This window comes from Oncorhynchus gorbuscha, linkage group LG21 (genome assembly GCF_021184085.1).
Source record: "Oncorhynchus gorbuscha isolate QuinsamMale2020 ecotype Even-year linkage group LG21, OgorEven_v1.0, whole genome shotgun sequence".
Taxonomy (NCBI): domain Eukaryota; kingdom Metazoa; phylum Chordata; class Actinopteri; order Salmoniformes; family Salmonidae; genus Oncorhynchus; species Oncorhynchus gorbuscha.
The window spans coordinates 18,319,198-18,379,430 of NC_060193.1; the positions used below are offsets into that span (position 1 = coordinate 18,319,198).

The 60,233-nt window shown below is 44.1% G+C and overlaps 3 protein-coding genes and 1 pseudogene across 6 annotated transcripts; 1 reads left to right on the forward strand and 3 right to left on the reverse strand.

Annotated features, from left to right (window-relative positions):
* Positions 1–6,222: 6,222 nt before the first annotated feature.
* Positions 6,223–9,830, reverse strand: LOC124008590. Of its 3 annotated transcripts, XR_006834118.1 has the most exons (5): positions 9,546–9,830; positions 8,756–9,154; positions 7,501–7,554; positions 7,250–7,347; positions 6,223–7,064 (listed from the first exon to the last, which is right to left on the reverse strand). XR_006834118.1 is itself a non-coding variant. In XM_046319985.1 (4 exons), exons 1-3 carry the CDS (start codon positions 9,745–9,747, stop codon positions 7,544–7,546), a joined length of 612 nt encoding a protein of 203 aa, XP_046175941.1. In that variant the 5' UTR covers positions 9,748–9,824; the 3' UTR covers positions 6,227–7,064; positions 7,501–7,543. The 3 variants fall into 3 exon arrangements, 1 of the variants encoding a protein (XP_046175941.1); XR_006834117.1 differs by having other exon boundaries at positions 6,224–7,064; positions 7,250–7,554; positions 9,546–9,825; XM_046319985.1 differs by lacking the exon at positions 7,250–7,347 and having other exon boundaries at positions 6,227–7,064; positions 9,546–9,824.
* A 20,167-nt stretch (positions 9,831–29,997) lies between these two features.
* Positions 29,998–36,070, forward strand: LOC124008906 (annotated as a pseudogene).
* A 48-nt stretch (positions 36,071–36,118) lies between these two features.
* Positions 36,119–47,535, reverse strand: LOC124008357 (Y+L amino acid transporter 2-like). Its single transcript, XM_046319581.1, has 10 exons — positions 47,229–47,535; positions 44,894–45,556; positions 41,070–41,195; positions 40,664–40,808; positions 39,571–39,694; positions 39,272–39,375; positions 38,841–38,937; positions 38,255–38,404; positions 37,639–37,822; positions 36,119–37,301 (listed from the first exon to the last, which is right to left on the reverse strand). Exons 2-10 carry the CDS (start codon positions 45,396–45,398, stop codon positions 37,225–37,227), a joined length of 1,512 nt encoding a protein of 503 aa, XP_046175537.1. The 5' UTR covers positions 45,399–45,556; positions 47,229–47,535; the 3' UTR covers positions 36,119–37,224.
* Positions 47,536–51,142: 3,607 nt separating this feature from the next.
* Positions 51,143–57,634, reverse strand: LOC124008355 (sal-like protein 1). Of its 2 annotated transcripts, none has more exons than XM_046319578.1 (3): positions 57,206–57,634; positions 52,145–55,428; positions 51,143–51,972 (listed from the first exon to the last, which is right to left on the reverse strand). In XM_046319578.1, the coding sequence occupies exon 2, from the start codon at positions 55,075–55,077 to the stop codon at positions 52,309–52,311; it is 2,769 nt and encodes a 922-aa protein (XP_046175534.1). In that variant the 5' UTR covers positions 55,078–55,428; positions 57,206–57,634; the 3' UTR covers positions 51,143–51,972; positions 52,145–52,308. The 2 variants fall into 2 exon arrangements, with proteins under 2 accessions (XP_046175534.1, XP_046175535.1); XM_046319579.1 differs by lacking the exon at positions 57,206–57,634 and adding an exon at positions 57,065–57,201.
* Between the last annotated feature and the right edge of the window lie 2,599 nt (positions 57,635–60,233).

Here is a 60,233-nt window from a genome sequence, read left to right on the forward strand (position 1 = left end):
AATGCCTTCACTGTACTGTACATATCAGAGATGACACGATCCCGACCCTGCAGCTGCAAGTTCATTGCATTCAGATGACTCGTAATGTCACACGGAAAAGCCATTTCACACAGAAACATTTCGTCTCGGAGTTGTGTTGTGTCTTTCCCTTTGCTGTCCAAGAACAGACAAATCTCCTCACGAAGCTCAAACATCTTTGAAGCACCTTTCCTGGCTTAGCCATCGCACCTCTGTGTGATAAGGCAAATCACCATGCTCCGTTTCTAACTCCGTCAGAAATGCCTTGAACTGGCGGTGATTCAAACCTTTGGCTCTGATAAAGTTAACTGTGCGCGTGATGATGCTCATTACATGCTCCATTTTCAAGGCTTTACCGCACAACGCTTCCTGGTGTATGATACAATGATAAGCTGTCAGCTCACCTGTCGCGTTTTCCTCTTGCATCTTTTCCCGTATCTTCGCTACCAGTCCGCTCCTGTGTCCACACATCGCAGGTGCTCCGTCGGTTGTCAAACCCACGAGTTTTTCCCAAGGCAGCTCCATCTCATTTACACATCTTGACACCTCTTCATACAAATCATGCCCCGTAGTTGTGCCATGTATAGGACGTAAAGCCAAAAACTCCTCTGTCACGCTTAGGCTGGAGTCCACTCCGCGGATGAAAATTGACAACTGGGCAATGTCAGAAATGTCGGTGCTCTCATCCACAGCCAAGGAATATGCAATGAAATCTTTTCCCTTTTTCACAAGCTGCTCTTTTAGATTGATGGACAACTGGTCTACTCTCTCGGCAATGGTGTTTCTGCTCAGACTCACATTTAAAAAGAGTTGCCTTTTTTCTGGGCAAACTTCGTCACAAACTTTAATCATGCAGTTTTTGATGAAATCCCCTCCGTAAATGGCCGGGCTGATTTAGCGATCTCTTCTGCCAAAATAAAACTGGCCTTGACAGCAGCCTGGCCTTGTGATTTGGCTTTTTTGAACAGAGCCTGTCGAGATTTGAGGCCTCGTTTTAATTCCTCTGCCTTTGTAGCCTTTGTTCCATGTCCATATTCTTGTTGTTGTCCGCGTGTTTCGTTTCATAATGTCGTCTCAGATTATACTCTTTCAGTACCGCCACACTTTCTCCACACAGAAGACACACAGGTTTTCCAGCTACCTCCGTGAACAAATACTCCGACTCCCACCTTGTTTGAAACCCCCGGTTCTCAGTGTCCACCTTCCGTTTTGCCATTTTTGATGGGTATCTGAAAGTTAATTTTACTGTGATGCTGACAACTGCTGTGCCAATAAATATTGAAATGAAGCAGCCTACTGCTCGGTGCGTCACCGTTGCATTGTGGGAAATGTAGTATTGGTGCGTGTAAAAGATCTGCGGGCTGCCGGCTTGCTGCGGTCTGCGGGCCGGTTCTAATAATAAATCAAGATCATCCCAGGGGCCGTAAAAAACCTTCTCGCGGGCCGGATGTGGCCCGCGGGCCTTGACTCTGACATATGTGCTCTAGACCCAAACTGTTATAGACCTATATCCATCCTGCCCTGCCCTTCTAAAATCTTCGAAAGCCAAGTTAATAAACAGATCACCGACCATTTTTAATCCCAACATACCTTCTCCACTATACAATCTGGTTTCCGAGCTGGTCATGGGTGCACCTCAGCCACGCTCAAGGTCCTAAACGATATCATAACCAATAAAAGACAGTACTGTGCAGCTGTCTTCATCGACCTGGCCACGGCTTTCGACTCTGTCAATCACTGCATTCTTATCAGCAGACTCAATAGCCTTGGCTTCTCAAATTACTGCCTCGCCTGGTTCACCAACTACCAATGATGTCACTCTAGCTGCTGGTGATTCTCTGATCCACTTCTACGCAGATGACACCATTCTGTATACATCTGGCCCTTCTTTGGACACTGCTAACAAACCTCCAAGCAAGCTTCAATGCCATACAGCACTCCTTCCGTGGCCTCCAACTGCTCTTAAATGCAAGTAAATCTAAGTGCATGCGCTTCAACTGATTGCTGCCCGCACCCACCCGCCCGACTAGCATCACTACTCTGGACAGTTCTGACCTAGAATATGTGGACAACTACAAATACCTAGGTGTCTGGTTAGACTGTAAACTCTCCTTCCAGACTCACAATAAGCATCTCCAATCCAAAATTAAATCTAGAATCTGCTTCCTATTTCGCAACAAAGCCTCCTTCACTCATGCCGCCAAACATACCCTCATAAAACTGACTATCCTACCGATCCTTGACTTCAGCGATGTACATCGACTTCAGCGATGTACAAAATAGCCCCCAACACTCTACTCAGCAAACTGGATGTAGTCTATCACAGTGCCATCCGTTTTATCACCAAAGCCCCATACACTACCCACCACTGCGACCTGTATGCTCTCGTTGGCAGGCCCTCACTACATATCCGTCGCCAAACCCACTGGCTCCAGGTCATCTATATGTCTTTGCTAGGTAAAGCCCCGCCTTATCTCAGTTCACTGGTCACCATAACAACACCCAACCGTAGCACACGCTCCAACAGGTACATTGCACTGGATCTCCAAAGTCAACACTTCCTTTGGCCACCTTTCCTTCCAGTTCTCTGCTGCCGATGACTGGAACTTTAAGCATCAGCTGTCTGAGCAGCTTACAGATCACTGTACCTGTACACAGCCAATCTGTAAATAGCACACCCGACTACCTCATTCACATATTATTACTTATCCTCTTAATCTTTTGCACCCCAGTATCTCTACTTGCATCATCATCTGCACATCTATCACTCCAGTATTAATGCTAAATTGCAATTATTTTGGCCTCTAGGGGCTATTTATTGACTATCTCCCTACTCTTCTACGTTTGCACACACTGCACATAGATTTTTCAATTTTTCTTTTCTTTTGTGTTATTGACTGTACATTTATGTGTAACTGTGTTGTTTTTGTCACACTGCTTTGCTTTATCTTGGCCAGGTCGTAGTTGTAATAAAAAATAAATAAAAAATGAAGGTGGACAGAATCAGGGAGATAATTTATTGGAAAATTGAACAGAGATTGATGTGAAAAGGAGAAAGATTATTGTTGTGACAGACAGAGATGAGGATAATAATGAGGGAAAGAGGAATGGAGACAGAACAAGATGGAATAATAGATGATGTTGAGGATGACGATAAAGAGGTCGTGGTGGTGACCTAAAGATCTTAAGTGACAGAGTTAGGAGAGGATTGTGATTTGACAACGATGAGTCAAACTGACCTCAGTAAATATCCCAGTTCTTTCGACCCGTTTGAGAACAGACTGACAGACACCCCAGAGGAGACAACAACATGTTTTGGCCTCAAGAACAGTGGAAACAATGAGAAGAAGAACATGTTAGCAGGACAGAGTAGAACACATACAATTCTGAAAAGCTTTTGGAGAAAAGTAAAGGTAGGGGAAAAGATCAGTAGGCATGAGCATAAGGAACTGGAGAAAAGTAAAGGTAGGGGAAAAGATCAGTAGGCATGAGCATAAGGAACTGGAGAAAAGTAAAGGTAGGCATGAGCATAAGGGTAAAGGTAAAAGATCAGTGAGCATGAGCATAAGGAACTGGAGAAAAGTAAAGGTAGGGGAAAAGATCAGTGAGGCATGAGCATAAGGAACTGGAGAAAAGTAAAGGTAGGGGAAAAGATCAGTAGGCATGAGCATAAGGAACTGGAGAAAAGTAAAGGTAGGGGAAAAGATCAGTAGGCATGAGCATAAGGAACTGGAGAAAAGTAAAGGTAGGGGAAAAGATCAGTGAGCATGAGCATAAGGAACTGGAGAAAAGTAAAGGTAGGGGAAAAGATCAGTAGGCATGAGCATAAGGAACTGGAGAAAAGTAAAGGTAGGGGAAAAGATCAGTGAGGCATGAGCATAAGGAACTGGAGAAAAGTAAAGGTAGGGGAAAAGATCAGTGAGCATGAGCATAAGGAACTGGAGAAAAGTAAAGGTAGGGGAAAAGATCAGTGAGCATGAATAAGGAACTGGAGAAAAGTAAAGGTAGGGGAAAAGATCAGTAGGCATGAGCATAAGGAACTGGAGAAAAGTAAAGGTAGGGGAAAAGATCAGTGAGCATGAGCATAAGGAACTGGAGAAAAGTAAAGGTAGGGGAAAAGATCAGTAGGCATGAGCATAAGGAACTGGAGAAAAGTAAAGGTAGGGGAAAAGATCAGTGAGCATGAGCATAAGGAACTGGAGAAAAGTAAAGGTAGGGGAAAAGATCAGTAGGCATGAGCATAAGGAACTGGAGAAAAGTAAAGGTAGGGGAAAAGATCAGTAGGCATGAGCATAAGGAACTGGAGAAAAGTAAAGGTAGGGGAAAAGATCAGTGAGCATGAGCATAAGGAACTGGAGAAAAGTAAAGGTAGGGGAAAAGATCAGTGAGCATGAGCATAAGGAACTGGAGAAAAGTAAAGGTAGGAGAAAAGATCAGTAGGCATGAGCATAAGGAACTGGAGAAAAGTAAAGGTAGGGGAAAAGATCAGTGAGCATGAGCATAAGGAACTGGAGAAAAGTAAAGGTAGGGGAAAAGATCAGTGAGCATGAGCATAAGGAACTGGAGAAAAGTAAAGGTAGGGGAAAAGATCAGTAGGCATGAGCATAAGGAACTGGAGAAAAGTAAAGGTAGGGGAAAAGATCAGTGAGCATGAGCATAAGGAACTGGAGAAAAGTAAAGGTAGGGGAAAAGATCAGTGAGCATGAGCATAAGGAACTGGAGAAAAGTAAAGGTAGGGGAAAAGATCAGTGAGCATGAGCATAAGGAACTGGAGAAAAGTAAAGGTAGGAGAAAAGATCAGTAGGCATGAGCATAAGGAACTGGAGAAAAGTAAAGGTAGGGGAAAAGATCAGTGAGCATGAGCATAAGGAACTGGAGAAAAGTAAAGGTAGGGGAAAAGATCAGTGAGCATGAGCATAAGGAACTGGAGAAAAGTAAAGGTAGGGGAAAAGATCAGTAGGCATGAGCATAAGGAACTGGAGAAAAGTAAAGGTAGGGGAAAAGATCAGTGAGCATGAGCATAAGGAACTGGAGAAAAGTAAAGGTAGGGGAAAAGATCAGTGAGCATGAGCATAAGGAACTGGAGAAAAGTCTAGAAGAACAGAAGAGCATGTTAGGAGGGGACAGTAGAAAAGAGAAAACAAACAAAACATCATGGAGCGAGAGCATAGAGGTAAATAGAAAAGGGGGGAAAGGGGGGGTGGGAGAGGGGGAAAGGGCTCAGAGTGAAAGAGTATAGATTGGGAACAGAGAATATTCCTCTCAATTTAGAAGGGGGATTCCTAGTGGCGCAGCGGTCTAAGGCACTGCATCTCAATGCTAGAGGCATCACTACAGACCCTGGTTCAATTCCAGGTTGTATCACAACCAGTCGTGATTTGGAGTCCCATAGGGCGGCGTACAATTGGCCCAGCATCACCTGGGTTAGGGTTTGTCCCTTGGTAGGCCGTCAATGTAAATAAGAATTTGTTCTTAACTGACTTGCCTTTTTAAATAAAGGTTAAATGAAAATCACAATGGTGATTGTCTAAAACATTGAGTTTATAGAGCTTTAATAAAATGAAATGCCTTACTCAACCACAATCATTGAGCTACAGTCTGTGTATGTCAAAATCAAATCAAATTGTATTTGTCACATGTGCCGAATACAACAGATGTAGTGAAAAGCTCACTTACAAGCCCTTAACTTACAATGCAGTTTTAAGAAAATACCAACAAAAAAAGAAAAAGATAACAAATAATTAAAGAGCAGCAGTAAATAACAATAGCGGGGCTATATACAGGGGTTACCGGTACAGAGTCAATGTGCTTTGGCACCGAAGTCGAGGTAATTGAGGTAATATGTACATGTAGGTAGAGTTATTAAAGTGACTATGCATAGATAATAACAGAGAGTAGCAGCAGCAGAAGGGGGGGGGTCAATGCAAATAGTCTGGGTAGCCATTTGATTACCTGTTCAAGAGTCTTATGGCCTTGGGGTAGAAGCTGTTTAGAAGCCTCTTGGACCTAGACTTGGCTCTCCGGTAGCAGAGAGAACAGTCTTTGACTAGGGTGGCTGGAGTCTTTGACAATTTTTAGGGCCTTCCTCTGACATCGCCTGGTATAGAGGTCCTGGATGGCAGGAAGCTTGGCCCCGGTGATGTATTGGGCCGTACGCACTACCCTCTGTAGTGCCTTGCGATCGGGGGCCGAGCAGTTGCCATACCAGGCGGTGATGCAAACCGTCAGTATGCTCTCAATGGTGCAGCTGTAAAACCTTTTGAGGATCTGAGGACCCATGCCAAATCTGGGATGCGTGACAGCTGGGATGCGTGACAGCTGGGATGCGTGACAGCTGGGATGCGTGACAGCTGGGATGCGTGACAGCTGGGATGCGTGACAGCTGGGATGCGTGACAGCTGGGATGCGTGACAGCTGGGATGCATCGCTCTTCTAATTTCACCAAGCTGGCATTGCTTGGAATTTTGTTTGTGTTGTGTTTATAGATTTGAACAGAACTAGTGTGCATCCGTTTTTTTATAATGAAATAATGGTAATGGCACTAACTAAGGATCATTATTCTCTCAGGCTGACTAGAGGGTTATAACCGCAGAGTGCTGAGACCAAGGTACACTGACCTGGGATCCCATTCCTTTGACTATCACCATGGCAATAGATGTCACAAGTGTAGAGAGGAGTAAGCAGGAGGTAGTCCCAGGTTTAGAATTACTGAATTCATTACAGCACTAATATATATATATATATATACACATATATCTCTATAAAAAGTGGGACGAAACCCAAAGTGCAGAAAATAACAAGGTACTCAGGAATTAGTAGCAGCGATTCATTTCAGGAAAACAAAACAACAATGACAGACAAAGACAAATGACAAAGGGAGTATATATAGAGTGATAGAGTGGGGATTGGAGCCAGGTGTGTGTAATGATGACAAGACAAGTCCAGGGTTGATGAGTTTAGGGCGTTTGCCAGCAGCTGGTTCGGCAGCTAGTAGGCCGACGACTCCAAATGCCTGAGCTGAACAGGAGGGGGAGCCAAAGCGAAGGCTGGTGTGACAATAGAACACAAAATGGTAAGACAAAAACATTCAAATTAAAAGCTGTTGTCTTGTTGAAAATATATAAATACATGATCAAATCTGACAGGCAATCTACAGAGAAATAAGTTACTGATTGTACAAAAATCTCTGAGACGGGTAATATCTGATCATGTGATTGATTACACCGGATACCTGGCATATGCTGCTGTAGCTGGCATTTCCCTGGTTGGCGTATGCTCCCTTCCCTATCAGTTGACCTATTTTAGCTTTCCATCCGTCCTCTTTGTTCTCTGATTTATCATGAGTTACAAACACACACAGATGAAAATACATCAAAGAGAAATAGTGCTCATTACCTGGTTGCCACACCAATAAAACAACTCTTTATTAAGATATCTTACAGTAACAATGACTCTTACGAACAATCTACAAATGATCCTTACCTCATACTGAGCCATGATGGAGAATGCCGGGATTCCATAGCAATCAATGGGCCCCTAAATTTGAGAACAAACCAAAACTTTATCCCTTTGTATATCAATACTATTGCATCATTAACATCAATATTTCATTAACTGTGTTTGTAATAACATGAACTCTTTTGATTACCTTGTACCCAGTCTTATCTGACTTCAGCCCCATTAGTAAAGAACTTGTGTAGTCTTATGAGGACCAATAGACTTAGATGGACATTGCATCATTGTATCTCATAGCATCTGTGAGAGCACGGGCAGTGCCATTGAGGCCATCTCCATTTTGAAGTAGTCAATTTCCTTATTTTACTACTTCTATGAGTTGGTAAACAAACTGAAAGGGTGCATACTGCCACCTGGAGGGTGTTATTTGAACAGGTACAGTATAAAGTCAAGGTTGGCGATTTACTGCCACCTGGAGGGTGTTATTTGAACAGGTACAGTATAACGTCAAGGTTGGCGATTTACTGCCACCTGGAGGGTGTTATTTGAACAGGTACAGTATAACGTCAAGGTTGGCGATTTACTGCCACCTGCAGTTATGGAATGTTTACTCACAAATATAATTAATTGGCTGATCCCACCTGATGACCCGGGTGGAATCATGGGATCCTTCCTTAACCCATAAGAAGCCCCACCCAGTTGACTCCTCCTAAATGGGGAAAAGTCCTCAATGGTGCTTCCCATGCTAAAACAAGCTTTTGGCCACTACAGTCCTCTATCTATCCCTATGTGAGGACCAGACCTCAATGAACCAGGTTTCGTATGGTAGCATCATGTACTTTATCATAGCATGTCAATCTGCCCAGGGGGTTAAATAATAAGGAACTTCTGTTTCCTTGTATGAATGCAAAGTTGGTCTATAATTCATATTCATTGTACAATGTTAACAAATAGTCAGACATAAACAAATAATTTCATATAAGATATAAATGTTATTACACCAACAGACTAAGATGGACATAGATGGACATTAGCAGTAGGACTTTAGAACATTGATAAAAGTAAAGTAACAATTTGATAATAAAGATACTACAAAATAATATTATGCCACTTATACAATTACCTCATTCATCATTCTCAACAATACATTTCTGAAATATCGTGAATCGATTTTTGTTGATTACTGTATTACTATCTTAACATATCTTGTGAGAAGTGTATTGGATCAGATGGCTCATGGGAAGGAAAGTGATAGATATATATGCATAAAGTCTTCAATTACCACTCCAGGTGGGTATGGAGGTCTGCCTGGGGGCAACACCAGCAGAGCAGGCTTTGTATGGTGAGCTGGTCTTCATGCACTCAGATTTGAGCTTAAGGCACACAAAGCAGAACTCTTTCTCGCAACGCGGGCAGAGTAAATTCTTACAAGCGGTCATGTCATGCTCCAATAGTGCACCACAGGTGGGACAGGCACGCATGGAGGGGCAGGCAGTGACCCCATGTACCTGGGGCAAGGCGACAGTTGGACAGTTCTGCAGCAGTTGCAGCCTCTGGTCAGAGTGTGGCCCCGGACCTTTTAACTGCTTCAGGCTTTTAAACAATTTGGACAGTGACTTTGGGATGGCCGCGTAACCAAAGGACATCTCTGCCCTCAAGGTTTCAGGGATATCATCCAGAGCTGAGACACAACAACAATGAAAACAGTGATAAAAATGTATCCTTGGGACAAGTGATGCATGAGAATGTACAAATGACACGGGAACAGAAGGGGACAAACCTACATAAATGGAATCCAGTTTCAATGAATGCTGCCAAATGATTTACGACACAGAGACCAACCATATACAGGATGTGATTATGTTCCTTTCAACATTCCATTTCAGATGATTAATTACATTTCATTACATTTTAATTAGAAAATAGTCAACATGATAGATATGTTTCTAATGCCTTTACATGAGGTACTTTCAAGATACAATCTACACTGTCTGGCCACAGTTGACTATACAGTTCATATATTTTTCAAAGCATTGCCTTTTAATCATAAGAGAGGCATAAAGAAGCCTTACTAATGTCATCCTGTCTGTTGACAAACTTGAGTGTCCTGTCACCGGGGTCATAGGTCTTCTCGTCCTCCATTGTGTTGGTCCTTGTTTTTGTCTCTTTGTCTCTCTCCGTTACTGCCTCATACACACAGGACAGACTATGAGATATGACTAAGGAAGCAGGCTTGCTTTCACTGGAAAGTCCCTTGGCTTTGTTTGTCAACATCAGTACGTTTGACTTTCGCTTCCTAGCATTTACAAGAAGTCCAACCTCTTCTGCTTTCCTGTACCCAGGCACTGGAATTCCTTCCTCATGTCAGCACACAGGTGCACCCTCATGTACCTTTACACACTTACAGGCACAGCTGACTGTGGTACCATGGTTACCAGTCTGGTTAGCTATTATTTCCATCCTTGACACTCCTGTCGTGCTCTTTGGCATATGACACAGAGTACAAGGAGTGGAATGCGTTAGCTAAACAGACTGGTCCACAGCCTAGATGAATGACAAACACTGACATTTCTACTCTTTGTCTAGTTGTAAAATAGACGTTTATAGTAGAAAAGTTTGGTGCTTTCAAGCAGTGGTATATGAAATATCTTGAACTTAGATATTTCATTATCAAGCATTGTTCCCAGAACATCTCTCAGCCTGGCTTATACATTATATATAAAAAAAGTATGTGGGTTGGTGGATTTGGCTATTTCAGCCACACCCATTGCTGACAGGTGTATAGAGTTGCGCACACAGCCATGCAATCTCCATAGACAAGCATTTCACTACACCCGCAATAACATCTGCTGAATGTGTATGTGACCAATAATATGATATTTGATTTAGTCAAACATTGGCAGTAGAATGGCCTTACTGAAGAGTTCAGTGACTTACGACGTGGCACTGTCGTATGATTTCACCTTTCCAACAAGTCAGTTTGTCAGATTTCTGCACTGTTCGAGCTGCCCCGGTCAACTGTAAATGCTTCTATTTTGAAGTTGAAATGTCAGAGTCTAGGTGATGTGGGTGAGGCGGAGTCAGGCGCAGGACACAGAGATGAGTAATAATAGTAACTTAACTCAAAAACAATCTTCCAACAAGGAGAACGAAAATCCAGAATCACATAAACGAGACAACTGACAACAATAAACATGAACGAAACCATGATGGCTCCAGAGGGTTAAATAGGGAAATAATTCAAACGTAATGGGAACCAGGTGTTTACAATCAAGACAAAACAAATGGAAAAGACGGGCGTAAACCTCCAACTTCTTCTTCACAAAAAATAAACTTGAGGAAGCAGGTGAAGTGGAAGGCCTAATGTATCCCTGCCCCAGGGATTCGGAAACATATGTTTCCATAGCCACCGTCTCCTCCTGTGACAGAGGATACACGTGACTCCTGGGAAGTGCTGCGTCTACCATGAGATTTATCGCACAATCCCCCCGTTAATGGGGTGGTAATTGAGTCGCCTTCTTTTTACTGAATATGCCAAATCGGCATATTCAGGGGGGATGTGCATGGTGGAGACCTGGTTTGGACTCTCTATTGTAGTTGCACCCATGGAAACACCTACACACTTCCCTGAGCACTGACGTGACCATCCGTTGAGAGCCTCGTTTCCACAAAATAGTGGGGTCATGATTGGCCAACCAGGGACGCTCCAACACCACAGGAAATGCAGGTGAATCAATCAGAAAGAGAATAATTTCTCTTACGATCCCCCTGCGTTATCATACACAGTGGAGCTGTGACCTCCCTGATCAGACCCGACCCTAAAGGACGACGATCTAAAGCATGTACAGGGAAGGGCATATCAACAGGAACAATAGGGATCCCTAATCTAATTTCCATTGAACGATCAATAAAGTTCCCAGCTGCACCTGAATCTACTAGCTCCTTATGCTGGGAATGCGGGGAAAACTCAGGAAATTCTATATTTACACACATGTTGCGAAACAGGAAGCTCTGGGTGAGTCGGGTGCCTACTCACCTGGGATGATCCACCAGTGCCCTGCCTGCTGCCTCGACTCCCTGGAGAACCTCCCGAGCACCGACCAGCATTGTGCCCTCTGAGGCCACAGGTGGTGCAGGGAATGTCCCCCCCTCCGGTCCCCCTCATAGCAGCACCTCCTAGCTCCATCACCGTCGGTTCTGAGGTGCTGGGGGATGTAACTGATGGACCCCGATCCAGACGTTCGCGGGAGGCCAACGGGTTATCCAGCCTGATGGATAGATCCACCAGCTGGTCAAAGGTAGCATGGTGTCCCTGCAGGCTAGCTCCCTACAAACGTCCTCGTGTAGACTACACCTGTAGTGGTTGATCAGGGCCCGCTCATTCCATCCAGCGCCAGCGGCCAGAGTCCGCTCTCCCTTCAGGTGGATGATCGAAAACCGCCCGGAAGCGGTGGGTAAAATCCCCATAATTGTCCAACATCGGTCCTTCCCTTCCCCAGACTGCATTGGCCCATTCGAGTGCTCTACGAGCCAGAGGGTTGAATAGGGAAATAATTCAAAGGTAATGGGAACCAGGTGTGTATAATCAAGACAAAACAAATGGAAAAATAAATATAGATTGGTGGAGGCTAGAAAGCCGGTGATGTCGACCTCCGAACGCCGCCCGAACAAGGAGAGGCACCAACTAAGATGGAAGTCGTGACAGGAAACTAGGAGCAACTGCTCAGCCACGAAATGTTAGGTCACACCAGCTATAAAAAACACACCCAGAAAAATTATTTTGTGTGGAGGTTCTGACTAACGGCGAATAAACTATAAAAATCAAGAGAGTCGTACACTCCATATATAAACTTCCAGTAATTTATTTGGTAAATCACCAACGTTTTGGCATCAATGTGCCTTCTTCAGGGTGATGTCATGAATACTTGAACCAGGTTATGTAGAAAAACAGTGCAACAGTGCAACCAGTGCAATTAGAGCAACCAATGACAATAGTGAGGAGTGTGTCATAATGATGAAGTTAATTAGAATGAATTGAGTGAAACTGTTACAAAAACAATAGTTTATGGCATATTAAATATATTAGGCTATTGTTATCATATGCAAACATAATTGAATATTGAACAAATAATATTAGCATCTACATACATTATTGTTTAATTACACATATTTAATTGCTTCCTAATTCATTTATATTTGTTACATGTAGTATTTTGGTTCAACCTTAATGCATAATAAGCATCATCAACAGGGGGAATATATTAGGTGTACGCTACTAAGCTGTTGAAAGAATATATCAATTTATAAGACTTCATAAAAGAGATAATTGTTCATAAGAAGGGCCTGAGATCAAAGTAATATTCAGACCACTAGGGGTCAATGTTTTTATTTTTTTTACTTTTTTTATTTCACCTTTATTTAACCAGGTAGGCTAGTTGAGAACAAGTTCTCATTTGCAACTGCGACCTGGCCAAGATAAAGCATAGCAGTGTGAACAGACAACACAGAGTTACACATGGAGTAAACAATTAACAAGTCAATAACACAGTAGGAAAAAAAGGGGAGTCTATATACATTGTGTGCAAAAGGCATGAGGAGGTAGGCGAATAATTACAATTTTGCAGATTAACACTGGAGTGATAAATGATCAGATGGTCATGTACAGGTAGAGATATTGGTGTGCAAAAGAGCAGAAAAGTAAATAAATAAAAACAGTATGGGGATGAGGTAGGTGAAAATGGGTGGGCTATTTACCAATAGACTATGTACAGCTGCAGCGATCGGTTAGCTGCTCAGATAGCTGATGTTTGAAGTTGGTGAGGGAGATAAAAGTCTCCAACTTCAGCGATTTTTGCAATTCGTTCCAGTCACAGGCAGCAGAGAACTGGAACGAAAGGCGGCCAAATGAGGTGTTGGCTTTAGGGATGATCAGTGAGATACACCTGCTGGAGCGCGTGCTACGGGTGGGTGTTGCCATCGTGACCAGTGAACTGAGATAAGGCGGAGCTTTACCTAGCATGGACTTGTAGATAGGATATCCAGTAAACTTCCCTTTGTAGTAGTAGGATCTTGATGTTACCTACTCTCCTTGGTAGAGCAACATGCTCAATGCCTGTGTATTTGAGGGAGGAGATTTGATGGTTAGCTTCAACAAAGTGACTGGAAAGTCAATGTTCTTACACCTGATTGAGCTGCGGTGTTCAGCTATGTGTTGTTTTCAATGTATTTTCGTTTGTCCTACATAAGCTTTTCCAAATAAACAGGTGATGAGATAGATGACTCCCTTGGTCTTGCATGAGATGGTACCCGTAAAAGGTATTTTTTGACCTGTATGTGAGTGTCTGAAGAAGGATGTTTTTATAATGCTATTGCACTGTGTGCATGAGCCACATTTGTAGTTCTCATTTAGAATGGGTGTCAAGAGTGTCTGAGTGGGCTCAGGGGGCGTGTCAGATCTCACCTAGCTGTCTCCTAAATTGCGACCACGCTTATAGACCACCAGTGGGGGTTCCTTGAAGAGGTGTGCGATGTTTTTCTCTGTTTGCAGAATATGCCCGTGCTTTTTCAGGATTGCTTTCATTTTCTCCGAACACTTGGTGTACTTGGTGCAAAAGATGGTTGCATTGTTTTTCTTCTTTGGTTGAGTTTTTAGTAATTCCTCTCTTGGTTTTTGAGATTGCATTGCAGCATCAAGAGTTTTGTCCTTGTAGCCTCTCATTTTGAAATGATCTGTATTTTTTTAGCATTGCTGTCAAAGTCTGTCTGGTGGTCACAGAACCGTTTTACCCTGCATAACTGGATATATGGTAGACCGATCTTGAGGGGAAGGGGATGCATACTATCTGAACATAGCAAGGTATTGCGGTCTGTGGGCTTTGTGTATAAGTCTGTGTGTAACGCATCATTTTATATGATAATCTATAAGGCCATACATGCCCACAGAATGGGACCACCAGGCGGTCGAAGCACGTAAACGTGTAAAAATTGTCTGTCCTCGGTTGCAACACTCACTACCGAGTTCTAAACTGCCCCTGAAAGCAAAATCACACAAGCCTAAGATCACCACGCACAGTGCCAAGAGTCTGCAGGAGTGGTGTTAGGCTCGCCGCCATTGGACTCTGGAGCAGTCGAAACGCGTTCTCTGGAATAATGAATCACGCTTAACCATCTGGCAATCTCGACGGACAAATTTGGGTTTGGCAAATGCCAGGAAAACGCTACCTGCCCCATTGCAAAGTGCCCACTGTAAAGTTTGGTGCATGAGGAATAATGATCTGGGGCTTTTTATCATGGTTTGGGCTAGGCCCCTTATTTTCAGTGAAGGGAAATCTTATCGCTATAGCATACAATGAATGACATTCTACACGATTCTGTGCTTCCAACTTTGTGGCAACAGTTTGGGGAAGGCCCTTTCCTATTTCAGCATGACAATGCCCCCGTGTACAAAGTGAGGTCCATACAGAAATGGCTTGTTGAGAAAAACTTGACTGGCCTGCACAGAACCCTGACCTAAACCCCATCGAACACCTTTGGGATGAATTGAAATGCCGACTGTGAGCCAGGCCTAATCGCCCAACATCATTGCCCGACCTCACTAATGCTCTTGTGGTTGAATGGAAGCAGGTCCCCGCTGCAATGTTCCAACATCTAGTGGAAAGACTTCCCAGAAGAGTGGAGGCTGTTATAGCAGTAAAGGGGGGACAAACTACATATCGATGCCTATGATTTTGAAATGAGATATTCAACGAGCAGGTGTCCATATACTTTTGGTCATGAAGTGAATCTCTATTTTACGTGATGACCTTTTGCCTGATAAAGGTACACAGATCAGATATCTCAGTTGACTTATCAATACTTATAAAATAGGTTGTTTGGTTCCTGGAGGCTGATTGGACAAGAATCATACCAAATGCTGATTGGCCGTCACAGACACCCCTATGCCTGCTAACAGTTGCCTTTGAAAATTATCACTGCGCCTCAATAAAAATATAATGTTCATGTTGCTGTCCTAGTCATCTCTAGTATTTACTAACTAATAAAAGCCTCACTCTCATCCTGTCATACCTTGGAAACAATGTACCGTACTTAGAGAGTGAATGGTGGGCAAACAAGACAAGACCATTTTTTTCTGAGCTAGGCGAAATCACGCATCACATCATTATCATGGTCAAATCCAAGTAAGTGCCAATAGAAAAAACTATAACAAACAATAATGCAGTTTAGTGTACTATCATTTCAGTTACATGTCATGTTTGTCATTTATTATCTTGTCTTGTCCCTGTGCTTCCCATGCTATTCGTTTCCCTCTGCTGGTCTTATTTGGTTCTTTCCCTCCATCTAGCCCTCTCTCTCCCCCTTCCCTCTCTCACTCTCTCGCTCTCTCTTCTCTCTATCGTTCCGTTCCTGCTCCCAGCTGTTCCTATTCCCCTAATCATCATTTAGTCTTCCCACACCTGTTCCCGATCCTTTCCCCTGATTAGAGTCCCTATTTATTCCTTTGTGTTCCGTTCCTGTCCCGTCGGTTCCTTGTATTGTATTCACCATGCTGTGATTGCGTTTCGCCCTGTCCTGTCGTGTTTTTGCCGTGATTGTGTATCGCCCTGTCCTGTCGTGTTTTTTGCCTTCATCAGATGCTGCGTGTGAGCAGGTGTCTCAGTCGACTACGGCCTGCGCCTACCCGAAGCGACCTGCAGTCTGTGGCCGCTTCTCCAGTTGTTTCCCCCTCTACAAGTCTAGAGGATTTCTGTTATTCCGTTTTGGACTGAAATAAACTCTGTTTCTGTTAAGTCGCTTTTGGGTCCTCTTTCACCTGCATCTCAGAAGGAACCGACCAAGGAATGGACCCAGCGACTACAGACGCTCGTTACACTGCCGTCAAGATCCAAGGAGCCATGCTCGGCAGACACGAGCAGGAATTGTCTGCTGCTCGCCATGCCGTGGAGAACCTGGCCGCTCAGGTTTCCGACCTCTCTGGACAGTTCCAGAGTCTACGTCTCGTGCCACCTGTTACTTCCTGGCCTGCCGAGCCTCCAGAACCTAGGGTTAATAACCCACCTTGCTACTCTGGGCAGCCCACTGAGTGCCGCTCCTTTCTCACGCAGTGTGAGATTGTGTTCTCTCTCCAACCCAACACATACTCTAGAGAGAGAGCTCGGGTTGCTTACGTCATTTCACTCCTTACTGGCCGGGCTCGAGAATGGGGCACAGCTATCTGGGAGGCAAGGGCTGATTGCTCTAACAAATTCCAGAACTTTAAAGAGGAGATGATTCGGGTTTTTGACCGTTCAGTTTTTGGTAGGGAGGCTTCTAGGGCCCTGGCTTCCTTATGCCAAGGTGAACGGTCCATAACGGATTATTCTATTGAGTTTCGCACTCTTGCTGCCTCTAGTGAGTGGAACGAGCCGGCGCTGCTCGCTCGTTTTCTGGAGGGACTCCACGCAGTGGTTAAGGATGAGATTCTCTCCCGGGAGGTTCCATCAGATGTGGATTCTTTGATTGCTCTCGCCATCCGCATAGAACGACGGGTAGATCTTCGTCACCGGGCTCGTGGAAGAGAGCTCGCATCAACGGTGTTTCCCTGCTCCGCATCGCAACCATCTCCCTCCTCTGGCTTTGAGACTGAGCCCATGCAGCTGGGAGGGATTCGCATCTCGAATAAGGAGAGGGAACGGAGGATCACCAACCGCCTGTGCCTCTATTGCGGAGTTGCTGGACATTTTGTTAATTCATGTCCAGTAAGAGGCCAGAGCCCATCAGTAAGCGGAGGGCTACTGGTGAGCGCTACTACTCAGGTCCCTTCATCTAGATCTTGTACTACTATGTCGGTCCATCTACGCTGGACCGGTTCGGGTGCTACATGCAGTGCTTTGATTGACTCTGGGGCTGAGGGTTGTTTCATGGACGAAGCTTGGGTTCGGAAACATAACATTCCTTTCAGACCGTTAGACAGGCCTACGCCCATGTTTGCCTTAGATGGTAGTCATCTTCCCAGTATCAAATTTGAGACACTACCTTTAACTCTCACAGTATCTGGTAACCACAGTGAGACTATTTCTTTTTGATTTTCCGTTCACCGTTTACACCTGTTGTTTTGGGTCATCCCTGGCTAGTATGTCATAATCCTTCTATTAATTGGTCTAGTAATTCTATCCTATCCTGGAACGTTTCTTGTCATGTGAAGTGTTTAATGTCTGCCATCCCTCCCGTTTCTTCTGTCCCTACTTCTCAGGAGGAGCCTGGCGATTTGACAGGAGTGCCGGAGGAATATCATGATCTGCGCACGGTCTTCAGTCGGTCCCGAGCCAACTCCCTTCCTCCTCACCGGTCGTATGATTGTAGTATTGATCTTCTTCCGGGGACCACTCCTCCTCGAGGTAGACTATACTCTCTGTCGGCTCCCGAACGTAAGGCTCTCGAGGATTATTTGTCTGTGTCTCTTGACGCCGGTACCATAGTGCCTTCTTCTTCTCCGGCCGGGGCGGGGTTCTTTTTTGTTAAAAAGAAGGACGGTACTCTGCGCCCCTGCGTGGATTATCGAGGGCTGAATGACATAACGGTTAAGAATCGTTATCCGCTTCCCCTTATGTCATCAGCCTTCGAGATTCTGCAGGGAGCCAGGTGCTTTACTAAGTTGGACCTTCGTAACGCTTACCATCTCGTGCGCATCAGAGAGGGGGACGAGTGGAAAACGGCGTTTAACACTCCGTTAGGGCATTTTGAGTACCGGGTTCTGCCGTTCGGTCTCGCCAATGCGCCAGCTGTTTTTCAGGCATTAGTTAATGATGTTCTGAGAGACATGCTGAACATTTTTGTTTTTGTCTATCTTGACGATATCCTGATTTTTTCTCCGTCACTCGAGATTCATGTTCAGCACGTTCGACGTGTTCTACAGCGCCTTTTAGAGAATTGTCTCTACGTAAAGGCTGAGAAGTGCTCTTTTCATGTCTCCTCCGTTACTTTTCTCGGTTCCGTTATTTCCGCTGAAGGCATTCAGATGGATTCCGCTAAGGTCCAAGCTGTCAGTGATTGGCCCGTTCCAAGGTCACGTGTCGAGTTGCAGCGCTTTTTAGGTTTCGCTAATTTCTATCGGCGTTTCATTCGTAATTTCGGTCAAGTTGCTGCCCCTCTCACAGCTCTTACTTCTGTCAAGACGTGTTTTAAGTGGTCCGGTTCCGCCCAGGGAGCTTTTGATCTTCTAAAAGAACGTTTTACGTCCGCTCCTATCCTCGTTACTCCTGACGTCACTAGACAATTCATTGTCGAGGTTGACGCTTCAGAGGTAGGCGTGGGAGCCATCCTATCCCAGCGCTTCCAGTCTGACGATAAGGTTCATCCTTGCGCTTATTTTTCTCATCGCCTGTCGCCATCTGAGCGCAACTATGATGTGGGTAACCGTGAACTGCTCGCCATCCGCTTAGCCCTAGGCGAATGGCGACAGTGGTTGGAGGGGGCGACCGTTCCTTTTGTCGTTTGGACAGACCATAAGAACCTTGAGTACATCCGTTCTGCCAAACGACTTAATGCCCGTCAAGCTCGTTGGGCGTTGTTTTTCGCTCGTTTCGAGTTTGTGATTTCTTACCGTCCGGGTAGCAAGAACACCAAGCCTGATGCCTTATCCCGTCTGTTTAGTTCTTCTGTGGCTTCTACTGATCTCGAGGGATTCTTCCTTATGGGCGTGTTGTCGGGTTGACAGTCTGGGGAATTGAAGGACAGGTTAAGCAAGCACTCACGCACACTGCGTCGCCGCGCTTGTCCTAGTAACCTCCTTTTCGTTCCTGTTTCCACTCGTCTGGCTGTTCTTCAGTGGGCTCACTCTGCCAAGTTAGCTGGTCATCCCGGTGTTCGAGGCACTCTTGCGTCTATTCGCCAGCGCTTTTGGTGGCCGACTCAGGAGCGTGACACGCGCCGTTTCGTGGCTGCGTGTTCAGACTGCGCGCAGAAGAAGTCTGGTAATTTTTTTTTCTGCTTCTGCTCCTGGTCTTGCTGGGTCTCAGTCTGTTCCCTGCCATCGCATCTCTCCTGTTCTTGTCCCTGCCCTTGCTGTGTCTCAGTCTGTCCCTAGTTCTCATTTTTTTTTTAGAGTAGTACCCTAGTTTCCCTTTTTATCGTTTTTCGTTACGGTCCTGAGGAGAGGAGTTGGGTTCTTTCTCGGGACGTGCTGGACCGTTTGATCTATGATTTCCTCCGTTGCCGCCAGTGTTCCTCCCTCGAGAGCGCCAGGAGGCGCTCGGTGAGTGGGGGTACTGTCATGTTTGTCATTTATTATCTTGTCTTGTCCCTGTGCTTCCCATGCTATTCGTTTCCCTCTGCTGGTCTTATTTGGTTCTTTCCCTCCTTCTAGCCCTCTCTCTCCCCCTCCCTCTCTCACTCTCTCGCTCTCTCTTCTCTCTATCGTTCCGTTCCTGCTCCCAGCTGTTCCTATTCCCTAATCATCATTTAGTCTTCCCACACCTGTTCCCGATCCTTTCCCCTGATTAGAGTCCCTATTTATTCCTTTGTGTTCCGTTCCTGTCCCGTCGGTTCCTTGTATTGTATTCACCATGCTGTGATTGCGTTTCGCCCTGTCCTGTCGTGTTTTTGCCGTGATTGTGTATCGCCCTGTCCTGTCGTGTTTTTTGCCTTCATCAGATGCTGCGTGTGAGCAGGTGTCTCAGTCGACTACGGCCTGCGCCTACCCGAAGCGACCTGCAGTCTGTGGCCGCTTCTCCAGTTGTTTCCCCTCTACAAGTCTAGAGGATTTCTGTTATTCCGTTTTGGACTGAAATAAACTCTGTTTCTGTTAAGTCGCTTTTGGGTCCTCTTTCACCTGCATGACATTACAATGTTTGACGTGACTGAGTTAGCTAAAGTTGGCTGGCTAGCTAGCAAGTGACAATAACTATATTCAGCACATTGCAGGCAGTGATAACGTGTCGGGCCAAACAACACCCTTTACCTGTGACTGTATTCATGATACAGCAGTGCCTATTGTGCCTTATTTAAACAGTAATACATCAGAAGGCCATGTGATATGACATTTTTAACAGGGCTGTTTACATGGTCGTAGCCACGAGGCGAAGCCCGAAGTGAGGGCCGGCATACCGTGCCAATATCCTCCAAACACCAGCTTCGAGGGCATTATCACTTTTATACAACGGGTTACCAAACATATTCAAATAATGATTGACAAATTTTAATTAAAACCATATTTTTGATTTTATTCATACTACTTGATCCTTTCACAAATATTGTCTTGACAAAAATCTAGGGTTACCCAAACCGGCTGGTCATTCATTCTATTGGTTAGATTGTCAGAGGTGTGACCCAATCATAAAGTCTTTTTGTTCTGTATCTATGGAGGCGACCCAGTCGTTTGTTCTAAATATTCCATTGCCATACTGGCTGGCAACGTTCTGATCTCTTGCTTGCTAGCTGGACCGTACCACGGGTATGACAAAGCATTTATTTTTACTGCCCTAATTACGTTGAACCCGTTTATAATAGCAATAAGGCACCGCAAGGGTTTGTGGTATATGGCCAATATACCACAGCTAAGGGCTGTATCCAGGTCCGTAGCCGTGGTATATTGGCCATATACCAAACCCCCTTGGGCCTTACTGCTTAAATAGACACTGAATGGAATGCGGATTTAACCAATCAGCATTCAGGAATAGACCCACCCATTGTATAATGCTTAATTATACATTATACTGACAATGATTTGGCCATAAACTAGCAGTGGGCAGCTATTAATTTAGTTTATTTGCACAAATAGAAAGACAATTTGTAACAGTTACCTTTGCAGACTGATTGATCAACACGGGTTGAGGTGAGGAGGGGGATTATTTAAAACCTGTGGTTTTATAAAGATTCATCACAAATCACTAGTGGTTGTGAGCAATACAGATGAACATATGCCGGTGCCATATGACAGTACTCCAGCTGAATCTCAAAATTGCAGAGAATGTATCTGAGAGCTCATCCCCAAGGCACATAAAACTACCAGAACCAATCTGTCATTCAGCTGGTGATGAGGCAACTGGCTTGGGGATGGAGGGGCTGAAGAATGGGTAGAATGAAACCACCTGCTGCTTCTACTACCTAGCCTACTGGATGTCTGTTGATAGCCAATGCATATTTTTGATATAGACCTACTGCCAAAGGTTGACTTTACAATCGAGTTCTGATCTCGAAACCAAATAATGAAAAGAGAATGTTCTTTATATGTAATTCTCGAAATAAAAAATGGGTATTTACTTTATTAGACTACAAGGCAGATTATAATCAAATTTTCTGTCCTTTTATTTTTCATACATTTTATCAAGACTATTGCCTTAATCTGAGCTATCTATATGTCAGACATTTTTCAGCAATACATTCGCATTCGCTAAAAATATATCAACATTTTGACCTTTTATGTGACACAAATGTTGTGCTTCATTAAAAATGCGTGTTTGTGTAAGAGAGAGGGATATATATACATTAGTAATAACAACTCAATATTTTCTTTTAAAAAGTTCGTATGGAAAACGCACATCTGGGTCCTCCAGATTGCAAGTGAGTTAAAGTGAATCTAAATCGAAAGTGAAATTTTGAAAAGCCATGTGCGGTAGTTTGTTCTCTTTCTCGAAGTTGGCTCTATCGAGTGATCTGCCATTGCGCTGAAAAATCGGTGAAGTCCGTAAATTGATGTTAGGCCTTTCAGTTGTTTTGATCAGTGTTATTACAGTGGTCAACTTTTGCCTACATGAAACAGTAATGGAGTAATCGTGTATACACGTATTGTAAGGCGCCTGCTGTCCGGTTCCACGCTAAATTCCAGCTCTGCTGTAGACTATTCATAATTCGTTAATGTAGGCTATTCATTCATGCATTGCGCATTTTTGTTGATATTCTTCAAATCTTGACGACTGACTCTGGGTTATCGAAATAGTTCTGGACAATAATTTCAGGCGTACATAAAATAAAAACATTGAAAGTAGCCTAGCCCAGATACACAACGACATTCTCATGGTTAGGGTAAGGTATGTGGATGAAGGTCATACTTAGGTGTATAAACTATAAAGGGAAATAAACAATCTTCTACTCGGTAACTGGCACCCCGGGGTGCGTTAAAAATCCATTTAAAAAGTTTGATCTATAAATACTTTAGTAAGTAATACTTAAAAGCTGAGTCTAGTTTTAATAAAATATGAGGGGGATGGTGTTGCACATGTCACCATTAATATCCACACTATGGGGAGATTTGATGAAAAGTCCATATTTTTAACTCACCTGCATACTAATTTTCTTTGTTATTTCATTGTTGATCATTTTCCATACAATCCATTATGTACGATTGCACTAAATATGATTTGAATAATGCAAGATTTTAAATCCCAGCAGTCTTCAAAATTACATTCAGGAGCAAAAATTTTTCAATAGTTGTTTTTACTTCATAAAAACATGATTTATTGGAATATATTATTGGAATGGAAAATAAATAACAGCGGACCAAAGCGCAGTGTGGTGTGAATGCATCATTTAATAGATGACGAAAAACACGAAGTAAACTGTACAAAAACAATAAACAAATAACGACCGTGACGCTATCATAAGAACTGTGCTGACACAAGCAACTAACATAGACAATCACCCACAAACAAACAGCGAAACCCAGGCTACCTAAGTATGATTCTCAATCAGAGACAGCTAATGACACCTGCCTCTGATTGAGAACCATACTAGGCCGAAACATAGAAATCCCAAAATCATCGAAAAACTAACATAGACAGCCCACCCCAACTCACGCCCTGACCATACTAAATAACGACAAATAACGGCACTGAAAGAAATTGATAGTAGAAGATTGTGGGAGCTGTTTTGTTCGATTTCAGTGCAGCTTTTGATGTCATTAATCATAACCTATTCCTGGAAAAAAACGTACGTGTTATGGATTTACTTTTTTTTTTCTTTTATGCGGAAAACTTCATTTTTGGGGCAAATCACTTGCCCAATGCTGAACCTCATTTAGATCTATTAAGCTCATTCAACCAGACAGGTCCTACAGGCCTTAGTTTTGTGGCACTACTGCCCAGCTGTTTGGTCATGTGCGGCAAAGACGGTAGGCTATGTGTGATGTTTTAAATGTATGTAGTTCAGTCCTTGACTAATAATGTTCTGTACTATGTATTATGTTGTGTTTCATGTGGACCCCAATAAAATTATCTAATGCTTTTGCAGTGGCTTATGGGGATCCTAATACTGATTTAATAAACATCATATCGAATTTAACTTGGAGTCATGGGATGACATGTTGTGTGGTCCACCCATCACAAGTTGTCGGGAAACCATGCAGTTTATTAGGCTACAGATGAAATAAGTTATGATGAACTTCACAGGGTGGTGAAAGTGGAAGGTGATGAGCTTGATACTCCTTTCCAATAAATATTGAGGGTTTCACTCTTGTGACATGATCGTCTATGCTCTGCTGCTGTTTGACAAATACAAATAATCTCGCTCTTTTGTCCATAATAATCTCATCATGTAAACTATAGTATAACCGCACTGTATCTGTGAGCTGTTGGCTAGAGTGCAAGTGCCAAATGCGGATACCAGAGTGGGCTCACTATATAGCCTTACGCAACATCAGTAGAATTGAACTTGTATTTTTTATTTGGTACATGGAAATTTAACAGCAGAAGGTATTTTTTTTATGTGCACTATGTCAGTATGCATAGCCTTTTATCCGCAACAAGTCAATGTGATGGAAACACGTGTTTTTATGCAAATCTTTGAATATTCTAATGGCAATCAGTTGGATGGAAACCTAGTTTTTGGCTACTCAGTGAGACTGCTTTATAAATGAATTACTTTGATACAACTAACATTTAACGGGACTTTACTCTTTAAAAGCCTAAACATTAGACCAAGAGGAAATTCTTTTGGGCTGAGGGTGACTGTTTTTCGCAGGCAGATCAACTTCCTCACGACAGAATGAGTCCAACTCCTCTTTGCTACACTGGCTTCTCTAATTTTGTATTGTTTACTTGGGTTACTGCTAGCACCTCTTATATAATATTGGTTCTAATAGGCCTATATAGTCAACATATTAAGTTCCAGGAAACAAAATGAGCACCGGCACCATTTCATTGCACTTCAAGCATTGACCAAGATATAAATCATTATGTAACTAAACTGAATGCATTTTGATTTCTCTCTTAAAAACACCCGCTACAGAAGCTTGCGGGCATATTCAGCAAAATGGAGAAGATCTTACCAGGTAGTGGTGATTGGAGTCAGAGGGGAGAGACTGGCAATCTACGTAGGCAATGCCACTGTATGTAGGCACTGTATGACAGTACTAAAGCTGAAAGAGAACATTCTTAAAAGGCTACCGACGGTGAAGGGGTTAGGTAGGTAGGAAAATGTTTTTAGGTAGAAAATGTTTGGTGGCAAGCATTTCCAGGTTTGAAACCATAAACCTGATGTGAGTGTTAACATGATGACAAAGACAACTAGTCATTACAATGATATTCATAACATGGAGATATTTTTAGGATGTTTGGTATTGTTCTCCTCTTTACGTAGATCTGCAGCGCCTGCAGCTGATATATGGAAACAGGAGTCTGGAGGACTCACGTCGTCTCGCCTACTATGGGATCCAGCACAAGTCTATGATTCAGACAGTGGTGCAGTTACCGAGGGGCGGGGGGAGGGCGGAGAGCTTGACAAATAGGCAAAACTTCCACTGTCACATCTGCTCCTGCCACGCCCTCTAGTGTTCATCTGGTGTCACCTTGACCGGCAGCTACTCCCCCAGTACACTCTCCCTCCCTCTTCCCCTCCCTCTCTCTCTCTCTGTGTGATTGTGTGGTTGGAGACAGGTGTGCTGGAGTCAGAGCAGAACCCCACCAGCTGCAACCCATTCCATAATCAAGACCTCTACAAATACTCACTTCCTTCCACTTCCACTCGGCCAGATCATAATCTCCGTTCAGTCAGTCATGCTTCTAGCTATTTGTTATGATTTAAGGTCCTGTATCCTGCTGTGCCTGTTTCCCTGCCTGACAATGTTTCTCCTCTCACTGCAGTTTTGCTCTGACTCTGGTGCCTGTCTCCTGTTCCACATCTCACCACCCTGCTACCCTGTTCTGGATTCAGCTCACCATCACTCCCTTGGATTCCCCTCAGGACCTGTTTACCCTGTCCCAACCCAGCTCACTCCAACCTCAGCCTCCACATCTGGTTTCCTACAACCCGTCCGACCTTCCCTGGATCTCCCCTTCATCTCTCCCTGTGTTACAATATATATCTTGGTTCATTCATCCCTAAAAATAAAAACTCATTTGCATGTCATATCAATGATATCACTGTGGTACTGTGGGTCAATTAACCTTGTCGGAGTGGCGCCCTGATTCTAGTTTGTGAGCTAGGCAGGCTACTGCCTGCGAAGGTCTCCCACTCAGAAGTACGAGATGGGGAGGGGGCAGGGGTAGGTTAACCTCAGGACTCCACTGGAAGCCCGAGGAAGGGGGAGCGGGGGACTCTATCAAATAGAGCACCTCTAACTTTGTACAGCACAAATGCAATTAGTTGTGCAATTTAGTATGTGTTTCTTGTTTGAAGTGCAATAGTGTAATAATCAGAAGTGTTATTCTATTTGTGTATTTGTGTGATACAGGTTTTGTGCAGTTTAGTTGTATTTGTGTGTGTTTGTTAGCAATAGGGTAATAGTGTAATAATCAGGTGTGTTATTCTATTTGTGTATTTGTGTGATACAGGTTTTGTGCAGTTTAGTTGTATTTGTGTGTATTTGTTAGCAATAGAGTAATAGTGTAATAATCAGGTGTGTTATTCTATTTGTGTATTTGTGTGATACAGGTTTTGTGCAGTTTAGTTGTATTTGTGTGTGTTTGTTAGAAATAGGGTAATAGTGTAATAATCAGGTGTGTTATTCTATTTGTGTATTTGTGTGTGTTTGTTAGCAATAATCAGGGTATTCTATTTGTGTATTTGTATGTGTTTGTTTAATAATCAGGTGTGTTATTCTATTTGTGTATTTGTGTGTGTTTGTTAGCAAATAGGGTTAGTGTATTTGTGTGTGTTTGTTAGCAATAGGGTAATAGTGTAATAATCAGGTGTGTTATTCTATTTGTGTATTTGTGTGTGTTTGTTAGCAATAGGGTAATAGTGTAATAATCAGGTGTGTTATTCTATTTGTGTATTTGTATGTGTTTGTTAGCAATAGGGTAATAGTGTAATAATCAGGTGTGTTATTCTATTTGTGTATTTGTGTGTGTTTGTTAGCAATAGGGTAATAGTGTAATAATTAAATTATCTTTTTTTATATACTACAATTTGTTTCTATTTGTCTTTGTTACTTCTTTTGATATTTATGAGTCTTATTTTTGTATATATTTATATAGTTTGAAATGTTATGATTATTTATTTGTGTTGTTCCAAATGTCTGAGTAGAAATAACAGTTAGTGCAGAATGGAAGGGGGTGTTCGCCCAGGAAGCCATACAAGCTAGAACCGCCACTGCATATGACAAAACATGGAGCAGATGAATGTCAGCCTGCATGGTTACCAGTCTGGTTAGCTATCATTCCCATCCTTGACACTCTGTTATGCTCGTTGGCATATGACACAGAGTACAAGGAGTGGAATGTGTTAGCTAAACGGACTGGTTCCCAGGCTAGATGATTAAAAATATAACACTGATATTTCTACTCTTTGCCTGGTTGTAAAATAGACATTTAAACTAGAAATGTTTTGTGCCTTCAAGCAGTGGTACAAGAAATATATAGAAGTTAGATATTTCATTATTAAACATTGTTCCCAAAAGATATCTCTGCCTGACTTATACACTATATATAGAAAAGTATGTGTACACCCCTTCAAATGAGTGGTTTCGGCTATTTCAGCCACACCCGTTGCTGACCGGTGAATAAAATCGTGCACAAAGCCATGCAATCTCCATAGAATGGACTTACTGAAGAGCTCAGTGACTTTCAAAGTGGCACCATCATAGGATGCCACCTAACCAACAAGTTCGTTGGTCAAATTTCTGCCCTGCTCGAGCTGCCCGGTCAACTGTATGTGCTGTTATTGTGAAGTGGAAACGTCTAGGAGCAACAACAGCTCTGCAGCAAAGTGGTAGGCCACACAAGCTCACAGAACGGGATCAAGAAGTGCTGAAGCGCGTAACGCGTCAAAATCGTATGTCCTTGGTTGCAACACTCAGTATTGAGTTCCAAACTGCCTCTAAGAAACGTCACACAAGCCTAAGATCACCATGCGCAATGCCAAGCGTCTGCTGGAGTAGTGTAAAGCTCACCGCCATTGGACTGAGAAGTGGAAACGCTTTCTCTGGAGTGATGAATCACAGTTCACCATCTGGCAATCCGACGGACAAATCTGGGTTTGGCGGATGACAGGAGAACGATACCTGCCCCAATGCATATTGCCCACTGTAACGTCTGAATGGAAGCAAGTCCCCACAGCAATGTTCCAACATCTAGTGGAAAGCCTTCCCAGAAGACTGTAGGCTGTTATAGCAGCAAAGGGGGGACCAAGCGGATGTCGTGGCACTGATAACGATTTGGCCATAAATTAGCAGTGGGTAGCTATTAGTTTAGTTTATTTGCACAAATTGAAAGACAATTTGTAACGAGCTATTTAAACAAAACAAACTTATTTCAAGGTAAAGAGCAATCTAACTTTATGTTGTGGATGAACTGTCCATGAGATGGTTTTAAGTCACAGACTGATGAATCAACAACATGTGTTGAGGTGAGGAGGGGGATTATTTAAGACCTGTGGGTTTATAAAGATTCATCACGAGTAGTAATGAAGAGTATGATCCACAAGGTAGGATGGCAATGCCACTGGACCCTTATCAAATGAGACAGGAAAGTAAAAGCATTTGGCTGTCCTTACAGGTACATAAACATCAACAAAGACATAGTTCAGTAGCTCACAGCCACACTTAGTGACAAGGGGAAGACCTACCAGGTCACAGTGATTGGACTGAGAGGTGAGAAAATGACGATTTATGTGAGCAATACAGAATAACATATGCACAACATGATAGTACTGCAGCTGAATCTCAAAATTGCAGAGAATGTATCTGAGAGCTCATCCCCAAGGCACATAAAAACTACCAGAACCAATCTGTCATTCAGCTGGTGATGAGGCAACTGGCTTGGGGATGGAGGGGCTGAAGAATGGGTAGAATGAAACCACCTGCTGCTTCCACTACCTAGACTACTACCTAGCCTACTGGATTTCTGATGATAACCAATGTATATTTCTGATATAGACCTACTGCCAAAGGTAGATTTTACAATCTAGTTCTGATCTCGAAAACCAAAGGATGAAAAGAGAATGTTGTTTATATGTAATTCTCAAAATAACAATGGGGAATTTACTGTGTGTGACTAGAAGGCTGATTTGAGTTTTCTTTACTCTCTCTCCTCTTCTGTCATTTTATTTTTCATGCATTTTTTATCAAGTCTTGACTTCATCTCAGCTATCTTTTTGTCAGACATTTCTTTCAGCAATACATTCGCTGCATGCTCTATACTCTCAATTTCTCAAACCTTTTATGTGACACAAATGTTTTGCTTCGTTAAAAATCGTGTTTGTGAGAGAGGCGATAAATATCAATTATTAAGAACATCTCTTAATATTTACTTTTAAAAAAAAAAGTTTGCGTGGAATAGGCACATTGGGGTTTTCCATTTAGATTGCAATTGAGGTAAAGTGAATCTAAATCGAAAGTGACATTTTGAAAATTTTATCAATTTACCTTAAAATCTTTTGGTTGAAATATCTATAAAAGTTGTGATGACAGAGGACATCTTTTGTTGAGTAACAGCAGTGGCAGCCAGGGAAAGTGTTGGGGAAATCATTTGGTGACATCTTTTGGACTTACTGTGATTATAAAATAGGGGAGCTAGTTAACCCTGAGTACCCTTACAGTAGGCTATGTTATGAATGAGGGTTAGGGGGAAGGTTAGGGTTCAAAATAATAGTAATAGTAAGCCTAATAATAACATCACCAATAATAATAATATGCTCATAATAATACTAATGTGAGCTAGATGACTTGATTATTATAACAATTATTGTTGATTTTTATTATGAATGTTTTTTGTTGTTATTGTTATAATTATTGTTATAATTGTTAGTGTTGTAATAATACTGTTTTATTATTAACCTATTTGTTTACAATAAGGTATGACTAAGACAGTTAATGTCATTAAAGTATGTCTTCTTCCAAAAGAAGTGGTATAATGTCCATCTTACAGATTGTCAATGTTTTCTCCATAACATACATTTTTTTGGTGCGTTTTATAAAGAATATTCAGACATGGAAAATTGACAAATTAATTCCAAGGAAAATCATCCAAAGAAGAAAGGATTTGATGACAACATTGTAAAGAGGTTTTAAATAAAACTTGACCTCATATTTGGTAAGCAATTAAGTTCAAGCCATTATAGGCCTACATGCTGACATTCTTTATTTTAGTCTACAGTGGCTTATATAATCAAGAGGCAATGTGTAATTTGAACAGTGTGCTGCAGGTCCTCTTCATGGCTAAGGACTTCAGAGAGGCTGTGGAAAGGTTTGAATATTTACATTTTCTGCACTGGATTTGGGCCCTCTTACTTAACACAATGATTACAATCTAAAAATCAATATCTTTAAAGAGAATAATAATATAAATAGAGAAGCTATAGATCTCACATCTCTCCTCACAGCCACTGTGGTCCAGATCAGAAGACTGCTGATTTTCACCTGAAAAACCTATTCATGACTATAAAGACAAGTGAACCTCACACAAAAGACATGGCATCCTTACTGGGTATTGGAAATGGTGAGGTCACTGTAGATAACCTGCTGATAATTGTATTTTATGTAACGTTGATAAATATACAGGTGCTCTCATAGCATTGAAATAATGATAATATGACCTACCGCGAGAGTGTTTTGACTCGCCATATCTTTTTCCACGCAGTGTTCGAGCAACATGATGCTGCTGACGATTTGGAGATTTCAAGCATGGTCAATCCTTATGTGTCTCAGGTACTGTTTATCATGTATTATACTGAGATGATTTTGGACAAAAACCTGCAACTGAACATGTTTGACATGACAAGGCGAAATGTTATATATTACATATGTTTGGCTTTAGATCTTCAAAGGACATTTAGGAGGAACTACCAGGTGTTTTAAAGGTCATATGACCAGTGATGAAACTGGTCCATTTTGGACACTGCCCCTTTCACTGGAAGGAAACTACAGTGTGGTAGGGTAAATACACTTACAAGTATTTTAGTCATTTCTAACGTTTTTGGTGGAGCAGGGAATGATTGTAAACTGTGTGTGTTGTGTTTCAGAGGGAAGGATTTGAGGAGTTTTTCGAGTGTTCTAACATCAGTGGGATGTACTGTGACCAACGCGATGAGAAAACACATGCAAACATTGTGAGTTGTGATATTTGGAAGTCAATCAATATCCTTAATAATTGTACCAAAAGATAACATGCTTTTCACTATGTAAGGTAGTAGTACTGTATAACACTGTCTCCCTCTAGTGGTTATATTAATCAGGACTGATAGTAAGTGTTTGTGTCTGCAGGTGTGTAAGATGGTACATCACCCAGAGAACTCCGCTACTCAAGAGGTTGGAGTTTGACGACCACAGTAAGTCACATGTCAAAAACGACTGCTGTGTGGACATTCCTCACACGTTACAGACAAAAGGTATTTAGAGATACTTTCTTTATTTGACACGTGCCTTCATAACACACATTCTCAAATAGGTGACACATTTGTATATTAATTCAGACAGGTTAGGCTAAGAGAACAGCAGCAGTATAAAAGGAAACCAGAAGGTTCCGTTATTACTCTCCTTCTTATTGGTCCTTTTGATTTATCCAATGTCTCTGAACAGAACTGTGACTATGAACTCTATGCGGTTGTGGACCGTGTGGGGAGTCAAATAGATGGTCATTACACGGCTACAATCAAGTCCCATGATGATCACAACTGGTATGTCTTTGATGATACTAAAGTCAGACAGGTAAGATCAGAATGTAATAAAACACCACCCATAGACCCCACTTCCTCAATATACAGTAGTTCCATACCCATCCGAGGCCATATATATATACTGTATTTGTTTACTATTTGTCATATATACTGCACTTCTCTTTCAGCCCAACCCACAATCAATTAGTCTCAGGAATGAGTGGGCTGAGTGAATGAGTGGGCTCAGTGGGCTGAGTGAATGAGTGGGCTGAGTGAATGAGTGGGCTCAGTGGGCTGAGTGAATGAGTTTGCTCAGTGAATGAGTGGGCTGAGTGAATGAGTGGGCTGAGTGAATGGGTGGGCTCAGTGGGCTGAGTGAATGAGTGGGCTGAGTGAATGAGTGAATGAGTGAATGAGTAGACTCAGTGGGCTGAGTGAGTGAGTGGGCTGAGTGAATGAGTGGGCTGAGTAAATGAGTGGGCTGAGTAGGCTGAGTGGGCTGAGTGAATGAGTGGGCTGAGTGAATGAGTGGGCTGAGTGAATGAGTGGGCTGAGTGAATGAGTGGACTGAGTGGGCTGAGTGGGCTGAGTGAAAGAGTGGGCTGAGTGAATATTTGGGCTGAGTGAATGATTGGGCTGAGTGAATGATTGGACTGAGTTGGCATGAGTGTGCTGAGTGAATGAGTAGGGGATGTCGTCATCCATTTCTTTCCAAAGCGGTTGTCAGTCATCCGCAGGAAGGAGGTGGAGAGGAGTTTCCCAGGGTCAGAGGCAGAAGCTTGAAATGTATGATGTTCCTCTCTTACACACCCAGGCACAATGCTGGCCCGCATCATGGTGTTCCCGGTCATCGTGAAGGGTCAGAGGGATGCGGCCAAGCTGAACAACTTTATGCCAGAGATGACCAAATTCACCAACAAGATGAACGAGGCCAAACAGAGAGGAAACAAGTTTGACTGTTTGTCTTCTTTCCTCCTCAACTAACTTCCTTTTCATGACTGATCTGTATCATCCCTCTGTATTCATCCCCCCTTTCATCTCCCATTGTAACTGGTCCCTTCTTTTGCTGTTCTTCTCATTTCATTATTCTACTTTTAGGGCTGGTTTCCCAGATAGAGATGAAGCCTAGTCCTATACTAAAAAAAAAAACATTTTCAATTGAGGATCTCCTTTGAAAGTGCTTTTAGTCCAGGGCTAGTCTTGATCTGTTACATAAAAGACAAAATCCCAACAAATCATCTCCAAGTGATTTATTTGTATTTTTATGAATACCTGTTCCGAAGTATTCCCACGCATAATATAAAGAGAGATGATTGTATACAAATGTAAGCAAGGTTTGAAAGGATTGTTTTTAGTCTTTTATATCTGTTTGGGCTTCTTGCGGTCAATTTGCATTCTACAAATGGTTTGTAATTATGTTTCGGCCTACTGACCACCCGCTCAAGAAAATATCTAGTTGATTATCCCTGCTGTAGTGTGTGACGTCTCCCTCAGTTCCTCATGTGAGGTAATATTTCTGTGGTTGTCCTAGTTACTAAGGCGTACTCTGACCTGACCGTGTTCCAGAAGAAGCATGACGTCAACCCTCTCCGTGGCTCCCTCTGGTGCAGGTCAGTTACAGCTCCCACTCTCTCTCCCTTGCTCCCACTCTCTCTTTCTCTCCACTGATTTGAAAGAAAATAACTGCTATAGAAGTAATATCATAGAAACTCTGACTATAGCCTTTACCTCCTCTCAATGCTTTTTGATGTAGTGAACAAGATTATTAATGGGACCTAGTATTTAGGACCCGAGACTAATCCCACCTCTCTCTCTATTTCCAGTCTTCGTCTTCATTGCTCTCAGAAAGACGTCCTAACTCCCCGTCCCCAGTATGCAGACAGGAGGGTGCTTGTGGTTCTTAGACCCCTTCTACATCCTCCCCATCGCTGTGACCGGAATAGGGTTTGCCATCCTGGAGGTAAGTTTAGGCAGGTCATAACCCTGTCCCCAGGCTATTGGGAAGAAGACGTGTTTGGGGACAATATTATTCAGCTGTGTTGAGCCTGGAATAATAGCTTTTTTTAAATTAAACTATACATTTGTTTTATAAATGTTATATTGAAAAATTTGAATGTAAGAATATGAATAATATTTGCGTAGTATTAACAGTATTGAGCCTGAATAACAGCCACCTTTCTGTCTCTGTCTTCTCAGTTGGGAGCAGAGTCTGGTGTGGATAACCCTAACCTGAAAGCCATGAAGACAGTGTTCAGAATCACGCGCTTCGTCATCCTCACCATCAACTTCCCCACGGTCGGTCACTCTCTTATTTCTTATTTCTAATATGATATTGCACCCCCCTGTGGCAATATCATATTATGACATGCGTCTTCCGCAAACAACAAGTATGCAGTAGCTCTGGGATAGTTCTGTTCATTGTGATTTAATCTTTAATATTTTTCCAGGTTAGTCGTGTTGAGATTAAAAACGGCAGTGTCACAAGTGTATCTGTCTGGCTTGGCATTATGGAGCCAGTCTGTTAACCTGTTTCTCTCAAAAGAATAACGAGGTAGTGTGGTTGACAATGCTTTCAGCAGTATGGGGATACTTTGTTTATTTCCTTGTTATTCAACATTTATTCCTCAAGGTTAGTCTCATTGAGATAAAAAAACAGCTGGGTCATGCAGGCCCCGTGTTCTATCCGGAGTAAAAATGTGCTTCAGTTTGATAATAAGTTGCACGGACTCACTCTGTTTGAAATAATGGCGTTTAACATGATTTCTTGATGACTACCTCATCTCTGTACCCCACACATACAATTATATGTCAGGTCCCTTAGTCCAGCAGTGAACTTCAAACACAGATTGAACCCCAAAGACCAGGGAGGTTTTCCAATGCTTCGCAAATAAGGGCACCTGTTGGTATATGGCACACGAAAAAAATCTGACATTGATTACCCCTTTGAGCAAGGGTGAAGCTATTAGTTACACTTTGGATGGTGTATTAATACACCCAGTCACTACAAAGATACAGATGTCCTTCCTAAGGAAGAAAACGAATCAGGGATTTCACCATGAGGCCAATGGTGACTTTAAAACAGAGTTGAATGGCTGTGATAGAACTGAGGATGGATCAACAACATTGTAGTTACTCCACAAAACTAACCCCGACAGAGTGAAATGGAAGCCTGTACAGAATAACACCTATATTTCAGGTTTAAAAAAATAAATAGAATGGAGCTATCCACAGGCAAAATCCTAGAGGAAAACCTGATTCAGTCTGCTGTCCAACAGACACGGGAGATGAATTCACCTTTCAGCAGGACAATAACCTAAAACACAAGGCCAAATCTACACTGTGGAGTTGCTTACCAAGAAGACGGTGAATGTTCTTGAGTGGCTGAGTTTAAAGTTAACTTCAATCTACTTGAAAATCTGTGGCAAGATGTGAAAATGGTTGTCTAGCAATAATGAACAACCAACTTGACAGAGCTTGAAGAATAATGTGCAAATGTTGCATAATCCAGGTGTGGAAAGCTCTTACGAGACCCAGATAGACTCACAGCTGTAATCGCTGCCAAAGGTGATTCTAACAAGTATCGAGTCAGGAGTGTGAATACTTATGGAAATGAGATATTTCTGCATTTCATTTTCAATACATTAGCAGAAATATCAAAAACATATTTGAACTTTGTCATTGTGGTATTGTGTGTAGATGGGGGAGAATTGTTGATGTTTAATCCATTTGACTTCAGGCTGTACACACCAATGTGGACTAAGTCCAGGGGTGTGGATACTTTCTGAAGGCACAGTAGCTACTCCTCCCCACCAAGGACCTGGGTTTTATCCCCACCACGTACACCCTTCCTACTCTTCTCTCCCTCTGTTTCAAACCGTCAAAGTGAACATTTTAAAAAGTATATATTTTTAGACAGCAGACACGCTTGTAGCAGTATGACCCTGTCTGAGCATCAGAGCTAGTCTGGTAATCTCCCATAATGTGTATATCCCAGGTGATGTTTACATACTGGTTGACGTCCAACTGCTTCTCCCTGGCCCAGGTTGGCCCTGCTCAAACACCCACTGGTCAGGCAGAACCTGAGGATCCCCGAGAGGATCAAACACCCGGTCTCTGCCCTACCCCAGAACGAAGGCTTCATCGACACCATCAAGAAGGGTGGGTGTGGTGTCACGGATGGAAAGGGATGGGGTGGGGGGGGTCTTAACCTTAATCCCTAACCCTAAATGAATAGTGTGGCTAGGTTTCAAATCAGATTTGATGACTTTGTGGCTGTGCTAGCTAGTGACCACTCTGCAGAGCTGCCTCCAGAACAAGATTCATGATGAAAAACGCTGACCTGTATTTTAACATGTACCTCACTGATTAATTCAATCTGTGAATATTGTAGTGGGTTTATGGTTTTCCTTTCACCTCATGCCTTTCTCTCTCTGTGTTGTCCTCTCCAACCAGGTCCACTGAGGCAGACCTTCACCCACAACCCTCTAGAGCTGTCAACACCTTCCATTACAGCAACAACAACCAAGTCAGCCAAAGCAAAACAAGGGCCCCGGCAACCGGTGGTAAGAAGAGACCATGGGAGGAGACTAATGATTGAAGCTGAGTAACAGACAGTTTGCAGGCCCAATGAATCATGTGTACATATTTATTGCGGGGGATTGGTAGAGGACGTGAGCACGGAGGGTTTATCGTTTATAAATGTAATATTCTAAACAAAGAGCTAACTTCTGTTGCCTTATAATGTCAGTTTACATTATGATAACCTGGATTGTTATTTGAAAACATGAAATCGGTGTTGTTCATTATATCCATTGGCATGACGGCAAGGATAATTGTTACACCTAGTATTTCCATTGTACATATCCATGGTGGGAATTGACAGAATCAAGTCATTTTAAAATGTCCGTTAGTAATTTATTACAAATACATTCGAAACTATTTACCATTTATCAACTCAACCAACCCCCCTCCACGGCCCTTTGTTTAAATTCACATGTTCACTACAGATTATTCTTAATAGGTTGATTAAAAAATATATCCCTTTGCTTCAAAACAAATCTTAAAAGCTACAGGTAAGATGGACATAGGACAAATATAACATTTTCCAAAAATAATTGTGGCTAGAGCTACCACTATTCTCTCCTAACCACATACAACAAACTAACCCTCAGTAATTATTACTTTCCTACATATGTCTTCAGTATCTCTCTTGTTTCCTTATTGGTATGACTTCAGAGGTATCAGTAGTGACTTAAGCCACTTGGGCTGGTTTCTCAGGCAGCCCAATTCAGATTTTCTTTTTCACTAATTGGTATTTTGACCTATCACAGATCTTTCTACATCAGTTCTTTTTCAGAGCTGATTACTCAGGCCAATTAGCGATTTTAAAAAGGTCCATATTGGGCTGCGTTGACACAGGAAGCCCATCAGAGATCATAAATATCCGTATTCGAGTATAAACATATTTGAGAACAGGAATATTTTATTTTTTATTCTTCTGTAGTGCGTGGAATGTCCTCTGATATCAGAGGCAACTGGAGTGCCATCCTGGCCGTAGAACAACCCCATAGTCCAATGAACATACGGCAATGATTGGTTGGCCAAAGATTTGGTCCAATGAATGGCTGCTGTTTGACTCCGCCCTCTGATTGGTAGCCGAGGGTGATACTGGTCAGTAGGTGGTGTCGTTGAGCCTTTAGTTTTGTGCGTCTTCAGTTGGCGGCAGCAGTGTGTTGGTTGGTTTTAATGTCTTCACTCCAACTTGTCTATGACGTCTAACTCGGTCACAACAGAATAGCACACCTTCTGAATCAACAGACCAAAGTTGGCTAGGGAGGGAGAAGATGAGAGCGGATGAGTGACCTACCCTTCAAATACATCAATGTGACACTAGCGATAGCATGAGAAGTGTAAGTATTTTGCTTGAAGAATGTAGAAAATAAGTATTGTTTTCTAGGCCTACAAAATAATGTATCTACTCGTCTCGCAACTCATGTCATACCAAACTATGGTTGCAAGAATCCTGAAATTTCCCCCAAAATTCTCGGTTTTCCAGAAATCCTGGTTGGAAGATCCCCCAGGATTCCCTGAAAACCTGGCGATTTTGGGAAAGTCGCCAGTTTTTCCCAACGCTGTACTAAACTCAAACATTCATCTGATTCTTACCAAAGAACCTGCGGAGCCACATGGGCCTTTTGGTGGCGGGAGTATAGATACACAGGAAGTAGACTGGCACTCCTGATAGGGCGATGCCAATGCCAATCAGAGAGTTCATGGTGTCACTGTAGATGGGAACCACCACTAGGAACAAGGTGCATAAACAGAAGATGATCGGGAAGAACAGACTGAGCTGAGAGAGAGAGAAGGGAGGGAGGGGAGGAGAGAGAAATGGGGAAGAAGAGTTATTACACAACTATATGAAACAGGATCTGGTATTGATGTCAAACAGTGAAAGAGATCACACATACAAAACTGCATTGTGAACACTAATGGAGCTTTGCCTTTGAATGTGTTTATAGGCCTCAGTGTTTTGTGTTGGATGTTTGGGGCAATTCCATGACAAAGTGTGTCGTCATTCTGTAACCAAACGTTGCATCTGCACTGTTCTTCAAGTAACCGTGCTTCTGTAACATTTTCAGTGGGAATTGTTCAGAGTCGTCCTTGTGCGTTTATATAGTTTGTTTAACTTTGCAATCTATGGGATTTATTTAACATACATTTTAAAGAGAAAAATCTGATTAGCACTATCATTCTATTACTGTGGAATTCCCCTTTATCTTACCTTGAGGGGTCTGACTCTGTCTGGCTGTTTCCAGCGCAGGTACAGCTGTCCCAGGATAGACAGGCCCACAAAGAACCAGTAGCTGAAGCTGTAGTAGTTGATCAGTTTAAAGATGTCCTCAACACACAGGTAGACCAACGCCATGGCACCCTATAGTATAAAGCAGAGACATATTTAGAGCAACAGCACTGTCAATATCCATCGTACAGGGCACAATGGACAACATGCCTTACACAAAAACTCTATTTCATCGAAAGTGTAGATATAGCGGAACACTATGTGGACGAACGGACAAAGAGAATGCTGAGATTGCAGACAGACGGAACTCTGCGGCAGACCGAACACTGGGTTAAAATAATAGAATGCTGAGAACAGATTTCTGGGCCAGACAAAACAATGGGTCAGAATGTTGGGTAGACGCAGAAACGGAACGTTGACACAGAACTAAGACCAAACACTGAACAAGGAAAACCACTCGTAAAAGAAAATGGAAATGTACATTGTTCCAGACCGACAGATAGACAGACAGACGTTCACGCGCACACACAAACACACACAAAGACAGTGGCTTAGCGGGATGACTGACGTTGAAGAGCAGCGCTGGGATAGGGGTGTAACGGGTGACGTGGATCATGCACAGGTAGTCTGGGAGATGGCCCTCCCTGGAGCCCACGAAAAACAGCCTGTAGAAACACACAAACACACCTCGCTGGAGCACTGATAATGGAGGACCCACACACACACACACACACTGGAGCACTGATAATGGAGGACCCACACACACACACACACACACAATGGAGGACCACACACACACACACACACCTCGCTGGAGCACTGATAATGGAGGACCCACACACACACACACACACACAGGCTATCGTGTGTAGGGCAACGAGTTTAAAGGCTATAGGGCCCATTGTTTTTTTCCGGTCAGATGACATGGTCAATAATGAGGAGATTATCGGTGATGGCGATGATGAAGAGCCGCATCAGAACGGTGTCATTCTAACTCACCTAGATGCAGCCAGGATAGAAGCGTTGAGTCCTCCGAAGCAGGACAGAGCCACCGCTAGAGGGATGGTCCAGTTCATCACGCCAAACACCTGGTCTGCAAATGTCTGAGGGACAACAACAGGCCTCAAATTAGACCAATCAGAACACTTAAAGTACATCATATAACAAAGTCACTTCGGGCTCAATGAGATGATTCTAGATAGAAATGTATACATCTGACGTGATGACTATCCTAATCTACATGGTATAGGATCATGTCTGTTCTACTTCCAGTATATTTCTATGCAAAGGGAACTCACCACAGCCACGGCGTCACTGTCCAGGATGGCAGGAATGGGCAGCACGGTGTAGTAGGCAACGTTGGTCAGAATATAGATCACTGTGACGATGGGCATGGAGATGGCGATGGCCAGGGGCAGGTTCCTGTAGGTCACACAAACAAACACCAGGGGGAGACACTTTGATTTAGAAGAAGAAGAGGAAAACACCAAGGAAGAAGTGAAGTGGCTGTGATACATCCAGGGGTTCTCCGTGAGTGAACGGGTCAAGAGTTGACCCTCTTGGGCAAGGATGGGATTAGGGTGGAGGAAGGAGGAGGGGGAGGTGGAGGAGCAGAAGAAGGAGGAGGGGGAGTTGGAGTTGTTTGTCACATAATCTGCCTGAGAACTCCTGGAAGTAGCTTGTGCTCCAATCACATGTCTGTCCTGCTCCATTTGATCAGTGTTTGGCTGTGTGAATCAGAGCGAAGGGGCTCAGTTAAATACTTCCCCAGGAGATGAGGAGCCCCCCCTCCCCCCACCTAAAACACCTGACTACCCATTCAGTCAGTGTGTCATCCCTCTCCATACTTCCCATCTTGCCTCATCAATCACTATTACTCCACTTTCTCTGCTTAATCACAACCACTCCATAATTCCTACATCAACCCCTCTCCTTCTTCCCTCTTCAAATCAAATTGTATTTGTCACATGCGCCGAATACAACAAACCATTAAATGCTTACTTTTACAAGCCTTTAACCAGCTTTGCAGTTCAAGAAATTGTTAAGAAAATATTTACTAAACAAACTAAAGTAAAAAATGAACTAAAAAGTAACACTAACAGCAACATTATGTACAAAATAAGTTACAAACAATGATGGGAAAAAAACATATAAAATAGCACAGTTGGATGGGAGCCCGTAAACGGCAGCACTCCCCTCCGGCGCCATTTGTGATCTTCTCTCATCCTTTTACTTCTTCTATATCCCTTAACCTACATTCACTATTACTCGTACTCTACTCCTTCACTACTCCTCATTCTCATGTATACTACAGAGTACTACAGAGTATATCCTTTTGTCCACTAGTACTAGTGACCCTTCCCCTGCCCTCCCTCTCTTCCCAACCTTCACCTCTCTGGGTTTTTGATCTCCTCGGTGACGAAGTTGAGTGTGTCCCAGCCGGAGTAGGAGAACAGAGCAGAGTACAGGGCCAGGGCTATGTCTCCTGGATCCGTGGACGAGCCCTCAAACATACCCTCAAAGTTCTGCGTCTGACCTGAGGAACACACACACACACACACAATATCCTGTATTATTACACATAGGTAAATTAATGTATATAAATACTACAGATAAATATGTTTTGTATGTACAACAACTATAGGACTGTGTCAGTGTTCACAGTGGTCATATCTGTTTCTGTGAATGTACAGTATAGTGCAGTGCAGTACAGTGAGTGGATGGTAGAATATTTGGACAATATATGTGATATTATTCATGTGTGTTAGTGTGAGTGCCATCCTGGTAGCATCAGTACCTTGTCCTATCTTGACCAGGCCAGTGATGATGACAGCGATGAGGGCGATGACCTTAGCGTAGGTGAAGAAATCCTGGACACGCGTCCCCCACTTCACATAGGCACAGTTCACAAAGGTCAGCAAACCTGGAGGGGAGATAAAAACATTTAGACATTCAGATCTACATGTTACTACACACACACGCACACCCGCACACACACACACACACGCGCGCTCAGACACACGCTGACGTGTGTGTGTGTGTGTGTTCTAATTTCAGAGTCTATGTAGCTGGAGGAAATGAGGCTGCTGACTACAGCAGTCGATGAGGTTGTTTTCCACAGAGGTTCAACAGCTGAGCGCAGCACATAGCGACATAGGCAGAGAGGAGGAGGAAGAAAGAGAAATAGGGTCAGGCACAGAATAGTGGGTAAAGGAGTACCCAGATAAAGTTCTAAGGGTTATTAAAAGACCTCTATAAAAGATTAGTAAAATGACTAACTCTGTCTAGCTGAATGACTGACTGACTAGCTGACTGTCTAGTTGACTAACTGGCTGACTGTCTAGCTGTCTGACTGGCTGACTGTCTAGCTGACTGACTAACTGTCTGACTGACTGTCTAGCTGACTGACTCACTGACTGATAGACTGACTAGCTGCTGACACAATGTCTGGCTGACTGACTTAATGACTGACTGACACACTGACTAGCTGGCTTGCTGACTGTCTGACTGACAAGGCTGAATGACACATTGACTGGCTAGCTGACTGACTGACTTACTAGCTGACTGACACACTGACTGACTGGCTGACACACTGACTGGCTGGCTGGCTGACACACTGACTGGCTGACTGGCTGACACACTGACTGGCTGACTGACTGACTGATAGATTGACTAGCTGTCTGACACACTGACTGGCTGACTGACTGACACACTGACTGGCTGGCTGGCTGACACACTGACTGGCTGGCTGGCTGACTGACACACTGACTGGCTGACTGACACACTGACTGGCTGACTGGCTGACAGATACAGACTGAGTTTCTAACTGTGTCCTTGTACTCCACTGCTCCCAACTCTTAGTCTTGAAAACATGTTTTCCAATTCATCTTCTCTCTCTATGTCTTTATCAGTGTTTGTTCCTTTAAGTTCATAAACTTGAGTTCAGATAGTCACAGCATGGAGGTCTGAATCCTCACTGTCCTCCCACTGTCCTCCCACTCACTGGGATTTAATAATATCCTATGTATCTTCTCTTCACTATGTCAGCATCTCAAATGGCACCCTATTCCCTATTTAGTACACTGCTTTTGTCAAGGGCCTATAGGGCTCTGGTCAAAAGTAGTGCTGTAAATAGGGAATATGGTGCCATTTGGGACATAGCCCCTATATATAGAGTATATCCCTCACACTGCATAATGTTTGATAAGCCTCTGGTATAGCCAACATGTTCCTCAACAATATTTTCCTGCATTACTGTAATGCTAAGTAGCCGTAATGATATCTGCCATACAGTGTTTCCCGAAATGATTAACACTCAAGTTCACATCTACAACTCAAGTGAATGTTCATGTTAAAACAAACATATACATTGACACACATGCAGTACATACACACATCACCCTTCCCCACATAAAAAGAGGTTCATAACTAGGGCCCTGCGTTTTTCCTGGTGCGGTCACAATGGTCAGGCCAAATATCAAGACCTTAATCATAATCCGAGATGGCCTATGTACATCATTGATCATCACAACAGTCACCATCTCTCCCTTCTTCTCCCAAATGAAGAGTGGGCCATGACACTGTGTCCACCAATCTACCCCAAAATGAGAATAATACTTATCTAGCAGAATACCATGTTTCCCTTCCTCCCCCAAACGGAGGACAAAGCCTAGAAGATCATAACCCTTTATCCCAATTATGAGGCCATGGATGCTAACTGTCTCTTATCAATAGGAGGTCTCCTTAAGCATAACATATCTCTCCATTCAGACCGGTCCAGACAAGAGACAGTGAGTGATCCGGACTAACAGAGAACGGACAGTGTAGCGGGCCACACAGATGTCCTAGGCGTGGTTGTATTGACAGTGAAAGGCTAGAAGGGTGGGAGGGTGTGGATCAGGTCGGTTCTCTGGGCTACTCTAGATCTGGTCCAGATGTGTGGTGAGACCATATACTATATCCCAAATGGCACCCTATTCCCTATATAGTGCACTACCCTATGGGCCCTGGTCAACTGTAGTGCACTACATAGGGAATAGAGTGGAATTTGGGACGCAACCCATAGACTGTATCAAAATAGGGGTACGATTGACGGCTGCCATGATTGGGCTCTGTCCTGTGGTGTGCGCAGAACTCCTACCCATTTATACAGGATCAAGGTTAGGGTTGACGGTACGGTAATCTAATCCTAGATCTGTGGTTATAATTCATTTCTACCTGGAGGTGTTTCCGGTCTTCTCATGGCTGTGGAATTTGGGAAGCAACCCATAGACTGTATCAAATGTTGACGTTGCCTCTAACGCCTCTAAACACTGATACTAGATCAGGTGTTTTTCCATTCCGGTTGATGGTTAAAGTTAGGATGGGGTGTAGGCTAATCTGGTCTTAGAGCTGTGGTTATAGTTCACTTCTGTGCCATGCTGACTGAGCTGTTATTAGCCATTTGCCTGGGGTCAGAGTCTTGAAGTAGAAAGGACTTTTACTTTTCACCTAGCAGCTATCAGCACATTCACGTTCCTTAAAGCACTGCTTATCTAAGAGAGAGAGTGTGTGTGTGTGGATGTGGGTGTGTCTGTATTGTAATTAGATGAATGAGTGATATTTATTACTTGAGAGATGTTTTAGAACCCGAAGGAGAAAGCTTATCTCAGAACTGTCCCTTTTAATAAGACTCCGTGTTCTATCTGGTTGCTGTAGTAGCAGTGGTATTGTGTTTTTGTCCATGACTTCCGTCTCTTTGACCCAGGTTTCTGTCTGGTTGTTCTCATGTTCTATGTGTTCCATCAATCTGTTCCAGTAGTGCCTTATTCTGTACTTACTAATGACTATTAAACCCACAGTAATAATATGACGATTAAACCCACAGTAATAATATGACTATTAAACCCACAGTAATAATATGACTATCAAACCCACAGTAATAATAATATGACTATTAGTGGTTGTGTTGAGAGGTCCAGGTTTCTTCTAATCTGTTAGAAGGATATCCATGACAACACTCCCTCTTTCCCTCTCTCTACATTTCTTGCTCATCTCTATTCTTCCTTGCTTCCTTTGGTGGTTTATAAAAATGATCAATTTACACTACATTATTGTACTCTATTGTCATGAGTAATGAGCATTGCCAGCAGTTTAATCTGGTCACACTGACGCTTTGTAATGTTGGTAAATGATCCTGAAATGCAGTAAATTATCCTTTCCCCTATTCTCTGTCTCATGCAGGAAACACTTGTTGGTGTCTGTAGTCTCTGTTCTCCCCTCTCTGTTCCTTTTTCAACCTTTCTCGTGTTCCCTTCTGTTGCTGAGGTGCTGACTTGGGTATGCTGTGAGTCATTTAGTTTCGTTTCCCACATTTTCCACAAAGAGAGGAGCATACACACACATCGCTGTTCGGTACTCAGGGGAGTATGAACACACACACACACACACACACACACACACACACACACACACACACACACACACACACACACACACATCATTGTCTGCATCCAAAGTCCTTGCACACGCATACCTGATCACTTCCATCGGTAAGGAAACCATGGTAGAGGCCTACAGTGGAACAGTACTGCACCAACACAAACAACACCCCTCCATACACAACAACTATAAAATACTCACATATGCAGGCTGCAGCCAGCATGCGGTTAGCCAGATAGGGGGCTATGCAGGTGGGGAAGACGGGCTGCACCATGTAGTTAGAGAAGGTGATGGCTATGACCGCCTGGCTGGTGGGCTCTATGATCAGCAGGGAGGTCCACAGCCTGATGAAGGCCAGGAACCCTCCGAAGGCCTCCAGGATGTAAGCGTAACTGGCCCCTGACTTGGTGATGGTGGTCCCCAGCTCGGCGTAGCACAGGGCCCCGAACACAGAGAAGATACCGCCGATGGTCCACACTACCAGCGACAGCCCATAGGAGGCGCTGTAGATTAAGACTCCTTTAGGCGAGACGAAGATGCCCGAGCCGATCATGTTGCCCACGATGAGACACACGCCGTTCAGGAGAGAGATCTCCTTCTTCAGCTTCATGGAATCGTTGTCGCCCCCTGAGCCGCCCGACTTGAGCGGGGTCGACCCGCCGTTGGTGGCGGGCTCTTGTGTGGGGGTGGGGCTGTAGGATGCCATTGCACCGGAAGTGTGGGGGGGGGAGTTGGTGATTGGAGGGGATGTGGGGAAGTGAGTAGTGATTGGACCAGGCGGCTGTCAATCAGTCAGAGGAGAGGATTGGTTGTAAGAGCTGAGTTAAAGTTGTTTTCTAGCTATGAGGGTCCCTCTGGTGACATCTGTGGAGGAAAGAGACATAAAAAGTGTTATCAGAAAGTGTGTAGGTGTTGCCATGGAAACCAAGCTGCTGTCCATATGGGCCCAGTGATCAACTGGGACATAAAAAAAACAGTACAGTTTTTTAAATAAACGTTGGTCTGTATGCTACATTTGTAAAACATGAGGCTAAACTTAACTCATTGCAAAATAACACAAATGTTACAACACACACACACTGCTGCTGGTTATTGGATTGGATTTCACAGATGGCAATTTGGGAGCCATTAGGGGTTTCAGTAAATAGCCTTTTAAGCTTGAGTGTATTGACAGAGTGGGAGAGAAAGACAAACAGCCTGGCATCACTGTAACGTTCATTACTGGCTATCACTGACTGTCACTGTGATATTTAGTCTATAATTTACTGTAAGTATTATACAGTGTGACAGACACACAGACACACATAGACACACAGACACACAGAGACACATATAAACAGACACACAGAGACACACAGAGAAAGACACACAGAGACACAGAAACAAAGAAACACAGAGACATATATAGACAGACAGACACACATATAGACACACAGAGACACATATAGACACAGAGACACACAGAGAAAGACACACAGAGACCCATAAAGAGACAGACACACAGAAACACAGACACACAGAGACACTTCGCTAGGAGTCAGCAGCATGCTGAACGGAACCGTCACATTATTTATTTAAAGTTCATTGCCTTCAGCAGCATATATAGAAGAGTTTGAATGACTAGACACATGATGTCTTTAGTACCCATACTGAATATCACGCACATGCTCAGTCAGGACCTGAACAAAACAACACACACATCACACTAAGTGAGGAGACAGGGCCGCGCAGGGGTCTACAGTTTATCACAAGATCTGTGTGACTCTGGAGAAAATCCATCACAATACAATGAGAATGCATCAACAAGTCAATCATAGGCAGTCACATCACAGGGAGAGAAAAGCACTATCGTGACACAGCAAGTGAACACAGGTCCAGTCACATCAACCAACGATATATATCACAAGGATCAGGAAGAGGGAGATCTGAGACGCCGGGCGGGGGAGAAGGGGAGAGATGGAGAAGTAGTGCAGATAGATAGATACCCCTGGCATGTCAGTTCAGTTCAAAAGAAGAAGTGATTACGAAGGACAGTGGATACTAGCCTTCCGCACGTTATTACAAAGGGCAGGGCAGGAGGCGTAGAAGTGAGATACAAGGTCCAAAAATGGTAAGATAAGTAGGCTACTCAAATTGACTATCATATACCACTCAAGGTTGCTGTATCATATTTGAAATCCCTTTCTCTTTGTTTCTCCCTCTGTTTTTTATCTCTCTCAGAATATGACAAGCTGGCAGCAATCGTTTGGCCAACTCGCAGCTTATTCATCGCAAAGCTGGCAAAGCTGCAGAGTTGACTCAGCACAATTTATTGATGACTCGGGGCAAGTAAGGCTACACAGGAATGACATTAGAAGTTAATCTGTAGTGTAAAGACCTATCTCCTCAGAGAAAAACACATGTTGAACAGAGAGTCAAATGTACAGTTACTACAGCCAAACGGCAGTCTCTATATATGAAATATATCATACAAGTGTAAAACCTCGCATTGTTACTGTATGTTAGGATAGACGCCCATTTCATTCAGGGGTCTTACCTTCTCCAGATGCGCTATAGGTGAACTTGGCTTCCTTCCCTTGGGGGTCCTCTTGCACTTCTTCTCCAAAGCCTATGAGTCGCAGGTTTTTATCGAACGTTCATGTCAATTGCGCATCCCTGATTGTTTTTACTCACTATTGCTCTCTGTGCGCGTTGTCGCTCTCCACTGATGACCTTCCCCCTCTGCCCGTCACGCCGCGTTCTCTGCTCTGACTTGGCTCGACTTCCTTTCGGAGTCTGAAGGTGCACAGGCCGATCAGCTGATGAACTTCTGCTTTTTGACCCAGCAGCTACCAAGGAAACAGGTGGAAGAGGAGGAGGGATAGAGAGGGAGTGAGGGATGGACTGACTTTATACCACTGTCTGGGCTCTGACAATGGGTTTCGCTGTCAAATGAATTGCTTGCCATCACTTTGATTAATGCATTAAACAGGCCTGATCACGTTTACGCTGGGCTATTCACACGTTCACACATTCTTTCTTTTGTGTCAAATCAAATCAACATGGGCCTTTAGTTGTCGTTTTAGCCTACCTGTTGTTGGTGGTGATTGCTTTAGTTTTGGGCTATTATGTTAGGCATTGTTGTTGATGATGATGATGATGATGATGTTTCTACTTCCTCGTTTAATCATCTGGCGCGGAAGGAAACAGTGGGATTCGAATGTATGATTAATCACTGAGAACTGGTTTGAAGGATCTTGAGGACTCGAAGTCACTTATAATTGCATCACTATCCTATGTTATTGTTGTATTGTTATTGATAATATAGTTGTTATGGTAAACAATCTTGACGTATGAGTACCTCATGAGTTACGACACATAAAGGAGATCTCTGCATTGAATAGTTGAAATTGATGAGGAATCCCAAAATCGGTTACACAGCCCCCTCCTGTGGTCATTATTTGCTTCACGCCTCCAACGTTGGCAAATTAACGGGTTGAGCGCTTCATTACGTCATTATGCTTATTGTGGTATTTTGCTTTTGTGTTCAGTGTTCCTGATTGGCAGAGTTTGTTCTAAACGTACAATTAAATGACCCATTTCAGCATCGAGACAAACAATCAATTAACATTCGCTTTGGAACATTTGATTTTTGACACTTCACATTGTTCAGGATCATCGATCGTAAATGGATTATATTAAAGGCTTCCCATTAACACACTGTGACGTTCTTGTGAAGATACTAATGAAGCACCTGATGAATATCTTTAGGTTTGCCATCGACAGCTTGATGATCAAGTACACTACCCCAATCCACACCTGTAATCACTCCATACACCCCCCTCCTTCCCTCTCAAATCCAGCCACCCAACAATCATCCCTGCCTCACTTTCTAACTACCCTTTTTTGATGTCTCTGTCTCACTCACATGGATACACTTCTCACACATGGCATGGCTTTTCAGCCCTTTGTCTCTTTCCCCTTTCTGCTCCCAAATTCTTCTCCTTGGTTACCGGTTGTCATGGTTTTGGGAGCCTTAGCTAGTGAGAAGGGTGGTTGGAGGATTAGGGCAGCCATTTTGGAGACAGCTGGCCCAGGTCTCTGTGTGTGCTGCCCCCTGTCCCGCTAGCAGTCGCATAGGGAGGGGGGGGTGAGGGCTATCATTGTGTGAGGATTAGAGCTTCCTGTGTGCCGGACTATTACTCTAGGAGGGGGAGTGCAGAGAGAGGGGAAATGAAAGAGAGCGAGTATGACAGAGAGTAAGATGTGGGGTGGGGCTCTACAGCTGCACTCTCAATCACACAAGCACTGATTATCCATATCACACACATGCATGCAAGCAAACAGACACACACCACAGAACCAAGGAAAAAGGCAGAATAAGTAGACGGCTATAGCGCCCAGACAAATGATCTGTGAGGCAGACAGACACAGAACAGAGGCAAGCAGCGAGAGTACACTCAGACATGCAGAACACAGAGGCAAACAGCAAGAGTACACTCAGACATGCAGAACACAGAGGCAAGCAGCGAGAGTACACTCAGACATGCAGAACACAGAGGCAAACAGCGAGAGTACACTCAGACATGCAGAACACAGAGGCAAGCAGCGAGAGTACACTCAGACATGCAGAACACAGAGGCAAACAGCGAGAGTACACTCAGACATGCAGAACACAGAGGCAAACAGCGAGAGTACACTCAGACATGCAGAACATGTTGACATGGAAGCAGAATACTTAAACAGGTCAAATGAATGGACTGAGACCAGACAGACTGTGACAAACAATACACAAAGCCAGACACACTGACAACCAAAAAGCCATTTTTTTCCACCATCACCATCATTTTATTATTTTTTACATCAAAAAATGGGAAGCACGTGTTATCATAACTACAAAAACAACAGTTGGGAAGAACCATACAAAGGCTGAAAAAATAGTACAAAAACTAAAACGATCTAATGTAGGACACAGCCGAAAACTTGAACTCTCAAGTGCTTTGAGAGGGGAGCGAGAGAGATGGTAGAGGAGGAGAGAAAGGGAAGTGGAGGAGAGATGGTAGAGGAGAGAAAGGGAAGTGGAAGAGAGAGATGGTAGAGGAGGAGAGAAATGGAAGTGGAGGAGAGAGACGGTAGAGGAGGAAAGAAAGGGAAGTGGAGGAGAGATGGTAGGAGGAAAGAAAGGGAAGTGGAGGAGAGAGACGGTAGAGGAGGAGAGAAAGGGAAGTGGAGGAGAGAGATGGTAGAGGAGGAAAGAAAGGGAAGTGGAGGAGAGCGAGGGAGAAAAAGAGAGGTTAGAGGTAGAGAGAGAAAAGACATGGAGGGATGATGTAAATCTATCAGACATAATTCATTCTGGTCCTTGGGAGGTTCAATTGGTTTATTCTAGCCTGGTACCCAAACATCACAACAGTGAAGCATAGCACCATCTGTTTGAATTCCAGGCTACTTCAATACGTTCCTGTGCAGAGATATCCAATCAATTATGGATAAACCGATTACAATCACCGATATAACGCCTTGTTGTTCAGGTCTAAAAGTTGCTGCTGTATGGTCAATCATAACAGCACAAAACAGGATTGCCAACATAAATTGTATATACAGACTGGTCAGTGTAACAATCATCATCAGTATCATCTGCATTTTCATCATCACTGTTTCAATGGATGTATGGACAGCAATGTTCAAAGTCAGTGCAACTCCATTGAAACAGTCCAGCAGCAAGACAGTTTAAAAAGTGAAAAGTCTGTAAAAGAAAAATGTAAATAAACATACACATAGCAACCACAGTTCATATATATATATATATATATATATATATATACACTGAACAAAAATATAAACACAACATCCAACAATTTTACTGAGTTACAGTTCATATAAGGAAATCAGTCAATTGAAATAAATTAGGCCCTAATCTATGGATTTCACATGACGGGGCATAGGCCCACCCACTTGGGAGCCAGGCCCAGCAAATTTGAATTTCTTTTCCCCCACAAAAGGGCTTTGTTACAGACAGAAATACTCCTGTTTAATCAGCTGCCCGGATGGCTGGTCTCAGACAATCCCTCAGGTGAATAAGACAGATGTGGATGTCCTGGGTTGGCATGGTTATACGTGGTCTGCGGTTAGACATACTGCCAAATTCTCTAAAACAACATATGGTAGAGAAATGAACATTACATTATCTGGCAACAGATCTGGTGGACATTCATGCAGTCAGCACACCAATTGCACGCTCCCTCAAAACTTCAGATATGTGGCATTGTGTTGTGACTAAACTGCACATTTTGAAGTGGACTTTTGTCCCCAGCACAAGGTGCACCTGTGTAATGATCATGTTTAATCAGGTTCTTGATATGCCACACCTGTCAGGTGGATGGATTATCTTGGCAAAGGAGAAATGCTCACTAACAGGGATCTAAACGAATTGGTGCACAAAATTGGGGAAATAAGCTTTTTGTGCGTATAGAACATTTCTGGAATCTTTTATTTCAGCTCATGAAAGATGGGACCAACACTTTACACGTTGCATTTATATTTTTGTTCAGTATACAAGAAAACCGCCACTACTGCACTGGCCTGTTTTGGTATGGCGTTCGTACCATATATCCTAGAGTGACATTTCACCTATTTCTCCTTCACTTCATTCCCATTCCAAATAGACATTTCATTCATATGTTTCACTAGAACTAGCTGCTCTCTAAAACATACATCCCTGCTTATCTATTCTATTGTGATCCAACACACAAACTTCATTGTGTGCCGTTACACTACAAGAGAATTCTGTGAAATCGTATCGTCAAATAAGGCCTCTTCGTGTTCTTTGAGATAGTGGTATCGTAACCATGACGAGATGCTGAATGAATTAGTACTTCACAACAATCTAACACTTTATTAGACAAAATAGACCCAACTGACTAGTAGCAAAATTACACAGAATAAGAATCAATCTTTATAGAATCAATTCTAAATCTATGATGAAAATACATTCCCTTGTCAGGGCCTTCAATAAAAAAATTAATTGACGGACACCATTCAGCAGCCAATCATATGCAGTTTTACTCAGTAGTGTCCGCAGGTTGCTCTGCTTCCTCCCCAGAACCAGCAGTGATTGGCTGATCTTCTAAGGTAACGAGTTTCTCAGGAGATTTGGCCAGCCCTTCCTTTTCATCCTGCTCTCCACTGTTCCCATTGGCTGAGAGAGAACTCTGATCCTCCACAGTGTCATTGGTCAGGGTGGCGGGAGGAGAAGTCTCAGCGGGGACGTTGGTCAACACAGGGTGCGTCTTCATGTGTCCCTGTTGATGGAAACACAGAAAAAGTAATTGATCACTTAACCAATACCATTTAACACAGTAAAACATGAGGAATTGACAAAGTTCAAGAATCACAATTTAGCGTCTGTCAAGTGTTCTGTATAGCCATTGGAACGTACGGTTGTAATACGATCCATCCTTATCTTATGCTTACCTTTAATCCACTGCGGCTGGCGTATGCCTTCCCACACAGAGTGCAGGAGTAGGGTTTGGAGGGCGCTGATGCTGGGGTGGCTAGCTGGGAGGCCTCTGGTTCCTCTGGAGCCCCATCACTCTCCTCCGTGGAGCTAGGGGTCACTTTCTCACTCTCAGGCACCATTACTGATGAGGTATCACTGTGTGCTGTGCCCTCGCTCTCCCCTTCAGATGGGGCCATTTCCCCTTCAGGGCTGGGCTCCTGTGGGGTGATACTGGAGGCCTGGGGGGCTGGCTCTTGGGCTGCTTTATGGCTGGCAGGGAGGGTGAGTGTGGGGGAGGGGTTGAGGGTGGCAGGGGAGTTTGGGGTGGATTCAGATTCAAGGCTGAGGAGGAGTCCATCTGGAGAGTTGGTCTGGTTCTCTGTGGTCGGCCTAGAGCTGTTAGTGAGCCTTCCTGACCTACTACGATCAGTATCCACACCCGGTCTGTGGACATTTTCTTCACCTCTACATCACCCTCCACCACAGAGGCAGGCTGGGAGCTGGTCAAGGATAGTCGCCTACTTGGGCTGGTGTTAGAGAGGTCAGCTGGGGAGTCTTGCGAGTCTTCTATGGAGGCTCCAGCGGGGCCGTCGTCAGACTCAGATCTTTCCCCCAGGAGCATGGGGTCTTCTGGGGAGGGATTATGGGTCAGAGGTGGGCTAATGCTGGCCGTGGAGGGGGAGGGTTCAGACTCCCCCTCTATATGGAGGATCGGGTCAGCTTCATGGGATTCCTTGGTCGCTGAACCTCCTGAGTTCATGTTGCTGACCAGTGGGTTAGGGATGATGCTGGTCATTGTTAAGGCCAGGGGGTGGAGGCCTTGGAGGCAGGGTTTGGATCGAGAGTGTGTGGTCAGCAGGCTCAGATCGGTGGGATCTTCTTGGGCCATATTTGTACCTTCCTCCCCCTCTCCCCCCGGGGGTATCTGACCCCCCAGGTGCATACGGATGTGTTGCTGCAGCACCAGGGCGTTGGTGAACTTGCGCGGGCACAGTGGGCAGGAGTTCTGGGTGCGGGAGTTGGCCGGGCGGGCGCGGTGGGTGGCGAGGTGGGCCCTCAGGCTTCCCTTAGTGGAGAAGGAGCGTCCACACAGCTTACAGGGGAAGGGGCGTTCACCCAGGTGGGTGGCCTGGTGGAGACTCAGGGCCCTGGGGCAGGAGAGCACCCTCAGGCACACCCCACACTGATTAGGAGACAGGGCAGGATTGGTGGATCCAGGGAGATCCTGTGCCTGGCTGTTGCTGCTCACCGTGGCCCCAGGGTTGGGGTTGAGGCCCAGGGCTGCCATCATCTCCCTGCGGTAGGAGTTTGTGGTCAGGTCGTGGGTGTCCCTGTTTGAGAAAAAGCTGTCTGCTGGGCCAAAGGAGGACGACTGGCCCCCACCCTGGTGCTGCTTCTCCAGTTTCATGACCAGCCGCTGCAACTTTGAGGTGTCGGAGGTTTGGGTGAAGGAGGTTGTGGAGGACGAGGACGTCTGGGGTTTGGAGTAGGGAGGGTAGGGGAGCTGGGTGTGGGGGGAGGTGAGATGAGAGGTAGTGGTATGGGACCCTGGGGGACAGAGGAGGGCAAGATGGTGGGGTGAGGGTCCTCCAGGGAAGAGAATCTTGGGGAAGTGGGCCATCTGGGAGTAGGGAGAGCCTGGATGGATGGTGGAGTGTGGAGGGGTGTTCTCATCAAACCTCTGCTGCTTCACCCCTTTGAACTGGCCACCCATGGAGGATGAGGAGGATGATGATGAAGGTAACACACTACTTGAGGCACTGGCTGCTGCAGCGGAGGCCCTGTTCAGCTGTAGCAGGGAGTGAGCCGTGGACAACAGAGCAATGTCCATACTGGGTGGCATAGGCATAGATGAAGGGGAAGGCCGAGGAGACGCCCCGGACAGGAAACTGAGCGCCATTCCTTCTGTCATTCCTTTCACAGCACCGAACGGCGGCTCCTCGTCTTCCGCCCGGCGCTTCCTGCGTCTCTGGCCTGCGGTGGTGGCGACGGGGGCGGGCTGCTCCAGAGCCGGAGGGAGCAGCGAGAGCGACAGTTCCGGGTTCTGTTCACGGTGGCGCAGGAAGTGGGCCTTGAGGTTCCCGCGGGTGGTAAAACGGCTGAGGCAGACGGGACAAATATAGGGCCTCTCCCCTGTGTGGGAGCGTAGGTGGATTTGTAGTGAGGAATCACTGCTCAGGACCTTACCACAAAACTTACAAGCATGCTGTGGACGCACTGCAGATGAGGACCCAGCCGAGGAGGAGCTGGACAGCAGCAGGTGGTCTTGGGAGTGGCTGGTGGTGGGGAGGGGCGGGGTGGGGAAGCCAACCCCGTTACTATGGCCGAACGGGGAGGTGTTGGAGGATTTCTCATGGAGGTAGCGCGGGGGCAGACTCAGGGACAGAGGATGCACGGAGGATGCTATTGAGGAGCTCCAAGTGGTGGAGGGCGAGGTAGAGTGTGATGCTCTGGTCCCATTACTGTGAGAGGAGAGGCTGGGCTTGGAGACAATGGGCTGAGGGAGGAGGGAGGGGAGGCAGGCCAGGAGAGGGGAGGCCGAGGATGGGACAGGGGCTGAATAGGAATGGTGTGTTGGGGAGGGGGATCCTGCTGTGGATCTTTGGTGGTTCTCTCCACTACCAGCCTGGGAGGTGTCTTGGGTATAGATGGCACCTCCTAGCCGGAGAACATGCCTACAGATCTCCTCAGTCATCTGCATCTGGTGGATCTGCCTCTGCTGCAGCACCCTCAGCTCCTCCAGGAGCACAGACAGGGTCAGGGGCACCTGGACCTGGCCAAGCCCCGGTGGGCTGGGGCCATTTTGATGCCCAGGACTGGTGCTCTCCTGCAGGGGAGGGAGGGAGGAAGACAAGGAGGAGGTAGTGGTGGTGGTGGTGGCAGAGCTGCCCATCTGTGGTGACGTCATAGTGGTATGGGAGTGGGCCTGATGGGAGAGGCAGTGGCCCGATGTCTGATTGAGGTTGAGGGGGCAGGGATTGCGTCTGCGAGGATAAGGAGGGGTGAGGGAAGTCTGGAGAGAGGGATGAATGGGTGTTGGGGAGGGAGGTGGTGGTATAGGGGGCTATGTGGCTGGACCAGTGGGTGGGCGAAGAGCTCTCACTGGGGAGGGAGGGTCCGTGGAGACCCCCAGGTGACGACAGAGGGGCCAGGGGAGGCTGGTGATCTTCGAGGGAGGTGGGGGACGACGATGAGTACCCAGAGAAGGTCAGTTCGGAGCCCAGAGACGAGGAAGGTGACTTGGCTAACAGCTGGTAGTCTATAGACAGAGAGAGAGAAAAAAAGATTTAAGTATAGTGCCCCTTCATCACTCTACTCCACCAAATGGAAAGTCCAGTTCCATGATAACATCAATGAATTTGAAGTCCCCATAAGAACCATGAAAGGCCGGGTGCAAGGCTACATGCTCTATTGGATTGAAGTGGGGGGGTCAAAGTAAGTCCCAAAGTCCAAACCTTTAACTGTAATCGTTGATTACAACAATTGTTTCATATTTAAATCCCAAGCTTAAAGTTGCAGTCTTCTCTTGGAAAGAAATGCATTAGCAGATATCGATTAATAGTCTACAAACATACGGAGAGTCAGTCTTTCCCTCTTTATGCTATTATCTCGTCTTCTGTCCACTTCCTCCTCCCTGAGCATAACTCTCCAAATGTATTCTTACCACACAAAAGTGTGCAGGCCACCTTGCTGCTATGACAACATGTTTAAACAGACAATGGCCATTTGAGACAACCCATAAACCCCTCTTAACCCGCCCCTCACTGCAGCAGTTCACTTCTTTCATCTACCTATTCAACCCCCCCCCCTGACGTCACATCAGGGGTCAGAGGTCGGGACATGCTAAGGGTACTGGGCACTGTCCAGAGGCTTGTGATTGGTCTACTCATCTGACCTTTAGAGCTCTGGGGTCAAATTCTTTCAGAATCTTGAGCACAGAGTGAGAGAGAGAAAAGAAGGGGGAGGGGAGTATGGACAATGGAAGCCCAACTGTTCTCTCACAGAGGGACATGGTGATGGAATGGGTGACTATACTAGTAGATGCTGCTAAATAGTCGAGCTCGGTTCTCTTCACATATATCAAAGTGTGCAAAACAAGTTCACTTAAAACAAGTTCACCTCTATGGAAATATACCTGTTCTAAGAAGTCATTTGTATTTTCTAAGGTGTGGAAAATGTTACATGCAAGTGAAGGTGCAAACACTCTGTACCCCCCCCCCCCTTCTAAAATGCATTTAACACATCAAGTCAATAGAGTAGGAGGGGTAGAGCGGGAAGCATTCAGTGAGCATTGAGAGGGTAGAAAAGTGGGGAGAACAAGGAGGAAAGGAAACATGAGGGAGAAAAGCATGGAGAAGAGAATAGAAGCAGAGAGAGAGATCTTTACCAAAAATACCCCCCCCCCCCCACTGATCCAGCCTTATTGTTGATGAATAGGGAGACTGTCATCTAAGTAATGAAAGACCTCCAGTTGTCAGCCCTGAGCAGCCTGTTAGTTTCCTAGAGGACTAAACATCACAGGAAAATGGTCACAGATGGATATTATCATATTATCATCCAGGCCACAGGGAAAAGTTTACAGGGCCAGCCCTCAAGTACCTGGGACTCCACTACTGGGGCCCATTGCAGAGCTACACCAGATTGCAGACCACTAAATTTGCAAGAGCAAATTATTTTTTTGCAATTAAAAAAAATGCAAACAACGCACAGAAATACACATCAATTTATGCTGATGATTGGTCACCTGAGTAAAATTACTTTTTTAGATGTGAAAGGAAACATTTGAGGAATATACATATAAAACGTAACAAAATAAACCAACTTTTACTTAAGGCCTACTAGCTAGCAGGATTTTAACTGCAGTTTCTGCAAACAAAGCCATCTTATAACGTTACCTTAACCCTATTGAACATCATCATAGTTGTAAATTCCGACCTGTAACTTTGCTTGTTGATTCATTCATAGAACTATGGGAAATATCATACGGGGGGGAAACAGACACATGCCTTAGAATAAGCATAATAAACTTTTCTCACCGTGCGATAGTATCCGCGTGCCCCCCTGGTCCGAGTTAACGAGCTGCTGCGGTCGTTTCTGCTTCCGGCGTGACATGATTCACGAGGAGACTGAGAGAAGGGGGGCATTCGCCGAATAAATAACACTGGCCACTTTACGCACTTGTAGGCTTCACGTTCCAGAATCCAAACTCACATTTCAGGAAATTTTGAATTTCTAAATGGCATCTAGACAACGGTATAGCTCGTTGGTCCCTTGCATTGAAGGAATCAAAGAGGGGCATAAATCCCTATAAATGCGCCGTCATATGAGCTGCGGAGAGTGCGTGTGTGGCTGTTTTCCTAAAGTAGTCTCTCTCGCTGTCCAAAACTTGCGCCACACCTCCCCCGCTCCCCTATGCAGGCACACACAAACAGAGACACACAACCTCTTCTTGTTCCTCACTCATATTTGCATTTCAATGGCGCGGAACACAGACTCCCTGGTTCTCCCCTTTCTCTGTGTTTTGCGTATTTTCTCCACGCCATCACTAAACTCTCAATCAAAGATCATCCTGGGTGTTAAAATCCACATGAATAAATCAAAGTAGCATATGACTTTACTTGTTACATGCTGTTTGAACCCATTCAACTAGAATATATTGACGAGTTTAGTATGAATTATTTTAAGCATACCATTTGGGGGAGTTAAGTGATAGGAAAAAAAGTTTAGCAAAATTAATAACACATTCAGAATATTAAACAAATAGGCCTTGCCATTTTTATTTTGGGTAATTTATCATTTAATACTTAACAAGTGGTCAAGAGACAAGGAAATAATAATAGCCTTATCATTGCTTGCAATATAGGGTAGCCTAGTGGTTAGAGCGTTGGACTAGTAACCGGAAGGTCGCAAGTTCAAACCCCCGAGCTAACAAGGTTCAAATCTACCGTTCTTCCCCTGAACAGGCACGTCATTGAAAATAAGAATTTGTTCTTAACTGACTTGCCTAGTTATATTTCTGATCATTATATGCTAAATATTCACGTGGAGGTGGTTCAGGACTGTCTATATGTCCACCATTGCCGAATGAATGATTTACAAATGGCTAAATATCAACAAAGAAGTGGTGTGAGAATGTTGAGGCGTTTCCATCCATTCCACATCAGAACATGCTGTCGTGGAAATTACCACCAGGGACACCTGAAGTAGATATTAAATTAATAGTACTATATTATCAGCAAGCTGGACAGGATCCAACATCGCTTTGGATAAAAGCGTCTGCTAAATGGCATATATTATTATTATTATTAACATGCACCAGTAGTTTATGTGTGGGGGGGTCAGCTGATGTAAGAAGGGCTTTGCATTTGATTTGAAGTCAATTAAGAACAAATTCTTATTTACAATGATGGCCTACCCCGGCCAGACACCGCCTGGCCAATTGTGTGCCGCCCTATGGGACTCCCGATCACGGCCGGTTGTGATACAACCCGTGATCGAACCCGGGTCTGTAGTGACGATGCAGTGCCTTAGACTGCTGCGCAACTCGGGAGGCCCAGCCTGGAGGTGTGTTTTGGGTCATTGTCCTGTTAAAAAAAACAAATTAAGTTCAAACAAGATGGGCTGGCGCATCGCTGCAGAATGCTGTGGTTGTCATGCTGGTTAAGGGTGCCTTGAATTCTAAACAAATTACAGACAGTGTCACCAGCAAAGAAACCAATCACACCTCCTCCTCCACGCTTCACAGTGGAGATCATCCATTCACCTACTCTGCATCTCATAAAGACACGGCGGTTGAAACCAAAAATCTCAAATTTGGACTCATCATACCAAAGGACAGATTTCCACCGGTCTAATGTCCATTGCTCGTGTTTCTTGGCCCAAGCAGGTCTCCTCTTATTGGTGTCTTTTAGCAGTGGTTTCTTTGCAGCAATTCAAACACGAAGGCCTGATTCACACAGTCTCCTCCCTCCACCTCCCTGGTAATCCCAGTTCCCTTGTCTTTTCCAGGTGATGGAGGAGTACAAGAGGAAGAACAGTGAGGTGTCAGAGCGTCTGATGAAGAGGAACAGGCCGTACCAGAAGCTACAGGTGCTCAATGACTTGCTGAGGCTACGCAACATGGTGGTGGGGGACAGAGACACCATGCCAGCCAGGACCCACAGAGTTCAACACAGGTTAGAGAGAGGGAAAATCAAGAGGGAGATCTAGTGATATACTATAGGCCTGAAACATAACTAGAAACCAGTATGTAATAATACTCAGGATTTCACATGAATTCATGCACTGTTATAAGATTTAAATGAACTTGTGCAAGCGGATCTCAAGTTAGGATTTGTAATGAAGACATAGTGGAGGATGTATAGAGAAGTTGGTACACAATACAAAGAGCACAAGACATAGAAAGCCATTTGAGAACAGGGCATAATTAGTGTACAGTCTATGAAAAGGGAAAATCAACTTTACAAAAATAGCTTGTTTTACCACCTCCCACCTGTTCCCCAGGGGTGATCAGAAAGCCCTTCCCCCTGAGGAGTCCTCCATTATTGGGCATGAACCCAAGGGAGACATGCGCCTCTTTTCCCTGGAGCCAAGACCTCCTGCCAGAGACAGGGGCCGTATTCAAAAATGACTGAGACTTCAAATTCCAGGATTAGAATTAATAGAATAGACTCATTCTTATTCTACTACTGAGACAATGCTGGTTTGGTACCCGTCTGCATTTAAGCAATAAGGCACAAGAAGCAGTGCTGTATCATAAATACAGTCACATGTAAATGGTCTAAATCAAGTCATACAATTTAATTCTTCCAGCAGAAGAGATATATTCCGGATGTAGTTGTTATTTATCTTGGTCATATTGCGACAGACGCAAACCAGTCGTTTAAACGTAATTATTTTTGCAAAGTTGCTATGCAAAAGGACTGGTCTTAATGTCTAAACAAAATGGTTGCTATGCAGGCTAGATGACGTTGTTGTCACTTGCTAGCGAGCTAGCCAACTTCAACTAACTCATTCACGTCAAACATTGAACCGGGAATGACAGTACAATAGCGGCATTTTCCA

What these genes read in the sequence shown, in the direction of transcription:
- LOC124008590 (XM_046319985.1), bottom strand. Translation starts at nt 9,747, where the DNA reads ATGTTGACAAACAAAGCCAAGGGACTTTCCAGTGAAAGCAAGCCTGCT. An exon ending in CAACAGACAGGATGACATTA is followed by an intron (nt 9,155 to 9,545) that starts GTAAGGCTTCTT and finishes GTTGTGTCTCAG; the next exon opens with CTCTGGATGATATCCCTGAA.
- LOC124008355 (XM_046319578.1), bottom strand. Translation starts at nt 55,077, where the DNA reads ATGACGTCACCACAGATGGGCAGCTCTGCCACCACCACCACCACTACC.
- LOC124008357 (XM_046319581.1), bottom strand. Translation starts at nt 45,398, where the DNA reads ATGGCATCCTACAGCCCCACCCCCACACAAGAGCCCGCCACCAACGGC. An exon ending in ACAGTGACGCCGTGGCTGTG is followed by an intron (nt 39,376 to 39,570) that starts GTGAGTTCCCTT and finishes GTTGTCCCTCAG; the next exon opens with ACATTTGCAGACCAGGTGTT. An exon ending in TCCCAGCGCTGCTCTTCAAC is followed by an intron (nt 38,405 to 38,840) that starts GTCAGTCATCCC and finishes TTTATACTATAG; the next exon opens with GGTGCCATGGCGTTGGTCTA.